Consider the following 61,601-nt stretch of genomic DNA (forward strand, 5'->3'; position numbering starts at 1 on the left):
GTTTTATGGTGTTTTATTTACTCCTAGGTACGAGGAGGAAGAAGAAGTTAAAAAAAAAATAACTATTGAAAAAATAAAAAATTACTTGCAGCGATTTCAGAATCGGGAAAGGCCTTCCCAACTGCTTTGTTAATCTTGTCAGAAAAAGCTATAGGCACGTTGTTCTCCGCCAGTAACTGCGTGAATGTGGCCTCGGCGTTGGTAACCCGTCTTTTAAAATCCGTTGCCTTTTGGAAACAGGTAGTCAGTTTCAGCTGCCTGTTCTTTATGCCCTCTTTGGCTGCCTCCTTGTGGGTTGAACTGGCACAGTGCTTGGTGATGTCGTTTCTACCGCCGTGGGATATCGAGAAATCCCGGTGGCAGACGCCGCAATGAGCAAAATGGGGGCCTTTCGTAGACTTCTCCATGTTTTCCAACTTATAGTACTCGTCTTTCCACTTCTGCATGTATTTCTTCGATTTCACTTTCTGCTGATGCTCAAATGGTGCTGTCGATTCGTCGTCTGTCTCATGCAGACGTTTCTCAGCTTCTTTACCCGCCATCGCGACAATCCGCGTCAACAGAGCTTCGCAAGTCAAGCTTAGCGATTGGTCGTTGTATCTGAGTAAACCAATCATAACAGCCGAAGCAAAAACGCTTGGTGGCACCGGAAGCTGTACTCAGCCCAGGCGTCTAAAAGCCCAAACCATGTACAACACGGAACAAATTTTTTTTTTATTTTTTTTACAGGATTCATTGATGAAATCGGGAGAATTCAAAGTCTAATCGGGAGGTCGGAAGTAACAGACATAAATCGGGAGTCTCCCGAATTTTTCGGGAGAGTAGGCAGGTCTGTATTTGTCATGCACACCTGTTATGGTTATGTGCCTTTCAGATCACAAACATCATGAGTGTGTACATTTTTAATTATTGTATGATGCGTTTGTTGGTGTTGTGTGAACATTTTAAATGCAGTTTTGTGAAGGAAATAAAAGGAAAACAAGAGGCGAAGCCTTCAAGGCTCACGTAAGAAATCGACAAACAGTTACACAAACTCAATCACTCAGTCACACATACACACACACAGTAAGCATAGATGACACGGTGCAAGAGTGCGAGACACTAGATCTAGATCTGTCTGTCTGTAGCCTACTTACGGGGACACGACTGCCAGATGGCCAGATCGACACTGCGCTTTCGACAGCGCTTCCTCGCGCAGACACTGAAAACACGCTGTGCAGATTACCCTGCAGGAAATCTCCTTTGGTATCTTCTTTATCTATTTTTCTGGAGCTACGAAACCGAACAATGTGAAATCGTCTTCTCCGAATCGGCGAACTGCAGCTCGGTGATAACTGTATCTATACCACAATCCTTCACGCGATCTGACCTAACCTTGACCCCCTGACCTGGGCTCGTATTCTTGAAAAAGCTGCAACATTGTGTCCTTTAAAGTCAAACTGTCGTTTAACTACCGCCCAGTATTTATTTTTACTGCCCAGTAATTATTTATTTTCCCCCGGTATTAATGTGTGTCTGGCGGAAGGTCGGCAGCTACCAGAATTGGTTATTTTTAGAATAGGAGATTCCTCATGCTTGCTCCTCTCTACAAACAATATTTGAACAAGATTTATTCTTGAAAAAGCTGCAACTCATATCACTGGCCTGTAAAACTCAATAAGTCTGCCAACTGCTAAGTGTTATTTATGAAACACCGGTAAGTCCTTACCGGGTTGTCTCCGAGCTGTAAAGTTAGAGGACCCATCCCCCTCCTGTAAAGTTGCTACCTGTCGGTAACTTCACCACCACTGTCCATTAAAACCGTCAAGTTCGAATAAATCTTGTTCAAATATTGTTCGTAGATTTATGTCCCTCATGGACACACATTGGTGTCATTTAAGCACTGATGCATTGCGGTCAAATACGAGCTTCTGCTCGCGAAAGATTTCAACCGATGCTCGATCATAACGGCGTGTTGCGAAAGCGTGCTTGCGTCTTGTTTAATGCATTACAGTGGCGAGAATTTGGTGTCTGATTCCGTAGCCGAACGGTTATCGAATTCGCCTGATGCGCGATTGAGTCGAGATCGAATCGGCATCAGGCCTTACTTTTGTTTTGTTTTACTCTTTGTCATTAATTTTGTTTGTTTTTGTTTATTTTCTTCGTGTGCAAAAGAGTACGTTGTAATATCAAAATTGATTTAAAAAATTAATTTTAGGCGAGAATGATTTTTTTTTTTAAATTGATGGTTAACATGATATTACCGTTAACTACCTTGTATACGCCCACCCACCCTATGTACCAGTTTTGCCCAAAAGTGGGGGGTGGGCGTTTACTAGGTACTATACCCTTGGCAGGAGCGGGTCCTTAGCTAGAAAAACGATATTTTGGTCATTTGTCATAGAAGTGTTCAAAGGATGCGTTATTGCACAAAACTCCCCCCCCCCTCTCTCTCTCTCTCTCTCTCTCTCTCTCTCACACACACACACACACACACACACACACACACACACACTAACACTAACACTAACACTAACACACAAAATCAACCTCTTCAGACATCACTTCCCGCCAAAGATGAAGCTTTGAAGATGAAGACCATTGTTGGAGCAGTCCGCGGTACAAGCCATCAACAACTGTACGACGAGTCAGGCTTTATTTCACTTTAAGAGAGGCGTAAACGTCAAAAATTGATATTATTTCACAAGATTGTACACCGTAAGGTGCCAAACTACTTACTTGCGATATTGCCACCATTAATATCAACTAATAATCCATATCGCCAGCGCAGACCTTTAGACAGGAAAGTTCCATCGTTTAACACTGAATTATACAAAAACTCATTTCTCCCATCTACAACACAACTCTGGAATTCTTTACCAGACTACATAACACTTAGTAAGTCCCTCAAGCACTTTTTGTCAAAAAACGATTTAAGTCCGCCGTGTTATTGGTATTCTGGAGATCGCATATCACAAACAATTCACTGTAAGCTCAGGTTATATATAAGTGATCTTAATAACGATCTGGTGAGACGACACGTTGCTACAGATGTATCTTGTGACTGCGGATTTCCGTCCGAAACCGTAAAACACTTCCTATTAGATTGTCCAAATTATCGCGAAGCACGTCAAGAAACCATCACATACCCTCCCTAACCACAGTATTCACCTCCCCCACCTTCTAAATGGAGACAGACAGTATTCTGTAGATTTGAACAGGAACATTTTTTCCAGAGTACACTCGTTCATTGAACGTTCAGGCCGCTTTGGGCAAACCAGAATCAATGCTCCACAAGCCGGACAACAACTTTAATTTCTGCACAACTCTTACCCATCCCTCTTCTTTTTATTCCTTTTCTTCCCCTCCTTCCTTCCTCTTACTGTCTTTCTTTATAATGATTATGCAACGTTTATTATGTTATGATAATTTTGGATGATTAATGAGATGAGGATGATTATAATGATGATGCTTTGGATTTCCAATTTGGTTTATTTAGACAAATTGTTCAGCCGTTACCGCCTTACGTTATAATATCCATGCAGGAACACCACTATAAGCTTCTAGCTTGTTGCTGTTACCTGTGTCTTTTGTATACATGTCATGATTGTAACATTTGTTGAAATAAACTTATGTTTAAACCAAAGATAAAGCTTTCGTTTCTTCTTTTTCCTCCCAGTCAAAAATGTATTGCGATTCTCTAGCCACTCCAGAAACCTTTTTCTGTCCAATCCCCGAAGCATGTCTTAAGGAAAGGAAACAATTGAAAAACAACAATAACAGCAGAATGAATAATCTTTATTTATTTTTCTTGTCTACTAGTCCACTGGTCGAAACTGGGAGGGTGGGCATTTACTAGGTACTATACCATGTACACCTGCATGCAACTGAGGTTAATAAAAAAAATTAAAAATAAAATCTCCCCGTGTTTTTATTTCATTTTTGAGTCACTTGAGAAAAAGTGACTCTATGTAATCGGTCAGTGTTAGTCTGTCCGGCCGGCCGTAGACACCACCTTAACGTTGGACTTTTCTCGGAAACTATCAAAGCGATCGGGCTCATATTTTGTTTAGTCGTGACCTCCAATGACCTCTACACTTTAACGATGGTTTCGTTGACCTTTGACCTTTTTCAAGGTCACAGGTCAGCGTCAAAGAAAAAATTAGACATTTTATATCTTTTCTCGGAAACTATCAAAGCGATCGGGCTCATATTTTGTTTAGTCGTGACCTCCAATGACCTCTACACTTTAACGATGGTTTCGTTGACCTTTGACCTTTTTCAAGGTCACAGGTCAGCGTCAAAGGAAAAATTAGACATTTTATATCTTTGACAAAGTTCATCGGATGTGATTGAAACTTTGTAGGATTATTCTTTACATCAAAGTATTTACATCTGTAGCCTTTTACGAACGTTATCAGAAAAACAAGGGAGATAACTAGCCTTTTCTGTTCGGCAACACACAACTTAACGTTGGGCTTTTCTCGGAAACTATAAAAGTGACCGGGCTCAAATTTTATGTGAACGTGACTCATTGTGTTGTGAATAGCAATTTCTTCCTGTCCATCTGATGCCTCATATAATATTCAGAACTGCGAAAGTGACTCGATCGAGCGTTTGCTCTTCTTGTTATTTTATGTTTGAGTTGTTGCTATTGACTTTGAAACTGACACGCCGGCGGTAACGCGTGCGCAGAGAAGAGCAAGCATCGGGAATCTTAAATTCTAAAAATAACCAACTGGTACCTGCCGACCTTCCGCTAGACACACATGAATACCGGGAAAAAATAAATAATTACTGGGCAGTAAAAATAAATACTGGGCGGTAGTTAAACGAGTTTGACTTTGAAGGACACAATGTTGCAGCTTTTTAGCCAGCGTGTCAGTTTCAAAGTCAATAGCAACTACCCAAACAAACTGAATGAAATAAAAACACGGGGAGACCCTTTTTATTTATTTTTTATTTTTTTGTTTTTAATCTCAGTTGCATGCAGGTGGCTGCTACCGCATTTTAGGTGGTTTTTTTCTCTCTCACCTTTGTTTTTTTAAGCAGGAAGCATCCTTCTTCATGGTTATTTATTCAATTTTTTTAATCAAATGTTTACATGTTTAAGTTAACAAACTTTATCAATAAACTAATATCATGTTAACCAAAGATTAAAAAAAACAAAAACATTCCAGCCTAAAAAAAAAATTTTTAAATCAATTTTGCTATTATAATGTACTCTTTTGCACATGAAGAAAATAAACAAAAATAAACAAATGCCAAAGAGCAAAAAAAATATTACGGGCAGATGGAAATTTGAACTCGACTCAATCACGCATCAGGCGAACGAGTGAACCGTTCGACCACGGAATCAGTTGAAAATAATCGGACACTGTAATGCATTAAAGGTGGTCGTCTACATTTTTGCTTTTTTTTGATAATCTTATGGTTAGATTTCGCTAAAAAGTTATGTCAGATGATGAATGAACCATGGGGAAAAAAGTTATAGAAAAAAAAATATATGTAAAATAAGATTTTATTTTTGGGTAGCGTGACTCACGCTTCCAATATTTTGTTTTCTGTTTGCTGAGAACATGTGCTTTGCCTAAAAATACTGACCAATCAAATTCATGTCACTATGCTTATAGCCACGCCCAAACAAGTGCAGCAACAGTTTGACACTGGAGCGCTGTCCGCGCTTTTTTTTTAAACGCACGAAATGCACGGGATTTGAGAGGAGTTTTGCGCTTGGCATTTTCCAAATAAGGATATCCTACTATGAGTACTACGCTGGAATACTACAATGAATTTTCAAACGGCTACACTGGCTTCGTCTTTCCTGATCGAAAGGGGGTGTATTGTTGATAATTGTAGATAATAGACTCTGCATTTTAATGGTCAAATGGCGATTTCGGTATAAAAATGTAGACAAGGACCTTTAAAGAAGACGCTAGCATGCTTTCACCACAAGCCGGTATGATCGAGCATCGGTTGAAATCTTTCGCGAGCGGTATCTCGTATTTGTTCGCAATGCATTGGTGCTTAAATGACACCAATGTGTGTCCGGGGGACATAAATCTACAAACAATATTTTAACAAGATTTATTCAAAATTGACGGTTTTAGAGGAGGGGGATGGGTCCTCTAACTTTACAGCTCGGAGACACCCGGGTAAGTCTTTATCGGAGTTTCATGAATAACACTTAGCGGACTAATCGAGCGGAAGTGGTTTTACAGGCCGGTATATGAGTTGCAGCTGTTTCAAGAATACGAGCCCTGGTCTACTACATACCACACACGACACAAACCAGTCACCTGTTTTTACCCCCCCAAAACCCCCCACCACCCGTTTTCTTTGGATACACACTTTAACTACATACGTGCCGACGAAATGTTGATCATTGCTTCAATACTTTGAAGCTGTTGCTTGGATAATAACCAGGGCCCGTATGCTTATGGGGGAAGTTCGCGACAACTCCCGAAGTTTTGAGTGACATCGGAAGTACTTGCCTCACTTTCGTATGCATGGGCCGGAAAAAGGGTTTACTTCGAAGCAAAGCGAGGGAGTAACTCAGGGTATTTTGCGACTACTTCTAAAGTTTTGAGCGACATCGGAAGTACATCCTCACTTTCGCATGCATGGGACGAAAAAAGAGTTGACTTTGGAAGCTAACGAGGAAGTAAATGAGGGTAAATGTACTACAGCCAGACCCAGTAGTAAACACGCTACTTCCACAGTTTCTCAGTGCAAAAAGGCAGGGCTTTTCTTCAGTTTTTCATATCAAACCGAGCTGACGCAAATGAAAGTCCCAAAGAGAGAAAATAGAAGGAAAAGTCGTATCTTGTGCATGCATTTCGTGCAAATTTCCCTGAATACAAACCTGAGTTGCCAGCTTTGACTTTTGTTTGTTCTGGGTTATTGGCCAGCACTCTTTCATTCCCGCTTATACGAGGGGGTTACTGTGTTTCTATGAAAATGGGCGTCGTTGTGTGCATGTGTGAGTGTGTGTTTGTGTGTGTGTGAGTGTGTGTGTGTGTATGTGTACGTGGAGGTGGGTGTGTGTGTGAGGGTTTGAGTGTAAGTTTCTGCTGTTGTTTTTGTCATTACTTTATGTGTGTGTGTGTGTGTGTGTGTGCGTGTGTGTGTATGTGTGTTTGTATGTATTTGTGCGAGTGCCTGCCTGCCTGTGTGCGTGCGTGCGGGTATAATTGTGTGACTGTTCCTTCATACGTTTGTTTGCGTGTGCGTGCGCGTGTGTGTGTTTGTGTGTATGTGTGTGTGTGCATGTGTGTGTTTGTATGTGTGCGTCTGTACGTGTGTGTGTGTGTGTGTGCGAGGCTGACGCTAAGTACCGGCATGTCCGTATGAGAGGGCCTTAGGTACCGTGCATAGACCTTGGCTGCACTAGGTACCGCGCTAAGTACCTGCGATGTTAAAACCCATGTACATAATACTTTTGTGTGTTGTTTATGCTGTTTATATGTAGGCATGTTAGTTTGAACTACGATCCTTTATTTTCGTAAATAAGGCTCATCATTTTGTCAAGTAGTAGCGGTTTGAATTTCAAAGGTACTTAACGTATGAAATATACGTACAGAACCAACTTTTTACACACAACCTAAAAATTCTCACTGCAGATTTAAAAATAACAGCAATCGTTCTCTTGTATTTCAAGCATCATTGACAGCAAATAACTGAGTAGAAACCTAGCCCTAATTGGGAGTAGTCGGGTGTTTTGACCAACGGTACTTAGTGCTTTCTGTACGGACATAGCGGTACTTAGTGCTTTCCGTACGGACATAGCGGTACTTAACGTCGCCTGCGGTTCCAAGGTTTTATTACACAGACATAGAGATGTTGGTGGCCATATTATTTCGACCTGTATATATCGGGACAGCACAATCAATTCAGACATCCATAGACAGACAGTTTGAACTATTTTTGTAAATAAGGCTCATCATTTTGTCAAGTAGTAGCGGTTTGAGATTCAAAGGTACTTAACGTATGGAATATACGTACAGAACCAACTTTTTACACACAACCTAAAAGTTCTCACTGCAGATTTAAAAATAACAGCAATCGTTCTCTTGTGTCTCAAGCATCATTGACAGTAAATAACTGAGTAGAAACAATCTTTTACAAAGAATGACCAATAGTGAAGTGAATAGTAAACATTATACAGGCCTAAAAACAAACTTTATTAGACATCTCTCTCTCTCTCTCTCTCTCTCTCTCTCTCTCTCTCTCTCTCTCTCTCTCTCTCTCTCTCTCTCTCTCTCTCTCTCTCTCTCTCTCTCTCGGTTGTATGTATATATTAGGCAGCATTGATGTGCTAGATTATTGATAGAGGAAAGCTTGGAACAAACCAGTGTATTTTGCATACGTTTAAATATCATGTTTTCTATTTTTTTCCTGTGATTTATGTGTACCCCCCATTGAAAGGGGCTGTAGGCCCATATTCAATTAAACTGTGTCAGTCTCTCTCTCTCTCTCTCTCTCTCTCTCTCTCTCTATCTCTCTCTCTCTCTCTCTCTTCCATAATATATTTATAGTATTCTCTCACTCCTTCATTTATTTATATGGGAGATTTATATAGCGCTTGACGTTCTCTAAGCGCTTTACATATTCTCTCTTTCTCTCTCTCTCTCTCTCTCTCTCTCTCTCTCTCTCTCTCTCTCCCTCTCTCTCTTTCTTTTATATCTCTCTCGCTCTCTCTCTCTCTCTCTATTACATAATATATAATTATAGTATTCTCTCCTCACTTTTTCCGTCTCTAGCTCACGTTCCCTCCCCCCCCCCCCCCCCCCCCTACCTCTACCTCCCTTACCTCATAATAAGCGTGCGCGCGCAACGACAGTAAGAGAGAGAGGCACAGAGAGATAATATCGTATTCTAAATTTATTGATAGAGGAGAGAAATGTATTATAAGATAAGAGAGAGAGGTAGGAGGGGGGGGGGGAGAAAGAGGGACCGTGAGAGATACAGAGAGCGTGAGGGGAGAAGGAATACTATTAGTATCACTATCAATAAATTATGAGAGAGAGAGAGAGAGAGAGAGAGAGAGAGAGAGAGAGAGAGAGAGAGAGAGAGAGAGAGAGAGAGAGAGAGAGAGAACAAGAACAAGAACAAATCTTTAATTGTCTAAGGCCACAGCCCCTTACAATAGTGGTTAAAATAACAGCAATAGTATCTGCACAGTTATAAATTATAGTCACGCATAAAATTCAACAAATACATTAAGACCCTGATGACATGTCACCGAACCTGATTTCTAAGGGTTCGTCTCTTCTGTAACATGAAGAACACAAATCTGCTGAAGCTGTTCATCAAATTATCCTCATTACTGCCACAGAAATACACAAGTTGTTGTTGCAGCGTCTTAGAGTTCGAGATTGTCAAATACTTTGCTCGAAGGTCTTGATAAAAGGGACATAAAAATACAACATGGTGTTCATCTTCTTTATCAGCTGTACAGAGAGGACAGTTTCTTGTCGTTTGGTTTGGTGCGTACCGAAACTTGTGAGCGTTGATTTCGGATACTCCTGCGCGGAAACGAGTAAGAGCAACTCTGTACTTAATATCTTCGATTAATTCAATGTATTTCTCTTTTTCCAAACATGTTTTGTAACAATTATAAATGTCGAAACGTTCACTGCATTCTAAACAGGAGAGAGAGAGAGAGAGAGAGAGAGAGAGAGAGAGAGAGAGAGAGAGAGAGAGAGAGAGAGAGAGAGAGAGAGAGAGAGAGAGAGAGACAATGACAATGACAATGACAAATCTTTATTTTTCGAGGGTGACAAGAATAAGCATAGGTATGCTTTTTTGCATCTGGCCCTCGCCCTAAAGAGGGACTAAACTATTTTACTATAACTATGACTAGGGAAAAAAAGGTTACATAAAAACATTAATGGTAGAACATATAAGTTTATGTACATGAAGCGCATTATGTAGAAGCATTGTAGATCATAAGGTAGTGTTCAAAATTGGGTGTAAAGCAATGAAGATAAACGGAAAGTAACCCAACAATACATTAGCTCAGCAAAACAATGTATTACAGAGCCAAATCTTCGTGATTTTGTCACAATAAACCATAATTCCGATAATGAACAACTGTATACAAAGAAAACATACCAATCAAGTTTGTTTGTTCATAGAGTTCATTAAATGGAAAGAATATTTGGTTCTAAAAGAATCTGTGTTGGTGGATTGCCGCAGGGCGTCCGGAAGAGCGTTCCAGAGGCTGCTTCCTGAATAAACAAGACTTGATTTAAATAGGTCTATCCTAGGAAGAGGAGTGTTTAGTTTTATAAAGTGGTGCGAATTCTTCAAAGAGAACTTTGAGCAAATGGTTTTGGGTGCATTTTCTGTCATAATTTTATGCATCATTATTCCTTTGTTGTAATTCATTCTTGACTTCAGAGGTAGGACCCCTATGTTGATGTAGTCTGAGTCGGTGAGAGTAGTCTGTTTGAGTAATACTACTTTTAGCGCTCTTTTGTGTAATCTGCTGAGTAGCTTTAGGGAATTATCACTTGCAGAGTCCCATAGAGTGGGAGAGAGAGAGAGAGAGAGAGAGAGAGAGAGAGAGAGAGAGAGAGAGAGAGGAGAGAGAGAGAGAGAGAGAGAGAGAGAGAGAGAGAGAGAGAGAGAGAGAGAGAGAGAGAGAGAGAGAGAGAGAGAGAGAGAGAGAAAATTTCGTATTCTAAATTTATTGATAGAGGAAAGAGGGAAACAGAGAGAGGAGGGAAAGGGAGAGAAATCGAGATAGGGGGAAAGAGAGATATATATTTGTACTCTAAATTTATTATAAGATAAGAGAGAGGGAGGGGGAGAAAGAGGGACCGTGAGAGTTACAGAGAGTGTGAGGGGAGAACAGCGGTAACCTTCCACTACCTAGGGTTTCTTCCCAGCATGACTGTGAGGTCTTGACACGCACCATGCCAAAGACCAACAGAAGACAATTTTAATGATGAACTCGAACTGCCTGAATCTGTGTTGCCTTTCTCATTGCAACTCGGCTGCATGATCACATGCCTGTATTTGTCATGTAAATTCTTACAACCCCGGATACAAAAACAAAACCAGAAAATGACGCCACAGTTTAAACAACAAAAGCATGGCTTTAATTTAAAATAGCAGCATTAACACCTAAATGTTTGTTATAATGCAGTAAAGCTATTACATATCTGATTATTCTTATTCACCTATTTCGTCTCCTCTACCCATGTGCGTGTGTTGTATGTGCCTCTTGTTTTATGGACTGGGCAAAGGAGCTGCGCCTTCGGCTATCAGTGTGACTGACTTTTAGGGTTTAACGTCCTCTTAGACCAACTGGTCTATATTGGGACAGGTATTGGTAATACGTTGAAGTTATGGTGTGATACTTTGATTCGAACAAGCCCGCTGTGGCTGTCTTCTTCGACACACCAGCATTGGGTTTGTCTCGTCAAAGTATCGAAATACGATCATTATAATCGGAGACGAGAGATGATGCATGCGTGTCTTCGTGTTTTCCAAGCCCTGAGTCTTTCGCTGTGAACGTGGGATTTTTTCGTGCGCATGTGTTCACACGGGGGTGTTCGGACACCGAAGAGAGTCTGCACAAAGTTGACTCCGAGAAATAAATCTCTCGCCGAACGTGGGGATCGAACCCATGCTGATAGCGACCAACTGGCTACAAAGCCAGCGCGCTACCAACTGAGCTACCTCCCCGCCGCGCTATCAGTGTCAAGTTACCTGAAGGCAGAGGGGAAGTGTTTAACTAACCGTATCGAGTCAAGCACGCTATGTCGTGCATTCCGAACGCGTGTACTGGAGTGACTGACAGGGGCTAGTCTGGACTTGACTGCGCCTGAACTGATGCGTTGTTTCATCGAACACTGTATAGTGTCTATTGACAGTTAAAAAGAGAAGTACGCAAGTCCGAATTACAATAGAAAGGGCAAGATGAAGAAACACAAAAGCACGAGGCTCAAATAGGTGCTACCAAAATTAAACAGAAACGTCTCTGGCGAACGTTTTAAACAGTATAAGACAGTATAAGCATAATTAGTATGTATACAGAATGCTATACAGTCACGCAGTCCTTCTGTTTTACTGTCCGTACTCAGATAACGGATGTTTTAGAGTCAAATGAGCTGAATCTGTGCGTATGCCTTCAAAGATGGCTTCACACGATTGTAACTAAAACTTATATTCGTAGTCCTACTATTATCCCGCCAGGCACTCCTTTCAATACTTTTCTTCATATACCACCAATAGTATTATGCTTTTAGATATCGTTGTTAAATGATGTATTTTGATGCTGTTACCGCTGTCTGTCTCTGTCTTTAGATCTCTCCCTCTCTCTCCCTCTCTTTCTCCTCCTGTCTGTCTTTATTTATCTGTTTCCGCGTCGGTCTCTCCGTCTGTCCCTATCTCTGTCTGTCTCTATTTGTCTGGTTTAATGCAAGCAATGATAAGTGTATAGCCTTATCTATACATATATAATTAATATATATCATAGATTATATAATGGTATGATACATGAAGATTGTATAGGGACTTCTGCTACACTTATGGTGTAAAACACATGGGATGAATCATGCTGTGTTGCTTGAAAGTACAGACTCGAACATCAAAGCATTTGGTGTCACTCGGTTCAAAATATTAAAATGTATGGTTCGTGCACGTCCAATTTAATTGTGATTAGGCTACACAGCCATAGTATATAGGTTGTGTATATCTAACATGATGTAATCGGCGTACCGTTTCCGCACAGTCTTCGACTCGACGACTCCATAACCCCACATACACGTGAACATCAATAGATCTCCCAAACTTCTTTGAATATTTTAATCAAAATGTTTGTAGTACATACTCAGAAGACGACCCTTCAACTCTGTTGAAACAATTCAGGGTGTTTCCGCTAAAAATGTGTCTGTAAATCAAGTTCTTAGTTGAAGTTAAACAAAATGATCCTTACATAGCCCGTAAAAGCCCGCGAGGTAAAGGCAGACAAAAACAGTTGTGAGCGCAATCTATAATTGTAACCCGTTATGGCGTAGTTGGTATGTCAATGTTCGCCTGTGGTCTCCAAGGTTGCCGTGGGTTAAATCTCATGTTATTTTTTGTGTGTGAAATGTGACGCAGGGATCCCTTTGAACCCATTCCTCTTGTTTTTTGATTGTTGGTTAATCATCTTTTATAGTTCATGTTACAAACTTCTTTAATTTGGCAGGTGTTTTTATTTTTTAATTTTGTATTTATTTTTGGGGTCTTCTTTTACTTCATTCCAGGGGTGGGGTAATAAGCGGGCGGTTTAATGGTCCTTATGGTCCCTTTGTTTATTTGTGGGGGTGGGGGGTGGGGGGTGCCGCTGCTGTCTGCAGGTTATCTAACTCACTAGGCATGACTGTTTCGCTAAATGGAGCAGCAGCGTCAGTGGGGAACAGGGCACGAGACTGTAGAGTTATGGACCCTCGTGTACAATCAGTGAGAGCCATAGTGAAACACAATATTACACATTTATGAACAACACATATTAATTACTTCACGCCATTACCTCAGTTATTCCCATAGTAGCAGAAACATTTTTTGAACATTGTCAAATATACGTCAGGGCTAATAGTCTCGGGTGCTGTTTTACTTCACAGTTATTTTTCAAGGTTGTCAGTAATATCAGAATAAATATCACACACTTGAATGTTGTCCAAGAGCTTCAAGGCATAGTCACTGATGTCATTACTTCAGTTATTGTCAAGATTGTGGGTCATGAGAACTTAATTATAATATTAATAGTTTTATGATAATAATAAAATTAAACAGCAACAAAAAAAATACGAAAAAAGTTATAAGTGTATAGTACTTGTCTTACATTATGATACAGATAGTCCTGATTTTGTGATAAATCGCCAATTTGCAAGTGCTCTACACAAGGCTAGATGTTATTAGAGGTCAAGGAGGTCAAATATCACGAAAAGGCGAAGCAACCAGCATCGGTGGCTGGCAGAGGAACCTCCCTCCGATTGGGCCACCAGAAGTAGAGGTGAAAGGAGAGGCTGGTGCAGCGGGGTGCCCGAGCCTCAGAAGGATAATTGGCGATGCAGCAAGGCCATTGATATCAGCGTGAACTTGTTATCAGCCGATGCCGTTATCGGGTTACAGCCGTAGCCCTTTCGCCGTGGCTTCGCGAGCTAGCACTGTAAGTCAGATGCTGACCACCGGTTCGCGGCGCCACAGGACCATGTTTTCAGCGTTCCTTTTCGTGTTGGGATCAAGTTACCGTGCCCTGGCCAAGAACGCTAGCATTGAAGAATGGAGAGAAAAGTTCTACCTCCCCATCTTCGGTTTATGTAAACGACTAGGGCTCCTTGCATTAGGAAGTATTCGGATTCTAAATGTTTATTATTATTATCACTAGCAATACTCGTGCTCCTCACGGGATGTAACAAATGTTTTATGATTTTCATTAATCACTGATGGTGTGGATATTAAAGTGTCTATGTGAATCCATCCCATGATCAATTGCTATTATTGTTGCAATGGTCGACTTATCTTGTCTGAATCATGACTGATTTATTATTGTATTCATAGCTTCAAAGCGACGGTGATTGGAGTAGATTAGCTCCCCTGATCAGCGAAGCCTTATTTAACTATCAGTCATATGATAACCACACATATGATGGTAAAAACCCTTATAACTTTGGAACCAGCCAACCATTTCTTTTTTTAATGAAATTAAACATGAAGACGCAGGCCATTAGTCCCTTCATGAATTCAAAAGAGAAAAAAATCAACTCGATTTTCTGCGAAAAACATTTCGCTGTGATTTTGTAATTTGTAACTGCTATTTTGTAGACCCTTCCTCGGAGTATGTAATAAAAAAGGTTTCATTGAAATATTCCCAGAACTTTGGGAGATATGGATGTTTATGCATTGGAGAATCAAACACTAAAACCCTTATAACTTTGGAACCAGCCAACCATGTTTTATGAAATTGAACATGAAGACGCAGCACATTAGTCCCTTCAACTTAAAAAAAAATTAACTCGAATTTCTGAAACATTTCTCGCTGTGACTTGGTATTTTGTACTGCTATTTTGTAGACCCTTCCTCAGAGTATGTAATGAAAAAAGTGTCATTGAAATATTCCCAGAACTTTGGGAGATATGGCTGATTATGTATTTTGACCATCGGGCCCCGTAATGACCTTGACCTTTGACATATCCAATATAAATGTTGCACACAATAGGCTATCGTGTGTCTACATCTACCTACAAAGTTTGGTTGAAAAATACTTAGCGGTTCAGGATTTATCGCAGTTCCTATATTGTGACATACATACATGCATACTTACGGAATGGAACAATCGCAAACGTTCCCGCTGGGTGACGAATTAAATTATAAAAAACGTATCAGTAAAATAAAATAACAATGAACAGCACACATTCCCTGAAAAGTAATGTAGCGTAGGGGAAAGGGAGAAAAAATGTGACACCGCGTGGATTCGAACGTACGTGATTAGAACATGATGAAGCAAGAGTGTCCTAACCAACTGGCCTACAAATAATTTGCAAAAGTTTCAGGGAAAAATACAGCTATGACATTACAAAAACCATAGGCAATGGATGTTCCCGTGTTTGCCATTCCAATAAGTAACAACGATAACAACTTGATAGGTTTGAGAGTAAACTTGATTTGACATGATACTGTGTTGTCTAAAGTGTTTATTGGATTCTCGGGCAGTTTTATCCCGGACGGCTGCATGTCGAGTTTCAGGGGTGCCTAAGGGCTTCCGGCGGTAGGTAAAAATATTTAATGTTCAAATAAACCCACTTAATTAAAAAATAAACACATTAGACTCAGCCAGTCCTGATCGAGGTGGCCTCCACTATGCCCATGCAAAAGGAATAACGTGAAAGTTGCCCAGTACCACAGAAATTAGCAATTTCGTGTGACTGAGGCTACCAGTACCTGTATTAATATATGAATTATAATTGGCAACGGTAAGCGATTTCACACAGATTAGCGCGGGACAAATATTGACAGAATTTTTTTTTATCATAACTGCAATGTTCTTCTCCCCCCCAAAAAAACCCAACAACAACGCAACACCTCCTCCCTCCCCAACCCCTAAGAAGAACAGGTCCGACAAACCCCTGCGTCACACAGTAAGCTTTTTTTTTAAATTAACGACGCCAATGGAATTCAATCTCCTGCCTCGGACACTTTCGTTTTGTCACGTTAGGAGAGCAATTTACCAACTTATCTATTTTGCGTCTTGACAGTTCACGTGAGTGATATTTTAGTGACTTTTGTGACATATAGACTGACCGGAACAAACGCAAACGTCCACCCTCTGGGTGACGAACAACAACACATTTGCATTCAAACGAAGTAGTTTGTTGATCATAGTGCAATTATCCCGTTTGACTTGTGTCTGTTCTCAATATGACTAACATATATATGTACTCATTTCTCCCAAATGGGTAAAGCTATTGAAACTCACTTTGGCTATGAGCTCGAGGTCCATGGGAATAAACGCTCATAATTATGTCCTGCAGATTGATGACCCTGGTGTCACTCAAAATTATCCCGCCAGGAAATGCTATTTCGTATACATGTACTCAATTGTCTAACCGGCACGGTTGGCCTAGTGGTAAGGCGTCCGGTTGGCCTAGTGGTAAGGCGCCTAGTGGTGGGTTCGAACCCCGGCCGGGTCATACCTAAGACTTTAAAATTGGCAATCTAGTGGCTGCTCCGCCTGGCGTCTGGCATTATGGGGTTAGTGCTAGGACTGGTTGGTCCGGTGTCAGAATAATGTGACTGGGTGAGACATGAAGCCTGTGCTGCGACTTGTGTCTTGTGTGTGGCGCACGTTATATGTCAAAGCAGCACCGCCCTGATATGGCCCTTCGTGGTCGGCAGGGCGTTAAGCAAACAAACAAACAAACAAACTCAATTGTCTCCAGTAAGGACACAGTTATTTTCTCCGAATTTAAGGCCCCAGTTTGTGGTGATTGATATTGATTTGCTCTGTAGTTTGATGATCCTAGTGCCAACATTATCCCGTCAGGCATGGTTTAAATGTTTTCGTTTGCACCCACTTTTCTCCAAAACTGATAAAACTGTTGACACCACTATTAGGAAGCATGCTCATCGGAGTCGATGCCGAGAAGCTCTGAACTTTGGTGACCCTAGGTACCATATTATCCGGCCATGAAGGGTTTTAATATACTGCTGACCATACACCCGTTAGGGTCCATATGTTCTATCAGCCCCAGATACTTTACTTGATTTTTGCTTTCGGTCCAGCGGACTCTTTTGAGCCATATCAGGACCAATCAGCCCGAGACGAAGACTTTAAATAATAAAACAACAACCACAGCACGAGATGATAAACGGAAAGTATTAGGATCATTATGGTCACTTGTTAATTATTATTTTGTTACCCCTTTATCACATGCCGGCTATTGATACATGCCATATCATTATTTTTGTTACCAAAACGAATACGTTGTGTGTGTGTATTGTTAGGAAAACTCCAATCTTTTAGATTAGTTAAGAATGTATCAAGAAAAATAACATATTTGAGCGAGTTTCTATGTGACCCTCTTCGTGATTAGGGACCTAATGTACATCCTATTTGATCTTCCATGAATGGGTTCGGTTGATATTTGAATTTTCTGTAAAAGGGGTCGCTCAGATAATCGTCAAAATGTAACTGACAAGTCCAGTGGCTAACGAAGGAAAGCACCGATCACCATCAAGACTAAATCACTACCAGATGTCAGTAGGAATGTTGGTAACTGATCCACTGACCGCTATCATATGTTACTACTCGCGTACATTCCGTAGAGTACCTAGAGACCAATCTAGAGCATAATTGTATTTCATTCCCTCTGCTAGAACTGACTGGGCTTGCTGATATAAGCAAGCGTTAGTTTGTAACACATTCCCTGGCCCGTCCCAAGAGAATATGAAAGATATATATGCTACACGGAAGCGTTGTATATATAGACCGAAACAGTTCAAAATAATGATACTGGATTCAGACTTCAAAATTATTGTTTTCATATTAGGCCTACGAACAATAACTTACATGTTAAGAGAAATAATACATGTATCGAGAGATATTGCTTTTATTCTAGGCTACATCTCTTATGGAGGCATCTTACACACTCTCTCTCTTTCTTCACCCTCCCATCTCTCTCTCTCCTTCTCTTCCCCTCTATCTCTCTAATATTGACAACACCCCTCATATGATCACTCAACCTTTCCCCATCGCCCTCTGTCTCTCACCTTCTTACACACACTCTCTCTTTTCCCAACTCTCCTTTCTCTCCATCTCTCTCTCTTCAATAATGACACCCCCCATATATCACTCTACTTATCTTCCACTCTCGAATCTCCAAACATTCGGTTAAACGTGATTAACTGGTATCGTACCCCTATGACAGATAATATTCCCTATTCTCTGCATTCTCTGCTTGCTGCATTACGTTAAAGGTTGTAATGCTCTTTTTTTTTCAAGCCACATTTCACGTCAACCAACTTTCATCAAGACGTTATTTAAAGCGTCATTGTAGAAATGACATTCGGAAATATTAGGGGAATCCCTGTCATAACATTTTTTTCTATTTGTTTCCCATCAGGCATTTTTTGTTTTAATCACAAGTAATATAATACAGACACACAAAGAGAGACACCTATAGTGACAGCCGCTCTATCATGCTAGGACTGGTGTCAGTATACTGTGACTATACGAGGATGTCAATCAATCAATCAATATGAGGCTTATATCGCGCGTATTCCGTGGGTACAGCTCTAAGCGCAGGGATTTGTTTATTTTAATTTTATTTTATGCAATTTATATCGCGCACATATTCAAGGCGCAGGGATTTATTTATGCCGTGTGAGATGGAATTTATTTTACACAATACATCACGCATTCACATCGGCCAGCAGATCGCAGCCATTTCGGCGCATATCCTACTTTTCACGGCCTATTATTCCAAGTCACACGGGTATTTTGGTGGAAATTTTTATCTATGCCTATTCAATTTTGCCAGGACAGACCCTTTTGTCAATCGTGGGATCTTTAACGTGCACACCCCAGTGTAGTGTACACGAAGGGACCTCGGTTTTTCGTCTCATCCGAAAGACTAGCACTTGAACCCACCACCTAGGTTAGGAAAGGGGGGAGAAAATTGCTAACGCCCTGACCCAGGGTCGAACTCGCAACCTCTCTCTTCCGCAAGTGCGTTACCACTCGGCCACCCAGTCCGATGTAAGCCTCTGCGATTTCAATCTCAGTGTGGCAGTACATTAATCTGCTGACCATAAACAAGGAATGCGTCCAGCTGTCTCTCTAGCTCTCCAGTAGGTTTCTCAGCGGGATACCTGCTTGACGACGTTCTAATTGATGGCACGCGAACCGTGTAATGTATAGCCACTGCGCGAGTCGAACCGCTCTACGACTAGCTGCTCCTTTCCACGGCCCCCCACCCCCACCGCCAGCCCCACGCATCCCTCTCTCCCCCCTCCCTCTCTCCCCCTCCCTCTCTCCCCCTCCCTCTCTCTCCCCCTCCTTCTTTCTCTCCCTTCCTCTCTCTTTAACCTTTATTGTCAATCCGTTTTTCATTGCTAAATTCATACGGATAAATAAAAGCTTGATGATTAGCAAGAATCACCTCTGATTTGTTATTTGCACTGTCACTGAAGACTAGACCGTCAGTGAAACTTAATACAGTTCGCCACCTGTTTACCTCTTTTTATATTTTAATCCAGACAGCATTATCCACCACCACCCATTATATAAACATTCTATTTTGTGTAGTCCCGATATCAATGTTGCAAACCTTTTGATGCAGCTTTTAATAATATAAGAGATTTGATTTATACGTATTCCCTGTTTCACTCAATGAATATATATATTCCCTAAAATATCCAGGTAATATACATATTTCCTGGAATTTGGATGCCATTTTTAGACGTATTCCCTGACTTATATTTAGCATTCAAAAGGAGACACTTTGATGGAGTGAAAAATCTCTCTCTCTCTCTCTCTCTCTCTCTCTCTCTCTCTCTCTCTCTCTCTCTCTCTCTCTCTCTCTCTCTCTCTCTCTCTCTCTCTCTCTCTCTCTCTCTCTCTCTCTCTCTCTTATGCTTACAAATATAACAACAATTGCATATCAATAAAATTTACAACACAAAATTACACTGTTTGCACCAATGAAGTGAGAAAAAATGACTTTTATATCAGCAAAATCAACAAGCCGTAATAACTCTAGTTGGCGGGATATATTTTGTTTGTTTGTTTGGTTGGTTGTTTGCTTAACGCCCAGCCGACCACGAAGGGCCATATCAGGGCGGTGCTGCTTTGACATTTAACGTGCGCCACACACAAGACAGAAGTCGCAGCACAGGCTTCATGTCTCACCCAGTCACATTATTCTGACACCGGACCAACCAGTCCTAGCACTAACCCCATAATGCCAGACGCCAGGCGGAGCAGCCACTAGATTGCCAATTTTAAAGTCTGCCGGGGTTCGAACCCACGACCTCCCGCTCACTGGGCGGACGCCTTACCACTAGGCCACCGTGTTGCGGTTTGGCGGGATATAGTGATCCTTACATCGTTCGAAAAAAACCCAATACAGCTACCCTTTCAAACCATGTTTTTTTGCTTATTTGCTATTGTATTTGGTTGTAATATGTTATATAGAATTGTGCATGTGGAGGGATATTATATTTTTTAAATATGGAAAAAGTGAAAGCTAATTTAAAATTTATGGACAGATTAATTGATGAAAATGGCTCTCAATAACGACGCAAAAAGGAATTTTACAGGAGCAAGTGAGATTTTACAATAACGTGTTTGATAAAAATGGGAATTTTGTTGAGGAGGATGCTGAAAGTAAAGTTCTTAATTCAAATATTCCTCAGTTAAATGACGAACGAAAATCATTGATGATTTCTCCAATATATCTCGCTTAAAATTAAATAAAAGTAAAACGGAAGCAATGTGGTTGGGATCGCGTATAAACTGTCAAGAGAAATATTGCGATATTAAATGGAATACCCAGGGAATCATGGGAATTAGTCAGTTTTAAAAAGGACATCCCGGCCTCTGAAATTATGGAAAATTGGTCCAAAAGACTTGAAAAAGTTGAACAAATCATTTGCAGATAGTCAAGAAGAAATTTAAGTATAAGCGGCAAATTATGTATTATTAAGTCCTTCTTAGTTTCACAATTTGTTTACGTTATGCAGGCGCTTCTTGCCCCTGTTAAAGTTCTCGATAAGTTGAATACTATTTTGTTCAGGTTTCTCTGGAAAAGGAAGTATTCAAATACAAAAGCCGAAATGTATTGTGTAATGTGGTGGAAGAAGGTGGTATTAACATGATAAACGTCCACGATATGCAGACTTCTTTTTTACTCACATGGGCAGCAAAACTTCAACAACAAAAACATGAACCGTGGACAACGATTCCATTGAGTCTTTATCAGGTATTGGGAAGAAATTTACTTTGTTTTAAAGCCACAACACCACTAAAACTGTTCCAAGGTATTGAATGCATTCGATCAAACTTTTGGACAGAAGTTCTCTTAAAATGAATCCATAATAAAGCATTGATTTATGAGAGAGAAGATCGCTTTGGCGATCAATGTTTGTGGAACAATATAAAAGTGGTTTATAAAAATAAAAGCTTATATTTTAAAAAAATGGATAGAAGCGCACTTAGATACGGTGAAAGATATTTGGGTTAACGGAGATATGATTCCTTTTAACCAGCTGTGCACAAAGATAGGATACAGTCCCTCTAGATTTTTTTAGTACGGCGCAAAGACTGCTGTGCGAGCGCTTGCACTTCGCAAAAACACAGCCAGCCCGCGAGCAGGCGAACACAATAATGACCTTGACACACGGAACCCTGTGATCATTAACCCCTCCGCGAGAAAGTTTCGCATGCTGATTGTCCAGTCCAAAGCGAGCGAGCCTTGCGCTGTTACATTTTGGTTACATAAATATCAGGTTAAACTAGATCACAATTATTGGCTGTTAGCAAGCAAATGTACAAAAGAAGAAAGATTGCGATTGTTACAATGGAAAATATTACATAATATTTATCCCACGAATATATTATTAAAAAAAATGAAAATTAGAGAAACAAAATTATGTACATTTTGTAAACACATTGATTATGTTGAACACTGTTTTGGGCAGTGTGAGAAGTTGACGAGCTTTTGGGAAAATGTTGTCCATTATATTCTCAGAACACGATGTCTTGTTTGGTTATCAACCTAGTAATATATGCCAAAATAATAAGGTACTTAATCACATTATTTTGATTGCAAAAATGTGTATTAGTAAATATAAGTATGGTGATAGATACGATTTGAATAGTATATTGGAAAATGAAATGTACATTGGAAGTATGTGAGTAATGTATAAGTCGAGATGAGGTGAAGTGATATATGACGTTTGTGAATATTATGAGGGGGGTGGGAGAGAGCGGATGGACGAGAATAAGGAAGAAAAAAAAAGGAGAAAAAAAAGTAACCATGTATGGCTCCTCAATTGCTTTTTGTATAAACAACCATGCAAATCACAAAAAAAGAGAAAAAAAAAGAAACAGGTTTTCTCCAATTTAAAAAAAAAAACAAAAAAAAAACAAGTCGCTTAAGGCGAAATTACTACATTTAGTCAAGCTGTGGAACTCACAGAACGCACTGCATTTTTTTTACAGTGACCGTAGTCCGCCGCTCGCGCAAAACGCAGTGAAACTGACGAGACTGTTTAGCGCGGTGGTGGTTTCGCTGTGCTGCATAGCACGCTTTTCTGTACCTCTCTTCGTTTTATCTTTCTGAGCGTGTTTTTAATCCAAACTCTATATGATTTGGAATCAGGAACCGACAAGGAATAAGATGAAATTGTTTTTTAATCGATTTCGGAAATTTGATTTTGATCATAATTTTTAATTTTTAATTTTGAGAGCTTGTTTTTAATCCGAATATAACATATTTATATGTTTTTGGAATCAGAAAATAATGAAGAATAAGATGAATGTAAATTTCGATCGTTTTATAAAAAAAAAATTAATTACAATTTTCAGATTTTTAATGACCAAAGTCATTAATTAATTTTTAAGCCACCAAGCTGAAATACAATACTGAAGTCCGGCCTTTGTCGAAGATTTCTTGGCCAAAATTTCAATCAATTTGATTGAAAAATGAGGATGTGACAGTGCCGTCTCAACTTTTACAAAGAGCCGGATATGACGTCATCAAAGACATTTATCGAAAAAAGAAAAAACACGTCCGGGGATATCATACCCAGGAACTCTCATGTAAAATTTCATAAAGATCGGTCCAGTAGTTTACTCTGAATCGCTCTACACACGCGCACGCACACCGGCACAGACAAAACTTGACTAAATGTAAAAAGAGAGAGAGAGAGAGAGAGAGAGAGAGAGAGAGAGAGAGAGAGAGAGAGAGAGAGAGAGAGAGAGAGAGAGAGAGATGATGATGATGGAACTTTATTTTTCAAGGACACAGGTTTAAGGCGACGCCTTTTCTTACAACCGGTCCTTACTTCTAATACAAATGTCTAATAAATGATAAACAAGTAAAGCAACATGACAAATAAACAAAGTAAACGAACGAACCAGCAAACAATCGACAAGTAAGCAAACAAGCAAATAAACATAAACAACAAAATGACAAAGTAAGGAACATACAAATCAAAAGCAAAACATGCAACATATTAATTGAGGTTATACATGTAAAGTGATCGACGGTTAAAGTTCCATCCTCACCTATTCACACTTTACTGACACTATACACAACCATCAGTGTGTATAGGAAACAGGTACTTAACGCCTTCGTCCGTACGGGTTACACACTGTGTATAGCCAAACGGTACCTAATGTGGATTTCGTACGTACAGAAGTCACACAGATCCGTCTGCGTATGACCGGTACCTAAGGTGCTCCTCGTCCGTATGTGTGTGTGTGTGCGTGCGTGCGTGCGTCTGTTTATTCATTCGTTTGTTTGCATGCACGCGCGCACATGTGTGTGTGTGTGCGTGTGTGTATGTGTTTGTATGTATTTGTGCGTTTGTTTGCGTGCGCGTGCGTGCGTGCGTGTGTGTGTTTGTGTGCGTGTGTTCGATGGTGTGTGTGTGTGTGTGTGTGTGTGCACCCCCCATCCCCCCTTACCACACACTATTATGAGCTGAGTATTTGTGCCTCGATATTTTATTGATGTTCTTTCGTTTGATGTTGTTTATTATGATTCACCACACCCGAGTTTCTCGTAATTGAGATAATACAGTGTTCTATGTCTATGTCTATGTCTAACACACATGCACACACGCGCGTAGGCTAAACAAATCCAATCTTGTTTGTTTGTTTATTTGTTGCTTAACGTCCAGCCGACTACGCAGAGCCATATCAGGACGAGGAAGGGGGGGATGAAGGGGGCCACTTGTCAAGCGATTCCTGTTTACAAATGCACTAACCCATTACTTGTGTCCCAGCAGGCTTTAGTAAAACTAAATTAATACCTACTGGAAGATTACCAGTTTCCAGTATGTTAAAATAGGCTTAACCTATCTACTGCTGGACTTACATCAGAACACTAACAGATTAAACTATACATGAATCGCGAGACAAGCGGCAAGAGAAGAGATTTTTGGAAAAAATACAGGTGAATGAGCAAGAAGGCAGAAAAAAGAAAAGAATTCATGAAGAAAAAGAGAGCATGACAGGAAAGAGGAACCAAAAATCTACCTAACAGCAAACTAGAAAGCTCCTGCGGTTCCAAAAACAGGAGGGGCCTTTAATTTCATAACCGCAGTGCCCCACTGCGGGAAATCCAATCTTGACTTTCAACTTTATATTAACATTATAATTATCCTGTTCACAATTAACGAGGACAAACAAAATTTACAAATACCAAAGTACAACAATTTATCTTTTGTAAAAATTCGGACACACATTTCCCCAATTAATATGAAAGTCACTGAACTTATCTTCTTTTCACTACACCCAGGGACCTATATTTAGATAGGTCTATGCTACACCTTATATCTTGATTCCCCAAACACTGATTGATTTCTGCCTTTTCAAATTTACCAGTAACCCAAACGTTCGCTCTAACCAACCTATTTTGTCCAAAACAGTTTTACCGATACACAATCATTAAAAAAAAAAGAAGAGGTTTAACATAACCGACTTCGCTACCACATAAACAAAAAATGTTTTATTCTCCCCAACATTCTGGTCAACAAAATCATTATTATAGACAGTCTATCAATTTCAAGACAATCATCACAGCTTTGAACCGACCCTTTCGTTCAACCAGGCAGAAGCAACAACTATAGTAAAAGCTACAGCGCGATCAACGTTCGCCCATTTACGAACTCGCGATGAGATTTGTTTCCTCTGGTCACCAAGCCTACCGTTTACAAACACATGCGCACTAATTGGGATTCCCCCAATTTCCTCGACTTTGACCTCAGAACTCTCGAAGCCACTACTTCGGCTTTCAATTTAGCTCTTGCATACCGAGTAGCTGGCAACTTTGCTTCCGAAGTTCCCACTTTCAATGTTAATTTGCAGGGTCTCTCACTTGACATTATTATACGACGATATCGCTTCTTAAGGGTCCTTACTCATCCAAAAGAAACCTCCAACGCATACTACAATTGCAGGACATTCCTGTTTTTAAGGCAGCTCATTGGGAAATGAGCTCAGACAGAATATCGAAGACGTGAAATGCGTCAATCGAGCAACTGTCGTAACTTGGCTACAATGAGACGGTCAGCTACCTTGCACCATAAACACGAACTGTGACATTCTTGTTTAATTTAGGTGAAATACTTGAAACAGAGTGGATCAAAAGCGACAGTTCGATCAGTTACTAACCGAAAAAAACGAGCTCGAGTCATTCGGCGAAGGTGGCGAGCTTTCAAACCATCACGACTGAATAACTCATATTACATCTTATCATCACGCGTTTTTCACACGAGTAGCATGGTTACGGATTTGGAAATTCGATCCGGCGCTCTGGGTTCAAGTGCCGCTGGGAGCAAACTTTTTTTAATTATTTTTTTATTAATCTTTTTCTTTATAGGCCTGAATTGCAACAACCGGTTTTTGTCTCTGTGTTCATTCTTTTTTTAATTGCGTAAAGAAACTGTCCTATGCTTTCACACAAAAATCCAATCTTGACTGTACATTAATATAAAAAGCAGGAAAAAAGAACAGAAAAAAAGATCAATAAAGACGGATGCTCCCCGATAACAAAAAAAACACACACAAAAAAAAGAAAGGGTTGAAGCTGCCTGCCAACTGAGATAAAAATTAAAACAAGGAGAAAAAAAGTTCAACATAATCATTTATTTTTCTCCCTAACATTCAGGTCAACAAAGTCATTGTCATAGCTAGGCAGTCATTCGATTCCAAGACAATCATCACAGGTTTGAACCGACCCTTTCGTTTAACCATTCAAAAAACAACAGCAATAACGCTGTTAGTACTACAACGTTCGCCCTTTTGAACTGACTCGCGATGAGACTTGTTTCTTCTGGTCGCCAAGCTTACCTTTAACAAACGCATGTACTAGTTGGGATTCCCCCAATTTTCGCGACCTTGACCGAATACTCTCGAAGTCAGCACTACGGCATTCATGCATAGGGAACAGTTAGAAAGTTAACTTTGGGAGTTCCCACTTTCAAAACAGGCCTCTACTTCCAGTGTTTCTGACTTCCAGTTCATGCATACGGGCCCAGGTAAAATTAGTACATGTATTTCGGTGTTCAAATGTTAAAGTTTCTACCACAGACATACATACATACATACATACGCACGCACGCACAGACAGGGCCGATCGCTTGGAGGGCTGGAACGACCAGGGGTTGCAGGATCTCATTCTGGTAGCGGACACCGGTCAAGTTGCCCACTACATGGTACAGAGGTGTCCTTAGACGTGTGCTGATCCCTCCCCAGACCATCACAGAGCCTCCGCCAAAACGCTGTCGTTCCAGAACAGCGCGTTCTGCGAAGCGCTCTCCGCGACGCCTCCGCACTCGGATGTGACCATCAGCAGGTTCCAAGCAAAAGCGGGACTCATCTGTAAACAACACCTGAGCCCACTGCTGACGTTGCCACCTCACATGTTGAGTGCACCAGGCTCGGCGAGCTGCTCGGTGATTAGCAGTCAGGGTTGTTCCTCGGACTGGACGCCTTGCATGCAAGCCAAAGTTGTGTAAGCGGTTTCGGATCGTCTGACCACTAACAACAGTGTTGGTGGTAGCTTGTAGGCGTTGCCTAATGTTGTTTGCCGTAGCCATTCTTTGTTGCATGGCCTGCCTCTGAATGAAGCGATCCTCTCTTTGTGTGGTGACTCTGGGCCGACCAGAACGTTGTCGCTCCTGAGTTGCGTGGAATCTCTGTTTTAGTCTGATGATGACAGAGGGAGCCACTGCAAGCCTCTGGGCCACTTGCCTGGCAGCAACACCGTCTTGTAGCCATCCTATTGCCCTTCCTCTATCCAAATCGCTCAGTTTTCTTCGTGGGGGCATGTTCCTACTGTGCATAATTGTGTCAGCGTGTCAACCTTTAAACACAAGCTGGTGAGCGATGTTCATAGCCAGGACCTTGTTGTAGCACGTGCATCACAACCTTTTGCCCTGGCATGCGTTCCGCAAATTTCATGGGGCTATAAAAAACACCCTTTTTCTTCCAAAATGCAGAAGCTTTTGAGAAGTCCCACAAAGGGAAATCAATCAATCAATATGAGGCTTATATCGCGCGTATTCCGTGGGTACAGTTCTAAGCGCAGGGATTTATTTTTTATTTTTTTATTTTATTTTATGCAATTTATATCGCGCACATATTCAAGGCGCAGGGATTTATTTATGCCGTGTGAGATGGAATTTTTTACACAATACATCACGCATTCACATCGGCCAGCAGATCGCAGCCATTTCGGCGCATATCCTACTTTTTCACGGCCTATTATTCCAAGTCACACGGGTATTTTGGTGGACATTTTTATCTATGCCTATACAATTTTGCCAGGAAAGACCCTTTTGTCAATCGTGGGATCTTTAACGTGCACACCTTAATGTAGTGTACACGAAGGGACCTCGGTTTTTCGTCTCATCCGAAAGATTAGCACTTGAACCCACCACCTAGGTTAGGAAAGGGGGGAGAAAATTGCTAACGCCCTGACCCAGGGTCGAACTCGCAACCTCTCGCTTCCGAGCGCAAGTGCGTTACCACTCGGCCACCCAGTCCACTCTGCCTGCCAAACAAAATTCTAGGTCAAGACTCATTGTTCATTTGTTAATTCAAACACATTAATCTTTTAATTATTATGTCAATGTTTAATTTTTTGGCAATATTTTATAATTAGATCCGTTTTTTCAACCGATCCTTAACTTTTTTTGAAGAGTGTATATGTGTGTGTGTGGGTGTGTGTGTGTGTTGTCGATACTGACCATGTGATATACTTTTTAGCACGTACGCACGTGCGCACACACACACAGTATACTAGTAATGCAAACGAGGCAAACATTTAATTTTCGAAAAAAGAGAATAGCACAATAATAGGAAAAGATGAACAAATAGATGAACATAACGAATTACGCAAAATTGTGAAAAAGAACGCTCCTGAGCTCAGTAAGCCTCCCGTAAACCATCACAGATACTGTCGGGCTTTTACACACAGTACAAACACCCTTTCATTTAAACACTCACCGCTTGAGAACATCCTAAGGTGCCCTCCGTAAAGAGCGAGCAATTTTCAAAGAATTTATTTTTGCGTGGTTTATCTTACCCCTGAGCCATCGTGAACCCGTGTGATCCAGTTTCCCTTTTTCACAATGTAGTCGTCACTTTGTAATTCGCTGTGAGCTTATCTGCAATAGCATGTTATTATGTACCTCTGACTATGCACGAAACAAACGGCTGTGGTTCACAAGAACTCTAGCGATGGCTTTTGACTGTTCAGAGAAACTGGCATAAACCGTCGTCTGCTACGAGAACCACGACCTTGCGTGACCATGCTTCCGGACTTTTCTTTTTTCAAACTTTCAAAACTTCGAATTGTACTGATCTTGTCTTGATGAAAAAAGAATTCTTTTATGATTTAAGAATGTTTGTAAAGAAGCTGTCAATTTATTATTTAGATTTTAAAAGTTAGGTTTAGCGCCAAAACGCACCATGGTCGGATTGTGTGAGGAGACAATCCGCAAAATTAATTCTTTTAAAATTGCTCGCTCTTTACGTAGGGCACCTAAGATGTTCCCGTTCGGTGAGCGTTCAAATGGAAGGGTGTTTGTACTGTGTGTAAAAGCCTGACAGTATCTGTGATGGTTTACGGGAGGCTTACTGTGCCTTTAAGCTGCTATTTTCATCTTTCAGTACCACAAACACAGGTTATAGTTTGGCTGACAAGCAGTTTGGTAGTAACTTTTATTTGTTTTTACATTTGCTGTTTTTCGGGTGACGTGACTGTGGCAGCGAGTGCCGCTTTTTCTACAAGCGCATCTCTTGGAGTTGCAGGATGTCTGACAGGCGCATTTTGAATACCCTTGATCACCATGGGCGGAATGCATAGTAGCAATCTTTCTAAAAGAAGAAACGACCAGGTTTGTATCTTCAAGCTGTAGGATTTGACAATCTGCCTTCTGTTACTGGTTTCTTGAATAAGCAGTATTGACGACGCCGTGCTTTGTAGCGATCCTATACGCCCCGTGTTCTGTGATTTCCGACACTACTCCAGGGATATTTCTGGCATGGAGTCGACCCCTGTCAAACTCCGACACTGAAAGTAGGACACAGTCCCCGACGTTTAGAGAGGGTTGTTTGACATTGCTTGAAGACAGCCTCCGCTCAGCACGCCCTTTTCTTCTTCAAGTGTTCAGCAACTGTGGGGTCATCAGATGTATTGTCATTCTGTTCTTGAGATCTGGGATCTGCCTGGGGACAATCGGATTGTGCTGTAGTAAACGTTTCTGTTCTTTCAATCTCCATCGCCGGACAAGACATTCACCATGTACCGGTAGTCGTCTGCGTTGGGCAATGTGTACCTACTTGGAAAACTTTTCTTTTTTCATTTTTTCATCAAAACGTGCATGATGCTTGCCGTCCATGCTGACTGTTCCTCTCCTATCAGCAAAATGAAAGCTTAAACTAAAAGTTTAAAGTTGGTATTGTTTGTGAGTTTGAATCACTAAGGCTTGTTTGATTGACAATACGGGCACATGAAAACAAGTATTTCCTGAGGATATGCTCACAAACCGTCCACCCTGTGTGTGGCTCGTCTTCTTTTCTGTTATACTGTCATCGACACTGTTAGCGTGAGAGAGAGAGAGAGAGAGATATCGACCACACACACGCGCGCACACACACACACACAAACATACACACTAAACTCACTATTGCCGATTTTGCGGAATGGGCAACTTGCCCAGCTACGCATAATTGGCTGCCGATTCCGCGTAATCGGCTGCCGAATTCGCGAAATAGGCAAGTTTTAAAGGCCTTTACGCGATTTCGGCAAAACGCTGCCGATTTCGCATATTGGGCAGCGTTTTGCCGATTACGCGAAATGGGCAAAAATGTTGCCGATTACGCGGAATCGGCAATTACGTGAAATCGGCACGACATATACATCTCTGTGGCTGTGAAGCTCTTCAGAACTGTGCACACTGTTCCTATCAATACTTTTGTCATTTATGAATGGACACATGCACACAAACAGTCAGAATTCTCTCATTTATTCCAGACTATAAAAGAAGTCATAACTTCATGCATCAAACACTACACAATTAAGAGGATGGCATGTGGCCTAACCACTGTAAAACACTTAACATGTGATAGTACAACAGTAGCATCAGAACTATAATAACACTGTAAGCTGTGACAGGCATTTTAATTGTCCCGTGTTCATCAACCAGTAAGTTGACAACTGCCAAGAAACCAGTTACCTTTGAACTTACAGCCTTTTCCGGTTTCAAAATAAAGGGCTTTTCTGGGCAGAAGCAGGTTGTTGCCCTGTAAAAATGTTAATGGACCTAAGCAAGCAGAGGAGGCAGTTATCTGGTTCATTACTTCACAAAAACGACCCTTTGCAGCATCACCAGTTTCTCATCAAAATATATTTTACTGACAAAAAACCCAAAATGGAAAGTGAACAGAAATACTCGGCTGAGAAAATGTACGTTCTCCGAGAAAACAACAAGTTTGCTTTGACTGTTTCCCCTCCACTCTTTATGTTCTGCTTTTGCTGTGTATCTGTGTGCGTGTTTTGCAACTTTTGTTGTTGCACAAATTGATACAGGGCGTCAAAGAGCTTTGACAGGAGAAGCACAAGAAAATAAATGCGTTATGACAAAATAACAGTTTCCATTTAACTTTGCGCCTGCTGCAGGTGAACACTTTTTTTGGTAAGTCTGTCCTGCTTCCTCTGCTGCAATAGAACAGTCTACAACACCCACCTACGTAATGAAATAAAAGGCCTATTTAATAGGAACATTAAAATGAGTAAAAAGAGTGCTGAGAATACCTCACCATTTCCATAGGGTCACACCATCAGTTTCATGTGAGCAGAAAAACAAACAAATGATTTGCCTCAAATATTTTGATGTCAATAAACCAAATCTTGATGAAGCAACAGCTAACCTGATGGGGTTATAACATACTGCCGATATTGATTCTCTCACCTGCTGTTCAAACTGGTATCACTCTTGTCTTATGCATTCAAAATAAAAACTCAACATTGCCAAACATTGTGCCTTCAGCAGGGCCCCAAGGTGAATTCAATACGAGCAAGACAAACCAGGACGTGCACTGCTGATGATGAAGTCCTCATGATGATGCATCCATTATGGCACAAACTTTACCGCTGGCACCAACATCACCACCACAGATCAGCCTGTCTTTCCAAGCAAGTGAAGAGAAAAATACCTTTTACCAACCATGGAATTGAACGTTCGTCTCTTCTTCGGTTCCTCATGAACTGATAATGTAAAAAACACGTGCACAGTCCTGCCTTGTCATTTGATGCACGTTGTTCGGAATTTGTTAAGAATTTGTCACAGTATTTATCCTAAATAGTGTTCTAAGGTTTGAAACTTTCTGCAACTAAACTTTCCTTGAGACTGTGCTGACCTTAGAATGGGCATCTGGTTGGAATCCAACATCCTTCTTTGATAATTCTATGATGCAAAGCTCATTTCCTATTCAATCTGATCCACTCAAAATGCCCCCTGTGGAGCATGGATGGGATAAGAGCGGAGTGGAGACAGCACCACATGACAAGGCAAGACAATGCACACCAACCTGAGACAGGGCAGCCATGCCTGATCCATTACTTACCATCTGACCACAACCAGCCTGCAGACACTGCAGACAAGACCGCCACAGGGAAACCAGGTCTGATGAGGCAGGTAAGGGCTGAAGCTGGTTGAATACAAAGTCCTCAAGCCAAGTCAGCTGCTTGTTGAGTAATGAAATCCATTCTGCACTCTGACCGACAGTCACAATGGCTGCAAGTCGCTGTATTGAACTAAAAGTTCACCACAAAGTTGGTCTACTGTAGCTCTGATGGACACGTTGAATAGAGCTTTTATTCACAGGAACAACTGTTACTTCAGCACCGAGATGATGCACTGTGATGCCTGAGGCAATCTCTGAACACCAAATACAAAGCCAACCAGGCAAGAGCGCTTTTGCCAATTTAACTACTAAGTACATTAAAAAGAATGTCACAAGGAAACAGATTGTCACTGTAACCACTAACATTTTTCAACACAAAGAAGAAGTATAAAAGCAATACAAGTATGTACATTAAATGTTTCATGTTGACGAAGTAGGAACCTTGACACAGTCTGGATGACAAGAGAGACAAGCCTGACGTCAGGGGACCTTAGCTCACTGAGGCATTCCTTTGCAGCAAACAGTCCGTACCACAGCTTGCTGGTCCAGACACACTGTGAGAACAGTGCACGTCTTTCTTTGTGTATGATGTTAACAAAAGGCGGCAGCTCAGTATCGTCTGAAGTTTCTCCCCCGTCGCCCACGGAAAGCACCCCGATTGCCTCCTCTACCGCCTCCTCTATCTGCAAAAAAACACAGGTATTTTACTTTACCACAAAGACAAGTACATGTACTGCTACATTTCCAGATAACTAATAGACATTGTCACCTCAAGAAAAGTATTTCAGCATCAGTCACCTCTGTCAGTTCCCTGTATAGAGAAAATACAATCTGAAGGAGTAAAACTTGCAAGCACAATAATGATCACTCGGGCATCTTTTTCCACACTATGGGTAAAAAGAAAACAAAGAGTTGCCTTGTTCTGCTTAGTACATATACCCAGACCTGTCAACCTGTACGGTTTTCCCGTATTTTGTACGGGATTTACTCAAATTTTGGTGTGTACGGCGTACAACGCCTAGCTGTACGGGTAAACCAAATTGTACGGGAAAATTCAAAACTCGAACAAAGATTCGAAACCGATCATCAGATTCGTTTCTGTTTAGCAGACGACAACAACTAACAGAAAAAGACTGTAACTGAGCTTGTGCGCATGCGCAGAAGGTATCATAGAGGGCGCTGTGGCCCAATCCGCTATTTCCGTGTCGCGAGATTTGGTCTTTGTTTTCACAACTTACTTCAGCGACAGACAACGATTCGCGTCACTTTTCGTGCTACAACTGAAGATGGAGAGGCCAGCGAAGAAAAAAAAAGAAAGCCGGACATGGTCAGCACATGTCGGAGTGGGAGAATACGTACTTTGGTGTCGTGCGATCATCGGACAAGGGAAAGGAGTACAGTTTGTGCGTGCCATGTGGCTCATCAAAGTGAAAGTTGCTGCTTCTGGTCACTACGACTTGAAGCAGCATTTTGAAACGGCGGTACACAAACAATCATTGATTCGTTCGAAACAGTTCAAGCCTGTGAACCAACATTTCCAGAAACGAGACAGCCGCCTTCCAACGGAAGAAGATGTGACGCAAGCCAATGCCATGAAACCATTACCACAGTCAATCTGCTTGCCACGGCAAAGTCAGCTACTGCTACTGCTACCTACAACAAGTGTCATACTTGAAGTGATCTAGTGAGACTGGACTGTGATTTTTCCTGGTGAACAGTAGTACAAAGTAGTTGTGTGGGTGTGACTGTTATACATTTAAGCTTAAAGTGATCTGGAGAGACTGGACTGTGATTTTTCCTGGTGGACAGTAGAAGTTGTGTAACTGTGTTATACATTTAAGCTTAAAGTGATCTGGTGAGACTGGACTGTGATTTTTCCTGGTGGACAGTAGAAGTTGTGTGGGTGTGACTGTGTTATAAATTTAAGCTAAAAGTGATCAGGTGAGACTGGACTGGGATTTTTCCTGGTCAGTGGACAGTAGTAGTTGTGTGGGTGCATTTTACAGTAGTTGTATGTATTTATTAATGCTAAATCAGATGTGTTTTATGAATACAAAATAAATGTTGAGTATTTACCAGCTGGTCTTTCTTCTTTTTTATGTCGCGCGAGTCTTGTGTGTGAACTCAGGTTTGCGTGTGTTCATTTTTTGGGAGTGTGTAAGGGATTGTTGCCCTGATTACAGTTTTTAATCATATTAGTACAGGTTGGCCTTGGAAGGGGTTTGACAGGTCTGTATACCAAACATGAAAGTGGCAGCATGGTCATGTTTTCTTCTTGGTTTGTGATGTACTTTAAGAAACAAGATGGACGTACATCACCTGCTTTTAAGTAGCCATCTTCTTGGTGTACAGGCAATTTAAAAGCGCACTGAGCACTGAGTAAAATGAGAGCACTACTTACTGAATGTTCCAGCTTTTTCACTGAACTTTCCACTGGGTGGCGCGTAGAGCTGACGGTCGTCTTTGTGGGCTTTCTTGGCTGCGCTTGCTCCGTTTGAGCTGTATGTGATGGGTGTGATTCGCTTCTCCCTAATCAGATAAAGACACCACAATTACTAACAGCAACCAGAAAACGCTCTTCTAACTGCGGACTCCCAGTTTCTAAAGATATCCGTCATGCTTGCCAAACTGCACAGTCTCTTATATCTCAGAGAACTGTCACTGAGCCAAACACCCATACACTTGTACCTATCAAGACATCCGCCACTGAATCTTAGAATTGAACAACATCTATCAAACTGGGAGACATTTGTGCCATCATCTGCTTTTACTGTAAAAAAAACCAACAAGTCGCGTAAGGCAAAATTACTACATTTAGTCAAGCTGTGAAACTCACAGAATGAAACTGAACGCACTGCATTTTTTCACAATGACCGTAGTCCGCCGCTTGTGTAAAACGGAGTGAAACTGACGAGCCTGTTCAGCGCGGTAGTGGTTTCGCTGTGCTGCATAGCACGCTTTTCTGTACCTCTCTTCGTTTTAACTTTCTGAGCGTGTTTTTAATCCAATATCTATATGTTTTTGGAATCAGGAACCGACAAGGAATAAGATGAAATTGTTTTTAAATCGATTTCGAAAATTTAATTTTGATCATAATTTTTATATTTTTAATTTTCAGAGCTTGTTTTTAATCCAAATATAACATATTTATATGTTTTTGGAATCAGGAAATGATGTAGAATAAGATGAACGTAAATTTGGATCGTTTTATATAAAAATAAAAAAAAATTACAATTTTCAGATTGTTAATGACCAAAGTCATTAATTAATTTTTAAGCCACCAAGCTGAAATGCAATACCGAAGTCTGACCTTCGTCGAAGATTGCTTTACAAAAATTTCAATCAATTTGATTGAAAAATGAGGGTGTGACAGTGCCGCCTCAACTTTTACAAAAAGCCGGATATGACGTCATCAAAGGTATTTATCGAAAAAACGAAAAAAATGTCCGGGGATATCAATTCCCAGGAACTCTCATGTCAAATTTCATAAAGATCAGTCCAGTAGTTTGGTCTGAATCGCTCTACACACACATACGCACAGACAGACAGACAGACAGACAGACAGACACACATACACCACGACCCTCGTCTCCATTCCCCCTCTATGTTAAAACATTTAGTCAAAACTTGACTAAATGTAAAAAAAGAGCACTGCAAAACATAAGGTGAGCAGAATGTGATGCTGGAGTGTGGCAGTTACTTACCCTGTGGCAGCTTGTGCAGTGCTGCCCGATGCTGCTGTTGCCTTGCTCTGAAACGAGACCATTTTTATGTGCAAACACAGCAACAAGCACATATAGTGAGGAAAACGTGAATATAAACTCAAACACACTTGATCTAAAACAGACGAAAAGAAAAGGCTTAATTGAAACTGACGATGATGTACCACACAAAAGTACGCACCCGTATGATAGAGATGCCACAGTAGTAAACGGTATCAAGGTGACACTAAACAAATGTATGTATGTCAAACAGAGCAAATCACCTTCTTCACAATCCCCACATGATCACCTGTGTTTTCACATGAATTGGAATGTCACCCACTCTAACACCCACCCACTCTAACACCCACCCACCAAGTCCCTTGATCCACACAGGAGCAACTTACAGCGACAGGTTTCCAGGAGAGCGTGATGGTGGCCTTGTAGGCTGGGGGGCTGTGGAACAGATCCTTGATTAGAGTGTTGATGTTGGACGTGATCTTGAGAGCCACCACCTTGATCTTGTTCTGCAAACACCACCACAAACCTTCATACAACCTGACATCATAAACTAGCAATTTCATATTGTGAAATGAGCATCAACCACATATCTTGAAGTTCTCAACTCACACAGTGTAGAGTTAACATCAGACTAGGGTCAGTAGGTTTCTCTGGTCTGTTGATCTCTTGTTGTCTGTCTCTCACCCTCTCCCTGTGTCTCTTTATGTCTGTCTCTCTATCTCTGTCTGGCTGTCTCTCTGATTGATGTTAGTTTCATCTCTTCTGTTATGCTTTGTTCACCCATGTGTACATGTATTGAGATTCTGGGTCTTGGAATTCAAGTTTGTGTACAAATTAAACCAATTCCTTTCATTTATCAGCTTGATGATTGTTTCAAAGCGCCTTCTGTTTCACCCAAAACATCCACTATGCAGTGGAGCTATTTTTCATCAGCTTTTCTTGTTGAATCGAAAATTTTTAATTAAATTTTCATTTGATTAATATACTTACCCGAGTCACATATTAGCATTGACGCAGTCGAGATGCTAGGTAGACTGAAAAACGCTATCCCGTCTATAGTATAAGGGAAGCAACCCAAGCAAAAAAGTAGCAAGCTTGCTACCCTGGGTTGCCTCCCGTAGCGTGCATCACGCCACAGATCTCGTACCCGATACGAGACACCCTCATTCGACTTCTAGAATACAAAGAAACTAAAAGCGGGGAAGGTGGGAGGGAATTACCTATGTGACTCGGGTAAGTATATTAATCAAATGAAAATTTAATTAAAAATTTTCGATTAAATTACATATTCTTACTCCGAGTCACATATTAGCAGATAACTCCAACAAGGTGGTGGGTAAGATCAAAAAGTTCAAACTCACTCTAAAGTTCTGGAGAGACAAAAGCCAGCTGCCGCCAAGGAAGGAATAGGCCGAGACCCATCCTGACAGAGGGCAGCAATGTCTGCAGAACCTGATAAGACAAAATCCTAGCGCCAGAAGCTGTGCGCAGGACATCATCCAAACCCCATAGGCCAAAAAGGCCAAGGAGGAGGCCCAGGCCCTGGAAATGAGCTCGGGCCGAGCCGAGGGAAAGATAGCATAAGCTATGACAAGGCGGAGGGCAAGAAAATCCCTTGCCAAGAAACTGGCCCACTGCCAAAAGTCAGGAAAGGATCCCGTGAGAAAGCAACCACTGACTCACTCTAAACCCTTGCCAGGAACTGGCCCACTGCCAAAGGACAGAAACGGACCGAGAACCACCCTGATTGACAGCCGAGATGTCTCTCAGGCAAGAAATGCGAAAGACGACCTCAGAGAGCCAGTAAGCTGTGCCCAGCACTTCTTCCAATCTTCTGAACCGTAAAACAGTCCGGAAAAGGACCCCAGTCTTGGATAAACCCGACCAAGTAGAGGGAAGGACAAGCTGCCCCCCCCCCCCCCCTTAAATGGAAGGAAATGCTAATGGCCTGGAAAAGATCCGTGCGTAAGGTTGCCGGCTAAGCCCTGAAAAGGACCGACCCTCACGGAGACCATAAGGCAACCATGCCAAAGTAAGAAAACTTTGGGATGGAGTGAGGCCCAAAAGGCCGTTGAGAGAACAGTCAGCTCCGGAAGAGTGACCAAACTCCAAACCGGAAAGAGAGAGACGCCTGAGTATCAAGTACCAGGGTCCAACTCAATGAGCAAAACTCAAGGGAGACGGTCACCGGTCGTCCCCTGCCCATCCCTGCGAAAGCAGAGAGAGGGGTAAAAAAGGGGACGAAGCGACCTAAGGTAGTGCATAAGCACCGCAAATGCGGACCCGCAGTGGCCAAATCCTAATGTGACCGGAGACCGGAAACAAAATGACAAAAGCCAGCGTGATCGCAGAGCAGACTGCTTGTAGGTAATTGAAAATGAATCAAAAAACCCGAAACAGAAAGGACAAAGCTGGTAAGAAATACGGAAAACCGTGAAGCGAACCAGCCGTCAGCCTCCCGAGACCAGAGTTCTCAGTAATAGTCATAGTTGCAAGTGAAAAAGGGGGTGACCAGGCCGGAAGCCCAACCCAGCAGAAATCGTCCCAACTCACATCAAGCAAGCATGATGGAGAAGAGGAAGAGACGAAATCCGCAGTCACAAGAACCAATTGCCAAAGTCGCAACACGACAGGCAGGAGACTATAACACAGGCTAAGGCCGAGAGCCTTGCTGCCCGTAGGCCGGCCATTGCACCAAAGTACTCAAAGTACACAGGCACAGTAAGAAACCAAAAGTTTCAGCCGCCGAAAAAGATGCTGGCCTAGAGGCCAGCACCGAGAAAACTGGAACATTAGCTAGACCTCTGCCCAAAAAGGGGAGGAGTAGCCAAAAAACCTGAGAAAAAGTGACAAGCCAAGAATGACTTCTCAAACATGCAATGCCCAGACAATGCACCCTCAGGAAAATCTGAATGTTACCTCCGAGGCCAACTCAAGTGAACCTTAAGTTTGGACGAAACACCAGAACGCGTCTGATCGCTAGAGAAAGACAAAGTCAGACTCGGCGAAAGACAAACCTGGACCGAGTCCAGAAGCTCGTGGCAAGAGAAAACGGGGAAGCCCAAAGGCAGAAACCCCCTTTTAAACGGAAATCGACCTCTCAGCACCCATACGCTGGGAAAGAGAAAGAATGTCGAAGCCCGAAGCCACAAGCACAAGGAAAGCAACAACCACCACCTCCAACGGATGAAATGGCTGTTGCTCCCGCCGAGGCTAAAACCCCGAAGCCCTAAGGCCGGCTGTTGTTTCGAAAACCCAGCGTACCTATGACGGCTGTGAAAGAAACAATCTCACCTGAGCTGAGGACGTAGGCCGCTTAGGCTGAGTCCGCTTAGGTATAGCCTGCTTAGGAGCGGCCTGCTTTTGCTGCTTTCAAATTGAAGCTCAAAAGAAGGGAACCGCTGTTCTCTGTTGGTCTCAATCCCCTGCTTCTGGCATGAGAGGCCAGGCTGCCGGAGAGAGACCGTCCACCAAGGATGACGAACTGAGAATGTTCCTTGTCGACTCCTCAGAAAACCGGGAGTGGGCAAGAAACAAGTCCCTTCCGCACAAGACCGCATGGAAATAGTGCAGAGAGGACAGCCTCATCTGTGCCTCGTTCACCCTTGTAAGTGTGGAGAGGAGTGAGACACTTCCTCCGCGTCCTGCCCTTTACTAAGGGGAAAGGGCGCCAAGGAATCTGCCAGAGCGCGAGAAAGCGCCCGCAGGAGAGTCTCGGAAATGGAACTGAGTTCCAAAAGTTGTCAGCCCCCTTCCTCAGAGAATAGGAGATTCTGCCCATAGAGCGGCAGAACCGAATCCTTCCTCAACGGCTTCGTAAGAAGCGAAAGAAGATCCGGCGTGACCGGAAACGGTGCACGCGGACGGGGAAAGGCCAACAGGCGGCTACGAGACGACCCTGGCCAAGGCAACTTCCTCTGGTCCGCTAAGGGCACGAAGGAGGAAGCCTGCGCAGGAGCGGCAAGGCATTCCGATGCCGGCTCCGAAGCTGAACCCTGAGGAACCAGCAACGAAACCGACGCCGGAGGCCACCCCCTGTCGAAGAGGGGGGCTCGGCGAAAAGGCGAAAAGCTACAAAGGGCGATTCTTCAAACCAGAAGTAGCTGCTTCCTCTTTGCCAACCGAAGTCCTTCCTGTTGGCAATCGATTGTGCTCATTCCCTAACTGAGGGGAGGATGAGAGGAATCAAAAACCAAGGAAAGTGGGAGAGAGGAGCTAGCGGCCACCACCGGAGTGTGTGGATGCTGCTGTCCCAACAGAGGCAAGAAGCCTGTATGCCCATAGGGCAAGCCTTGTTCGAAATTCACCGGCGACCAAACGGAAGCAGCGGGAACTGAACCGGAAAATCCGGGAGGAGCCGGAAGTGCGGCAGCAACAGCAGCGCTATGCCAAAGCTGGTGCTGAGCCACCTACGAGCTGAAGCTCGGAACCCAAAGGTAGGCCGTAGGCCAGAACCGGAAGTGACAGTAACCTGTGCACTACCCGCTTGACCTACCCTCCTGCCAAGGCCGGAAGCGAAGCTGCCGGAAATGGCTGCCGTGCAAAGGGCAAGGCTCAAACCGGAAAGGGCCATGGGCTGCCCACACACCGATGAACTAACATTTCCAGCCGGAGCCGGAAGAGAAGCTGTCGCGAACGACTGCTTACGTATAGCGCAGCTCAAGCAGGATGGGATCATTATTTGTCCACCTTCCAACGAGGCACTACTTCCGTGAACCGGAAGTGCCGCTGTCGCGTACGACTGCCGACGTAAGGCAAGGCTCGAACCGGACGTGACAGTAGCCTGTGCACTAACCAGTGAACCTACACTTCCGGTCGGAACCGGAAGAACAGCTGTCGCGGGCGACCGCTGTCATAGGACAAGGCTCGAACCAGACGTGACAGTAGTCTGTGCACTAGCAAGTGAACCTCTACTTCCGGCCGGAGCTGGAAGCGGCTGCCGCGAACGACTGCTGACGTAAATTCGGAAGCTGGCCAGAGCCGCCGAAGGCAGCTGCTCCTCGCACACGGACCCGAAGTCCGAAACGCCACCTGAAGGGGACGGCTCATAGCCAAAAGAACCCGACAAATGACGCTGCGAGGGAAGGCCGTAAGCCAAACGCCCATCCTGTTGGCCATCGATGAAACTCGCACCCCTGACTAAGAGGAAGATGAGAGTCACCAACAACCGAAGGCAGCTGAAGAGAGGAGCTAGCGGCCACCACCGAAGTGGGTGGCTGCTGCTGTCCCAACAGAGGCAAAAAGCCTGTATGCCCAGGAGAACCACCGTATTCGAAATTCACCGGCGACACAACGGAAGCAGCGGGAACCGAACCGGAAAAGCCGGGAGGAGCAGGGAGTGCAGGAACAATCTCACCGCTAGAAACAGCTATGAGCAGACGGGGAGCCGAGGCCGGTAGGTGTCAAGCAGACAGCAAAACCGGCCTAGGAGCGAAATCAAGCACGACCTGTCTCTCTGGCTGAAAGATGTCGAATGAGGGTGTCTCGTATCGGGTACGAGATCTGTGGCGTGATGCACGCTACGGGAGGCAACCCAGGGTAGCAAGCTTGCTACTTTTTTGCTTGGGTTGCTTCCCTTATACTATAGACGGGATAGCGTTTTTCAGTCTACCTAGCATCTCGACTGCGTCAATGCTAATATGTGACTCGGAGTAAGAATATGTAATTTAATGCAAGTCTTAATTCCTTAACAAAAAAATCATTAAAAGCGTCAAGATTCTCGTCTCTTTAGCTGTCTCTCAGGTCAGTGTGTGTTTCTGTGTGTGTGTATTCTGTTGTTTTATAGTCTTACTGTAAAAACAACACATGGACTGTTGGTTCAAAGTATTGTGGTAAGATCACATTCTCCCCCTTCCATCTTCAAACTCGCTAACCGTCGCACAGTTTCTGAAAAGGTTCTTCCTAATACATAAAGGTCATGTCAGCTAATTTCTTTCTTTCAACCAGCAGAGATAAGATGCAAAGTGTGCCATACCTGGGCTCATATTCTTGAAAAGTCTGTAAAATTGTGTCTGACAAAGTCAAACTGTCGTTTAACTACCGCCCAGTATTTGTTTATACCGCCCGGTAATTATTTATTTTCCTCTGGTATTCATGCCAGTCTGGTAGAAGGTCAGCAGCTACCAGTGTTGGTTATTTTTAGAACAGGAGATTCCCCATGCTTGCTCGTCTCTGCGCATGCGTTACCGGCGTTTCCGCCGGAGTGTCAGTTTCAAAGTCAATAGCAACAACCCAAACTAACTAAATGAAATAAAAACACGGGGGGGTATCCCACGAACGCTATACTGTAATCGACTTGAGAAATGTTCATGCCGATAATACATGATAAAGAAGGAATCTTTGTGCCCTAACTCAGGCTACAGTTGTGGATGGAAGTTCACGAAAATTTGGGAACATACCAACTAAAATACGGTGGGTGCCGACCAATTCTTCGATTTTTGATCCAACGCCACCCAGGGCCGCATTGTTGGGGTAGAATTTCCGAGACTACAGCTATTATGTGGCAACTAGCTGCAGCAAGTGTCTGCGTGAACAGTACTTGGGGGCTCTAGTCTATATCTCTGTGTGCACTACCCATGACAATGCCATTTTGAAAGAAAACAAACCCGGAAGAAGAAAAGCATGTGCAACACAGTTTTGTGTTCAGCTCTTCCGTACCCACTTAGTGACTATATACTACACATCGCTACCCAACTGGAGCGGACGGCTATCTACTAGCAAGACGGCTTATTCGCTCAGAAAAAACGGTGTTATTTTTTTTGGACCCAGAGTTTTATTTTCCTTGACAAATTTTTGCCCCGTGGGAAGGCAATTTCATTTTGGCAAAAATTCGCCGTTAGGCTGCCACTCCCCATGTCTGCTGAATACACATGCAAAAGTACATGGAGTACACCTACCTCGTCTGTTCTGAGAGCATCGCCTGACTTGCCCTGCAGTGCTGCCCTCAGCTGTTTGATGTACACCTGAACACCACGGGCAAAGTACTGCAGTCTGCAACAACAATTTCCGCTTTTTAAGACCTCTGCATGTCACAATAATAAAAGAAAAAGTCAGATTTAAACACTTTCTCCGCATACTGCATTTGGTTTACATGCCGTACTATAAATCAGGCCCATCGCGTCATATTTGGAAGATACTCTCTCTAACAGGGTCCCCACTGGTTTTTAGAAACAAAATTCCATGAATTTTCCATGACTTTCCATGAGCCTCTATAACATTTTCCATGACTAGATCCACAGGTCGCCATTTCCAAACACGCAAACTTTTTATGTCTTGTCACTGCCAGTTTTGACACAGGCTTGATTTGCACTGAATTTGAGTCAGTTTCTACACAGTGTCTCTTCGACAAGCAAGTCAAGCATTTGCTACGCAGTCAGATTATCGATAATGTTTGCTGGTCTTGTCATTTCACTAAACTCAGGGCCTAGCGTTGAAAAAAGTGAGTTCAGCTTACAAAGGCGGGGGTCTGGGGGCCGCAGGAGGCCCCCAGTGGGGTTCGGGGGGCGAAACCCCCCGAATTTGAAGATTTTTTTTAGATTTTTTTACCTAAAATGACCCCCCCCAAAGAAGATTCAGCAACTAAATTATGCCTTCACCAACAAGCAAAACACAGACAGAAAACAAGAAAACTGACAATCTTGTGTTATTTGGCCTAAAAGTGCTTACCTTCTTCAAACAAACACAATGTCACTCAATGTCAGCAATGTCACTCCTTGTCTTAAAGTTGTTGAAAACTATACACAGTCTCAGGCATAAATCATGTCCCTCCTTTGCTTAAGTTGAAAATGTTGAAAACACACAGAGAACAAACTGAAGTTGTTAAAAAGTATGCTTTGCCAGAAATAGCAACCTTTCGGAGCCATAGTCCGTATTGGCACATTACTTCTTCTGACTTGCCTTCCGCCTTCGGAACGAAATCCAGCCATTCCCACTTCCAGGAATACCTGGATTCTTTGTCACTGAATGGCTTACCACGTTCAACAATGTCGCTTCGAGACATTATTTCAAGTCTGGAGCCACAAAACACCGGCACAAAGCATGCTCGCGTGATGCCAGAGGAAGTGCGTGCTCAAGCAAACTGTCAAACCGATTGAGAATTGAACCGAACGGCACACAAAACAAAAGCTGGGACTGTTGGGGTTTACCGTTTGGGAATAACAGGTTTTTGCATTTCGGCGTACACCAAATCGAGTTCCGCGTACTGGAGATGTTATTTCGGCGTAAAGTACGCCGAACGGCTTACAATGCTAGGCCCTGTAAACTGGACCAGCCACTGTTTGTATCCATCTGCACTTTCGTAAATTCCGTTTCGTAACCGTCACTGTGACTTGACGAACTGTCATTTTTTTCACCGCGATACACAGTTCATTGCAAAGATCTTCCTCGGTAATTCGTTCCAATTCCGCATACTTTTTGTTGTCAAGAAACAACTCAAAAGAAAGTTTCAAACTCATCATCCTCCATCTTGCTTGTCGAAGCGCTAAAGTACTTTATCGATGCAAAAACAAAAGCAGAAAACTTCGACGAAACCGACTCAAATGCAGCGCAGACGACACGACGAGATAACGGAAGGAAGTGAGCCTCGCTTTGGCTCAAGTGCCGTTAAAAATACCGTTATTCTCGTATGCAAATACGAACGAGAAGTTGGTCATACGAACAAGCCTTGTGCTGGCGACGCAAATCGCCGCTGGCTGGCAAAGGGGGGGGGAATGGCTGGGCGACGAAAATCGCCGCTGGCGTGCTAAAGGTTAATTTTTTTTTCTTTCTTATTTTTGTTAAATTCCATGACTTTCCATGGCTTGAATTGAAATTCCATGACTTTCCAGGCCTGGAAAATTAAAAATCAAATTCCATGACTTTCCAGGTTTTCCATGACCTGTACGAACCCTGCTCTAAAGTGTAAAACACAGGTTGGAGTCGCAGCAACACTGAAATATGGGAGGTGCTTCAAGAAAGGAGTCCCAAACTGACCTCAACTTGAAATCTTTTAGTCGCTCTGCGTTAGCTTCATCGGACAGGAATGGTGAACAGCGACGCGCCATCTGGTGGAAGGCGAACATCAGGCACTCCACAAAGGAGAACTTCAGCTTGGGTTCCTCTGTCGATGACAGCTCCTCATTCTCTGGAGGAAGTGGCATGTACTCCTGGAAACACAAAACCAAAGAAAATTCAATGTCACTGACCAGGGCACACATTTTTCTTCTGTTAGGATACATGGGCATTCAAGCAAAGAACTACCTCATTCAAAAGAATTCATTCTTAATTAAAGTTTACAATGTAAACAATTCTGTTGTCTGTTGAGTAGCATATATACAGAGGTATACATTTTGGCAAATACATACTTTCTGAATTGGTTTCACCCAAAGCACTGAGACACATGCGCTTACATACATGTAAACACATATTTAAAGAATTAATCATGGCTGTTACAAGTCATTACACAGAACACTGCAAGCAGGGCTGCACAGGGGAGATTGAGGTGACAAGGCCTACCAGCAGTCTGTTGTATCATGACTGTTACAAGTCATTACACAGAACACTTGCAAGCAGTGCTGCACAGAGCAGAATGAGATGACAAAAGCCTACCAGCAGTCTGTTGTAGACTTTCTCCACACACGCCTCCTGGTTGTCGAGATCACCGGCGTGTTCCGAGAGCTCTGCGAATAGCTTGAGAAGGTCCAGCTGCACGTTGGTGTCGGGGTCCGGACTGGCCAGCTTGTCCAGCACTGGCATAGCTTGCTCACACACGTACGTCGCAAATGCCTTGGAGTGCACGTTTTTCTGCACACACAAAGATGCATGAATAATGTTCATAGTGTACTACCCCTACCTGTCCCAAAATAGACCAATTGGTTCTAAGAGGACGTAAAACTCAACTAGTCAGTCGGTCATGAATAATTTGTTGAATTCCACTGTTCATGTCCTCAATGTTCGCTTCATTTCCTGCCTTCAAAAACACAAAGAGGAGATAGCGACGGTCGATCAATCACTACAGTGTGCATTGCTTTCATTTATCCGGATTCAATGTTTGTCTATGTCAAGGAAAAATGAAGAAGCATGGGTGCCCAAAATGTTGCCAGGACTGAAAATTTTGGAAGGCCTGGGTCCATGGGCTGCTAAGGCCCTGGCAGGGTGCAGGGGCAGCGCCCTAGCTGGGGGGGGGTCTAGGGGGGCAGCGTCCCCAGCCAAAAAATGAATTTTAGCATTTTAGGGAGGGTTTAGGTGGCCTCTCCTGACTCTAAATCTTAGAACAAACAAGCTTTTTGGAGATGCATACTATATAAATCTTGTAAACTTGAAGGTATTTGTAACTGACTAGTTGAAAATGAATTTTAGCATTTCATGAGGGGCTATCTGTGCCTCTCCTGGCTTTAAAACTGAAAACAGCAAACAGAAAAGAAAAAAAAAATGGGGGGGGGGGGGTTGAATGCACAAAATCAAACATCTCTATACTTGAAGATGTTTGGTTGTATCACGCTTGCTAGGGGGTCTACAAAAACAAGTGGTAAACAAATTTCAAGCCACCACATGGCCCATGCCTTAACGTGGTGTGGTGGTTTGCGTGTCTCGGTGACCCTAAGAGCTATGCCAGCGGGAGTGTAAACTCCTGGCAGGGCTTCCCAAGCTGGACAGGCCGAAGGGTAGAGGCCAGACTAATATGGACCAACCTTGTGCTCACAGGGCAGGTCCTTGGGCCATGAGCTAAGGGTGAGGTAACCCTGACAGAAACCTCGAGTGCTGAAGACGTATGTGTTGGGCCGCACGGCGCACTCCAACAAACCACAACACTACGCATCAACTGCCATTATGACACACAAATTTCAAGAAGGGTTTTAGAAGCCTCTCCTTGCTTAAACAAAAACTTAAAACTGGAGCTGCACAAAATTAAACAAGAAGGGCAAAGCCCATACGACTCACATGCTTGACCTTTAAATGACCTTGACCTTCAGGGTCAAGGTCAAATAACTAAACCTAGCAATGACATCATACACTAAGAACTGCTTTACACATTTTTCCTACCAAAATACATGTGACCTTGACCCAAGGTCAAGGTCATCCAAGGTCATGCAACACAAAGCTGTTAATTCAAGACATAGGAAGTACAATGGTGCTTATTGGGTCTTTCTACCATGAGATATGGTCACTTTTAACGGTTCACTACCTTATTTTGGTCACATTTCATAAGGGTCAAAGTGACCTTGACCTTGATCATATGTGACCAAATGTGTCTCATGATGAAAGCATAACATGTGCCCCACATAATTTTTAAGTTTGAAACAGTTATCTTCCATAGTTCAGGGTCAAGGTCACTTCAAAATATGTATACAATCCAACTTTAAAGGACCCTTGCGACCTTGACCTTGAAGCAAGGTCAACCAAACTGGTGTCCAAAGATAGGGCTTACATTGCCCTGTATAGCATACATAGCTAAGGTTGCCATTCTCGATAACTTCAGAAAAAAATGCGAAAATGTGAAAAATGGTAGTTTTTAAGACAACAATTACGGCCCCTGTGACCTTGAACTTGAAGTGAGGTCAAGTTGCCGCACATGTTTTTTGAGATCTTGTAACCATACACCATCAGGCCACATCAGGTGTTGATAGACTTAATAGTGTCGAAGAAATATCCAACGTTAAAGTTTTTCGGACGGACGGACGCCGGGACGGACGGACGGACGGACGGACGACTCGGGTGAGTACATAGACTCACTTTTGCTTCGCATGTGAGTCAAAAAAGAAGAAGGTTTAGACAAAAACAGAAATCCCCAGAGTTATATCCTTTGCTAATGCTGAGGGCCCCAAAGGGTTTAAAATCGTGATCGTGATGGGCGTTTTTTGACCTTTCTGTGACCGTGATTGCCGAAATTTCTATTTCTGTAATCGTGATGGGACTTCCAAAAAAATCAAGTCTTGTGATCGTGATCGTCATTTGTTTTCGTGATCGTGATGGGCATTATTGCAAAGCATTTTATTTTCAACGTACATTTTTCACAGCTGTATCACTCTATGATCCTCTATTCGTCAAGGTGTTTGTGATCGTGAAAACAAAAATCAAGGTAACTGTGATCGTGAAAGCTAAAATTTTCCTTCCCGTGATCGTGATGATACCCCCCCTTTGGGGCCCTCAATGCTATACACAGTCTTCTGATGCTGCTTTTCAATTCATCATTGCAGGAGTTATATTCTAAAATGATTGTTGAATCATAGCTTGAATTAAAAGAGAAATATGTTTTAATTAAGTTTGTTTCACTTGCTAACTTTCTGAAGGACTCAATGTATCTGAAGCAAAATACCACTGGTTCATAGATCAGGAATGCAAGTTTTCTCTACCACACCACTGAAGGTCTCTGAATCCCTGCAAGAGGGGTATATACAGATGTGGGTGAGCCGAGTTTTCAAATAGATAGTAACTAAGATGCCACATTTCCCTAGGATGACATGACATTGCTGCCCCCTACATGTCACTCAAACCTTATTGAGAACAGTCTGGGACATGGTGAAAGTTGACTGACCTGGCACAACCACAAACACAGTGTAAACAACAACTGCCAGGGATTAACAAAAAAAGGTACCACAAAAAAATTGCCAAAATTCTTCCTGGGACGGAAGAACTCCCACCCCTGCTTAAGACTATGGACATGCTCACCACTGTGAAAAAGAAAATTGCACATGTATCAGAAAGATGTGGCATTAAAACTAGGAACTAAATGTTGATACAGGATATGTTTGCTGTTCCCAGTGAGGAAAAAGTACTCACAGAGAAGAGAGGTGCAGCAGTTCTCATACACTGTAGTAGTCGGTCCACACAGTCTGCATCTGTCGCCTGCGATGAATGCAAACCACATGAAGTTTTACCAAACACACACTTTTTAGCCTCAGATAATCATTTCCAATTTTCATTATGTCACAGAATCAGTGTTTCCATGTCAGAAAGTTCATGGTCACCTGGTCTCTTAAAATTTGGTAGGACACAGAAGACAAAATTTAAGTCTGAAGCAAGCAGAAAAAGTCCCATCAGTTCTACAGAAAACCACTAGCGAATCATTAAAAATAAACCTACAGTGAAGACACCTAACGCAATCCACATTTAGGTTTATTTTATCTATAATGCTGATCACAACCAAATAAGTTTATACAAAAATGACAAGTTAGGTCCAAACAATGAGAGTTGAACAAGGAGTGATGAAAGCCATGATAGTGACCTCAAGGGGCTGGTCCAGTTCAGCCTGCTCTGTGACAATCTCCACCAGCTGTTGTCTCCCCTGCACGGTGCTCATGGTCTTGAGGCTGCGCAGTATGTCCATCACCGCCAGGAACTCATCCTTCGTCACATCCAGTAACACCTGTCAACACGCCCACATTATTGTCTCTCCTAAAGCAATTACACTGGAACACCAATTTCCTTGAATACGATTGTGTATATTTACAAAAATCTCTCAGATGGTTCTTACCTTAGAAGTCTTAGAAGGCTGTACCTTTATCTCATACAAAACTTCAATCATAATCTATCAGGTACTTTTCTTAACCATCAGTAAACATTCTCAGTAACAAGACACAAGAAAGGTCTACAGCGTGTATGACTCTCAGAACTTGGAACCGGCACTGAAACAGGTTACAGATTTAATGCGTTCAAAACGTTTCTCCCTTCCCCACAATCTATCCACTCCCCACTTACTGATACTTGGATTATTAATGACGTGTCAGTAACCCACTTCAGAACACTAAGAGAAATGTTTAATCATGCATTCCAAGACTGCCTGTACTCACCTTCTTGCACTGAGCGACTACAAAGTCTTCTGCATCTTTGTCTACAGTGTCATCAGGCAGCGTCTTCAGCTTCTGGGTGAGGAACTTAAGCACCTTCTCTCTCAGGTTGTCATCGTCCTCATGCTCTGCAAGAATGTACTGAAACATCCCCTCCAGGACGCCTGAAGCACATGGACAAAACAAAACTAAACGTCAGCAAACATCACCTTTGAATCTACTAACACAGCAGAAAGGGTAAAATACTGTCAAACAGCATTCAGCTGAAGATTTTTTGACACTTTGACCATACAAAAAGACTTGGAAATGAGTCCGAGCAGTAGAAGCATACAACATTTTGTCAATCATATGTGCAAAATTTAAGTAACTTTAGCTCAGGAATTTTCACAAATTTTAGAAACGGCACAATTTACTTGCACAATGACCAATGGTGCTCGTAAGGTATTGATAAAAGAACTGGACCTAAATAAATTGCTTGAGTGCCATATGTTAGCTGAAGTACTAATAGTTTAGAGGGAAGTAAACTGCGGCCACAATTGCAGCTCTGAAGACGAAAGCCAGTACACTATAATTAATTCATGCACATCTCTCCAATTTAAAATCGTACAATTACAAGTACAACTTCACATACACGTGTGTAGAAACAAGGATTTGTAGCTGAGATCAAAATTACACCACGTGCATCTAGCCTTTCCCGGAACAGTCAACTTTTTAATAGAATCTCCAAGTCGGAGCGACAGTTTTCTCCCGCGTAGTTCAGACGTGACGATTTCTTCCTGCCATTTCGGAACCCACTTATTCTTCACACCCTGGTCGATCTCCGACGCCAAAACATGTTCGCTTTCCGTCAATGTTCTTACCGACGCCATCTTTGTTAAGCAGGCTAAAGCCGACAGCTGAATCAGCCCGTTTATGAATTTTTGGAATGAAGACACTCGGTGAAAGGGAAACTTAGTCCCAAATGGAAAGTTCATATTCGGGTTGAAGGTCCACTTCCTTCGATACGGAGGTTATGTTGTCATTATTTTATCGGAGATTTGATCTGGAAAATCGACTTTAGGGTTGTAGGTAGGACTTTACAGATCGAATCCAATGGAACCACAACAACTACTCTACCCCCCCCCATTTTTTCTCAACGGATTTAGACGATTCAGAAAAATGGTCCTGGGAACGAACTTTTGGGCGGAATTCCGCCAATTGGCGGAAGAATCTCATCCCTGAGCATTTCTCAATCAACAAAACCAAAGAAAACAAATCTTCTTTGCGCCAAATTCAACTGATTCAAAGTCCCTTCCATTAAAATCTTATAAGACCATCTTATACTTTCTTACTTTTTATTTTCCATTTCTTCAAGATTTAGTGTATATTGGCGAGTCCTTGCTGAGCCATAAAGCAGAAGAAATTGTTCCTACCCTTGGCATTAATAGTGAAGAGTGAGACCAGGGAGGACTGGATGACGCTCAACTCGGTAGCATCATCTGACAACAGCAGCTGACTGAGAGCTTCTGCAATCTGTGCTGTGTGCTGCGGACATATTCTGCATAGAGATGGCAGGTCCTTGATGGCTTGCTTGCGAATCTGAAGACACAACAAATATGAGTATTCTAGTAATCTGAATAGAAATCCAACTAAGTTTAGATACCAAAACATTTACATGCCATAAATACAACATTGCTTCTTAAACTTTTGCTCTGAAACTTATGTTTGCGTATGTGAGGTGAAAAACTTGACTTGTTACATGTGTCAATCATAACGGAGGACACAGTGTTTACGTAATTTTTTTAGTCCAGCAGTCTCAGCTGTGTGAGCTATAGCAATATATCCTTAGCTTACAATGCATTTATGTATACAAATGTGATTTTGAGCCATTTAACACTTTTTATGAGCAAAATATTAAGCATAGTACTGTCTCGAGAATCGAGACGAGGGTCGTGGTGTATACATGTGTGTGTGTCTGTCTGTGCGTGTGTGTGTGTAGAGCGATTCAGACTAAACTACTGGACCGATCTTTATGAAATTTGACATGAGAGTTGCTGGGAATGATATCCCCGGACATTTTTCTTTTTTTCGATAAATGTCTTTGATGACGTCATATCCGGCTTTTTGTAAAAGTTGAGGCGGCACTGTCACACCCTCATTTTTCAATCAAATTGATTGAAATTTTGGCCAAGCAATCTTCGACGAAGGCCGGACTTCGGTATTGCATTTCAGCTTGGTGGCTTAAAAATTAATTAATGACGTTGGTCATTAAAAATCTGAAAATTGTTAAAAAATAAATAAATTATAAAACGATCCAAATTTACGTTCATCTTATTCTTCATCATTTCCTGATTCCAAAAACATATAAATATGTTATATTTGGATTAAAACAATTAAAAATATAAAAATTATGATCAAAATGAAATTTTTGAAATCAATTTAAAAACACTTTCATCTTATTCCTTGTCGATTCCTGATTCCAAAAACATATAGATATATGTTTGGATTAAAAAACACGCTCAGAAAGTTAAAACGAAGAGAGGTACAGTAAAGCGTGCTATGAAGCACAGCGCAACCGCGCCAAACAGGCTCGTCACTTTCACTGCCTTTTGCACTAGCGGCGGACTACGTTCAGTTTCATTCTGTGAGTTCCACAGCTTGACTAAATGTAGTAATTTCGCCTTACGCGACTTGTTTTTTTTTGCCAAAGGAAATAATGTATGTAACAATGTTTTATTATTATTTAATGCCAAAATGATTGATTTGAGTGTGTTCTTGGTTTAATTTTTGGCATTTTCGGGTATTACGCAGCATCCAGTGAAGGACGGCTCTATTATTGATTTAATTTGATGACTATAATTAGTATTAGTATTTTCATTATGATATTTTGGAGACACACAAACATTATCTATGTTTTCTGTTTTGGACTTAGTATTGATGGTATTTTGTCTTTGAACTCCATGCTGCATTTTGACTTAGTGTTTTGGTGTCGTGTTATGTTTAAGCAATTTCAAGCTCAGGTATTTGACCCAATTAGAGATTCTTACCTGCTTATCTTGTTTGTATTGATGGATGTGTGGCCTAGCAATAAAGAAACACCACCAACATTTCTTTTTGTTTGTTCTTGGATCATTAAATTGTCTGAATCTGAAATTGTGATGGCGTCATGTTATGTTTGAACATTGATATTATTTTTGTAAATACATCTAAACGATGGCTCAAGTGTGGAAAACATTTTTCGTAGAAGTTTAGCATGACCATACCTAGTAAATTGTCAGGAAATTGTCAGCTTGTAATAACATTGAAATTTGTTCTTGCATGTCACACTCATTGGTGTCACCTCCATGGCCTTGACCATTTGTATGACCGTTTTTAACCTGCCATTTAGGCAGCCTATTTCGATGGATGCATGCTTGGTATTTTTGTGTTTCTATAATCCATCAAACTCTGACATGGATTAGATCTTTTCCATGCGCACTTGGTTTTGTGCTTGCATGTACACATAAAGCCTAAAGGGTGATAAGGACACGTAAGTTAACCTGGGAGATCAGAAAAATCTCCACCCTTAAGGGCACACTAAGCCTCCCGTAAACCATCACAGATACTGTCAGGCTTTTACACACAGTACAAACACCCTTTTTGTTTAAACACTCACCGCTTGAGAAGATCCTAGGTGCCCTACGTAAAGAGCGAGCAAATTTCAAAGAATTAATTTTTGAGTGGCCAGCCGGATTGTTCGGTATCACAATCGGGCGCCTGGTTTTGGCGCTAGACCTATAATTTAAATTCTAAATAATAAATTGACAGCTTGTTTCACAAACATTCTTAAATCACAAAAAGAAATCTTTTTTCATCAAGACAAGATCAGTACAATTCGAAGTTTTGAAAGTTTGAAAAAAAGAAAAGCCCGGAAACGTGTCACGCAAAACGTCTTTCTCGTAGCAGACGACAATTCTGCATAGCGCCAGTTCCTCTGAACGGTCAACCGCCACCGCTCTAGTTCGTGTGACTCGCAGCTGTTTGTTGCGTTTTAGATTCAGATAAGCTTACAGCGAGTCGCATTGAAATCACAAACTGATGACTAAATTGTGAAAAAAAAGGAAACTGGATCACACAAGTTCACGATGGCTCAGGGGTAAGATAAACCACGCAAAAATAAATTCTTCATGAAAATTGCTCGCTCTTTACGGAGGGCACCTAGGATGTTCTCAAGCGGTCAGTGTTTAAATGAAAGGGTGTTTGTACTGTGTGTAAAAGCCTTTATGTCTGTGATGGTTTACGGGAGGCTGACTGTGCCTTTAACTCACCATTGAAAGCCAGCCACTTGTCTACTAGGCAATTGTGCCTGTTTATATAATTTAAAAAACACTACTGCCAAGTCTTTAACCATGCCAAATTAATTTTATATATGAAACTAACAGTAACATGAGAACTCACCATCACATCTGCATCCTCACAAAGGTCAAAGAGAGCATTGATGGTTTCGCGGGCCAGGCCTGGAAAGTGTTTGAAGAAACGCGTCATGAACTGAGATGCCAGGCGCTTCTCTCCTGGATTTCCTTTCACAGCTTCCATGAACAAGCGGTACTCGGCCTCGTGCTGCAAATAACAAAACAGATAGAGCCATTTCACTTTCAGACCGATCAAAAGAATACAATTTACAAACATCAAAAGAAACATTTTTTCCAAAGAAAAAACACACATTTTTCTGCAAAGGCTCAGTGACTAAGCGAATCATCGGCAAGTAAAATGTGGTACCGCGCACGCGACCCGCGAATCAGTGAGCCTTTTCACACTTCCACAACTCTCCTTAGCATAATAGCAAGTTAAAGTACCACTGCATCAATCACCTTCATGTTTTTTGGGGAAGTGTTGATTCATTCATTTCTCTTTCAGACAAAACAAACATGGATGAATCGAACTGTGAAGCCGGGCAGTTTGGCATAGCTACAGGAAGTGCACTTACAGGGAAAGCACCCACTTTCGACCCCTTCTGCACGAATTTACAACGCAAAAGTTCACTTTTACACTAAATTTCAACATCACCGACTATTTGAAATCTCTGTAGACCATTCTACAGGTCTCGTGCTTGTCTTTGAACACCACTACCAGGAGAAGTGAACGATTGCTACGAGTTCGGAGATTGCGTCGACTACACAAGCATATATATCTTACCTCTCCAGCTTTGTCCTTTGCGTCAGCAAGAACACCAAATGCTTTGTAAAGCTGTTCGATAGACGCCATCCTGCAAAAATGACGTTCTTTGGCAGTGAGAGTGTTTTAATGTCGGGAAAACGTTGATACCAAGACCGCGTCCGACGCACGCAATTAGGTACTTCCGGTATGAATTTACTACAGTATTCTCCCTTTACTTGCTATAATTTTTTTTTTATCGCGACCACTGGCTACTACTTACACGAAATCATACAAATAACGAATTTTCGAACATTTGCGTACCAACAGTGTGTTTGTCCTTGTATTCATGCTAGATTTGAAGAACCAGAAATATTGCCTCAAATCTGTTATCATTGTGCTTTTGAATTAAATCTGTTATGATTGTACAAATCAATTCAGTCAGTCGCTGTCAATGTCTCAGAACGTAAGCCCTTTTGTCTCTCTCTTGTCTTGTCTTGTCTTTCCGTTATTGCCCACAATCAGCAGTAGTGATTACTTCGGCACTTGGTACCGCGCACAGTCACACTTCCGTTTGTTTGTAATTCTGTCTTTTTCTCCCCTTCGTTTTTGAGTTTGACTGCAAGTGTGTGTTTATGTGTAGTGTCTTGGGGTCTCAATATTGGCTCTTTGTGTGTATGTGTGTGTGTATGTGTGTTTCTCAGTCTCCATAGACCAGACCTAAAGAAATCAGGCCGGAAAATGGAGGTAAAGCGTACTTTGTTTCTCAACTGTTATAATAGTTTGGTCGAGTGTTTCAGGAGAAGAGAAAAAGAAAACAAGTCGCGTAAGGCGAAACTATGATACAACATTTAGTCAAGTAGCTGTCGAACTCACAGAATGAAACTGAACGCGGCAGCAAGACCGTATACTCGTGGCATCGTCAGTCCACCGCTCACGGCAAAGGCAGTCAAATTGACAAGAAGAGCGGGGTAGAAGTTGCGCTGAGAACGATAGCACGCTTTTCTGTACCTCTCTTTGTTTTAACTTTCTGAGCGTGTTTTTAATCCAAACATATCATATCTATATGTTTTTGGAATCAGGAACCGACAAGGAATAAGATGAAAGTGTTTTTGAATTGATTTCGAAAATTTAATTTTGATAATAATTTTTATATATTTAATTAAATTACATATTCTTACTCCGAGTCACATATTTAGCATTGACGCAGTCGAGATGCTAGGTTGACTGAAAAAACGCTATCCCGTCTATAGTATAAGGGAAGCAACCCAAGCAAAAAAGTAGCAAGCTTGCTACCCTGGGTTGCCTCCCGTAGCGTGCATCACGCCACAGATCTCGTACCCAATACGAGACACCCTCATTCGACTCCTTTCAGCCAGAGAGACAGGTCGTGCTTTGATTTCGCTCCTAGGCCGGTTTGCTGTCTTCCTGACACCCACCGTCCTCGGCTCCCCGTCTGCTCCTAGCTGTTTCTAGCTGGTGAGATTGTTCCTTGCATTGTTGTTGTTTGCATTGTTCATTCTGCTGAGAATTTTTCGTCCGCCGGACTTATGAATTTTGCTCAGTAGTTTGTTGTTGTGGCCGCCATTTTGGTCGCCATTTTTCGCTAGCACGTGGTGTTTTTTGCTGGTTAGTTTAGGTCCGTGCTACGGACTTTGAGCGTTTTACCAGTAGCATTTGTTAGCTACGTTAGTGGCTTGTACGTTAGTGCTAGTTTATTCTGCTGAAGTTTTGCGTCCTAGAGACTTGTTTACGTTCAGTAGTTTGTGTTTTCTCGCGTGACAGCATGTCGGATAGTGAGAAAAGTGGGCGGTGAAGGCCGAGGGTAAGGGCAAGGGCCCTGGTTAACCTCAGTCCTCGGTTTCCACCTCTTCTTCTAAGAACCCCTTGGTTCATGTTTCTGATCCGAAGACTAACTCTGTCTTTTCTGTGCCTTTTTCGGCTCCGGAGGAGACTTCGTCTGGCTCTCGGGCGGCGGGTTCGGCTGCTACCGCGTCCGTTTCTAACCCTGTACCTGCGCCGGAGGCTGGTGCTTTTGTTGCTAGCCTTTTGTCTTCTTTGATTCCAGAGATTCGGACTATTGTCCGTGCAGAAATGTCGCGTGGGGAGCCTGTGACCAGCTCTGCCTCCCTCCCGGGGGTGTGCGACCCTCGGTCGCTGGTCTTTGTTCCTGGCGTTTCCAGATCGCCTGCCCAGCCTGCTGGCTCCCGTGATGTCTCTGGATTCCTTTCACCGGGAGGCGTTTCTCTTCTTGGCCGGCACTCGGTGGCTTCCGCTTGCGGGAGTGCACCTGAGCAGGTCCCTTCGGGGATGCGGTCAATGCAAGGTATGTGCTCGCAGCAGCCGTCTTCGGCAGCTGCACTTCCGGTTCCCGGAAGTAGTGGTTCACTGGTTGCGGACAGACCATGGTCCCCTCCGGTTCGAGCTGCGCTTTACGTAAGCAGTCGTTCGCGGCAGCTTCTCTTCCGGCTCCGGCCGGAAGTGGTGGTTCACTGGGTGCGGACAGACCATGGTCCCATCCGGTTCGAGCTGCGCTTTACGTAAGCAGCCGTTCGCGGCCGGAAGTGTTGGTTCACTGGTTTGCGGACAGCCCATGGTCCCTTCCGGTTCGAGCCTTGCCCTGCTACAGCAGCCGTTTCCGGCAGCTGCGCTTCCTGCCTGGGCGGGAAATGTAGGTCAAACGGGTCGTGCACAGTCATCTGTCACTTCCGGTTCCGGTCTAGGGCTTCCGGGTTGTAGCTTGCAGACTCCTCAGCACCAGCTATGGCATAGTTCTGCTGTTGCGTCTGCACTTCCGGCTCCTCCCGGCTTTTCCGGTTCGGTTCCCGCTGCTTCCGTTGTGTCGCCGGTGAATTTCGAATACGGTGGTTCTCCTGGGCATTCAGGCTTTTTGCAGCCAGCACCTCTCTTCAGCTGCCTTCGGTTGTTGGTGACTCTCATCTTCCTCTCAGTCAGGGGGCGAGTTTCATTAATGGCCAACAGGATGGGCGTTCGGCTTACGGCCTGCCCTCGCAGCGTCATTTGTCGGGTTCCTTTGGCTATGAGCCGTCCCCTTCAGGTGGTGTTTCGGACTTCGGGTCCGTGGACGAGGAGCAGCTGCCTTCGGCGGCTCCGGCCAGCTTCCGAATTTACGTCAGCAGTCGTTTGCGGCAGCCGCTTCCAGCTTCGGCCGGAAGTAGAGGTTCACCGGCTAGTGCACAGACTACTGTCACGTCTGGTTCGAGTCTTGTCCTATGACAGCAGTTGCCCGCGACAGCTGTTCTTCCGGTTCCGGCCGGAAGTGTAGGTTCACTGGTTAGTGCACAGGCTACTGTCACGTCCGGTTGGAGCCTTGCCTTACGTCGGCAGTCGTACGCGACAGCTGCACTTCCGGTTCACGGAAGTAGTGCCTCGTTGGAAAGCGGACAAATAATGATCCCATCCGGCTTGAGCTGCGCTATACGTAAGCAGTCGTTCGCGACAGCTTCTCTTCCGGCTCCTGCTGGAAATGTTAGTTCATCGGTGTGTGGGCAGCCCATGGCCCTTTCCGGTTTGAGCTTTGCCCTTTGCACGGCAGCCATTTCCGGCAGCTTCGCTTCCGGCCTTGGCAGGAAGGTAGGTCAAGCGGGTAATGCACAGGTTACTGTCACTTCCGGTTCTGGCCTACGGCCTACCTTTGGGTTCCGAGCTTCAGCTCGTAGGTGGCTCAGCACCAGCTTTGGCATAGCGCTGCTGTTGCTGCCGCACTTCCGGCTCCTCCCGGATTTTCCGGTTCAGTTCTCGCTGCTTCCGTTTGGGCGCCGGTGAATTTCGAACAAGGCTTGCCCTATGGGCATATAGGCTTCTTGCCTCTGTTGGGACAGCAGCATCCACACACTCCGGTGGTGGCCGCTCGCTCCTCTCTCCCACTTTCCTTGGTTTTTGATTCCTCTCATCCTCCTCTCAGTTAGGGAATGAGCACAATCGATTGCCAACAGGAAGGACTTCAGGTTGGCAAAGAGGAAGCAGCTACTTCTGGTTTGAAGAATCACCCTTAGTAGCTTTTTGCCTTTTCGCCAAGCCCCCCTCTTTGACAGGGGGTTGCCTCCGGCGTCGGTTTCGTTGCCGGTTCCTCAGGGTTCAGCTTCGGAGCTGGCATCGAAATACCTTGCCGCTCCTGCGCAGGCTTCCTCCTTCGTGCCCTTAGCGGACCAGAGGAAGTTGCCTTGGCCAAGGTCGTCTCGAAGCCTCCTGTTGGCCTTTCCCCGTCCGCGTGCACCGTTTCCGGTCACGCCGGAACTTCTTTCGCTTCTTACGAAGCCGTTGAGGAAGGATTCGGTTCTGCCGTTCTATGGGCAGAATCTCCTATTCTCTGAGGAAGGGGGCTGACAACTTTTGGAACTCAGTTCCATTTCCGAGACTCTCCTGCGGGCGCTTTCTCGCGCTCTGGCAGATTCCTTGGCGCCCTTTACCCTTAGTAAAGAGCAGGACGCGGAGGAAGTGTCTCACTCCTCTCCACACTTACAAGGGTGAACGAGGCACAGATGAGGCTGTCCTCTCTGCACTATTTCCATGCGGTCTCGTGCAGAAGGGACTTGTTTCTTGCCCACTCCCGGTTTTCTGAGGAGTCGACAAGGAACATTCTCAGATCGTCATCCTTGGTGGACGGTCTCTCTCCGGCAGCCTGGCCTCTCATGCCAGAAGCAGGGGATTGAGACCAACAGAGAACAGCGGTTCCCTTCTTTTGAGCTTCAATCTGAAAGCAGCAAAAGCAGGCCGCTCCTAAGCAGGCTATACCTAAGCGGACTCAGCCTAAGCGGCCTAAGTCCTCAGCTCAGGTGAGATTGTTTCTTTCACAGCCGTCATAGGTACGCTGGGTTTTTGGAACAACAGCTGGCCTTAGGACTGCGGGGTTTTAGCCTCGGCTGGAGCAACAGCCATTTCATCCGTTGGCGGTGGTGGTTGTTGCTTTCCTTGTGCTTGTGGCTTCGGGCTTCGACATTCTTTCTTTTCCCAGCGTATGGGTGCTGAGAGGTCGATTTCCGTTTAAAGGGGGGTTTCTGCCTTTGGGCTTCCCCGTTTTCTCTTTGCCACGAGCTTCTGGACTTGGTCCAGGTTTGTCTTTCGCCGAGTCTGACTCTGTCTTTCTCTAGCGATCAGACGCGTTCTGGTGTTTCGTCCAAACTTAAGGTTCACTTGAGTTGGCCTCGGAAGTAACATTCAGATTTTCCTGAGGGTGCATTGTCTGGGCAATGCATGTTTGAGAAGTCATTCTTGGCTTGTCACTTTTTCTCAGGTTTTTTGGCTACTCCTCCCCTTTTTGGGCAGAGGTCTAGCTAATGTTCCAGTTTTCTCGGTGCTGGCCTCTAGGCCAGCATCTTTTTCAGCGGCCGAAACTTTTGGTTTCTTACTGTGCCTGTGTATTTTGGGTACTTTGGTGCAATGGCCGGCCTACGGGCAGCAAGGCTCTCGGCCTTAGCCTGTGTTGTAGTCTCCTGCCTGTCGTGTTGCGACTTTGGCAATTTGGTTCTTGTGACTGCGGATTTCGTCTCTTCCTCTTCTCCATCATGCTTGCATGATGTGAGTTGGGACGATTTCTGCTGGGTTGGGCTTCCGGCCTGGTCACCCCTTTTTCACTTGCAACTATGACTATTACTTTTTTCTCCTGAGAACTCTGGTCTCGGGAGTCTGACGGCTGGTTCGCTTCACGGTTTTCCGTCTTTCTTACCAGCCTCGTTCTTTCTGTTTCGGGTTTTTTGATTCATTTTCAATTACCTACAAGCAGTCTGCTTTGCGAACACGCTGGCTTTTGTCATTTTGTTTCCGGTCTCCGGTCACATTAGGATTTGGCCACTGCGGGTCCGCATTTCCGGTGCTTACGCACTACCTTAGGTCGCTTCGTCCTCATTTTTACCCCTCTCTCTGCTTTCGCAGGGATGGGCAGGGGACGACTGGTGACCGTCTCCCTTGAGTTTTGCTCATTGAGTTGGACTCTGGTACTTGGTACTCAGGCGTCTCTCTCTTTCCAGTTTGGAGTTTGGTCACTCTTCTGGAGCTGACTGTTCTCTCAAGGGCCTTTTGGGCCTCACTCCATCCCAAAGTTTTCTTACTTTGGCATGTTTGCCTTATGGTCTCCGTGAGGGTCGGTCTTTTTCAGGGCTTAGCCGGCAACCTTACGCACGGATCTTTTCCAGGCCATTAGCATTTCCTTCCAATTTAAGGGGGGGGGGGGGGCAGCTTGTCCTTCCCTCTACTTGGTCGGGTTTATCCAAGACTGGGGTCCTTTTCCGGACTGTTTTACGGTTCAGAAGATTGGAAGAAGTGCTGGGCACAGCTTACTGGCTCTCTGATGTTGTCTTTCGCATTTCTTGCCTGAGAGACATCTCGGCTGTCAATCAGGGTGGTTCTCGGTCCGTTTCTGTCCTTTGGCAGTGGGCCAGTTCCTGGCAAGGGTTTAGAGTGAGTCAGTGGTTTCTTTCTCACGGGATCCTTTCCTGACTTTTAGCAGTGGGCCAGTTTCTTGGCAAGGGATTTTCTTTCCCTCCGCCTTGTCATAGCTTTATGCTATCTTTCCCTCGGCTCGGCCCGAGCTCATTTCCAGGGCCTGGGCCTCCTCCTTGGCCTATGAGGTTTGGATGATGTCCT

At 43.1% G+C, this 61,601-nt stretch overlaps 2 protein-coding genes across 3 annotated transcripts in view; one reads left to right on the top strand and one right to left on the bottom strand.

Annotated features, from left to right (window-relative positions):
* The window catches only part of LOC138970883 (uncharacterized), a 77,367-nt gene extending 76,383 nt beyond the window's left edge, over positions 1–984 (top strand). For both annotated transcript variants that reach the window (XM_070343455.1, XM_070343456.1), the window contains one exon: positions 1–984. This exon is cut by the window's left edge and continues 2,858 nt beyond it. The gene's annotated coding sequence lies outside the window, so the exon portion shown is untranslated.
* Positions 985–30,725: 29,741 nt separating this feature from the next.
* On the bottom strand, positions 30,726–55,214 carry LOC138970886 (apoptosis inhibitor 5-like). Its single transcript, XM_070343462.1, has 13 exons — positions 55,041–55,214; positions 54,303–54,464; positions 51,299–51,464; positions 49,890–50,050; positions 49,325–49,465; positions 48,880–48,945; positions 45,709–45,903; positions 45,094–45,266; positions 43,020–43,113; positions 36,510–36,629; positions 36,106–36,152; positions 34,803–34,930; positions 30,726–33,084 (listed from the first exon to the last, which is right to left on the bottom strand). Exons 1-13 carry the CDS (start codon positions 55,107–55,109, stop codon positions 33,011–33,013), a joined length of 1,596 nt encoding a protein of 531 aa, XP_070199563.1. The 5' UTR covers positions 55,110–55,214; the 3' UTR covers positions 30,726–33,010.
* Between the last annotated feature and the right edge of the window lie 6,387 nt (positions 55,215–61,601).

The sequence above is a fragment of the Littorina saxatilis genome, linkage group LG7 (genome assembly GCF_037325665.1).
Source record: "Littorina saxatilis isolate snail1 linkage group LG7, US_GU_Lsax_2.0, whole genome shotgun sequence".
In the NCBI taxonomy this organism is placed as follows: domain Eukaryota; kingdom Metazoa; phylum Mollusca; class Gastropoda; order Littorinimorpha; family Littorinidae; genus Littorina; species Littorina saxatilis.

What these genes read in the sequence shown, in the direction of transcription:
- LOC138970886 (XM_070343462.1), bottom strand. Translation starts at nt 55,109, where the DNA reads ATGGCGTCTATCGAACAGCTTTACAAAGCATTTGGTGTTCTTGCTGAC. An exon ending in TAGTCGCTCAGTGCAAGAAG is followed by an intron (nt 49,466 to 49,889) that starts GTGAGTACAGGC and finishes GCGTGTTGACAG; the next exon opens with GTGTTACTGGATGTGACGAA. An exon ending in AAGTCTACAACAGACTGCTG is followed by an intron (nt 45,267 to 45,708) that starts GTAGGCTTTTGT and finishes TTGTGTTTCCAG; the next exon opens with GAGTACATGCCACTTCCTCC.